General features: G+C 60.8%; 6 protein-coding genes across 12 annotated transcripts in view; 2 read left to right on the forward strand and 4 right to left on the reverse strand.

Annotated features, from left to right (window-relative positions):
• The window catches only part of LOC104376472 (lipocalin-like), a 2,386-nt gene extending 1,049 nt beyond the window's left edge, over positions 1-1,337 (reverse strand). Inside the window, exons 1-2 of the mRNA XM_086625439.1 lie at positions 1,239-1,337; positions 1-81 (exon numbers count right to left, since the gene is read on the reverse strand). The exon at positions 1-81 is cut by the window's left edge and continues 59 nt beyond it. Of these exons, the coding sequence (XP_086481565.1) occupies positions 1-81; positions 1,239-1,337 (180 nt within the window). The remainder of the gene's footprint in view (positions 82-1,238) is intronic.
• Positions 1,338-4,364: 3,027 nt separating this feature from the next.
• C8G (complement C8 gamma chain) lies at positions 4,365-7,565 on the reverse strand. Its single transcript, XM_086625262.1, has 7 exons — positions 7,419-7,565; positions 7,036-7,175; positions 6,043-6,113; positions 5,611-5,718; positions 5,207-5,308; positions 4,897-4,935; positions 4,365-4,397 (listed from the first exon to the last, which is right to left on the reverse strand). The coding sequence occupies exons 1-7, from the start codon at positions 7,563-7,565 to the stop codon at positions 4,384-4,386; spliced, it is 621 nt and encodes a 206-aa protein (XP_086481388.1). The 3' UTR covers positions 4,365-4,383.
• Positions 7,566-8,230: 665 nt separating this feature from the next.
• Positions 8,231-20,823, forward strand: FBXW5 (F-box and WD repeat domain containing 5). Its single transcript, XM_086625196.1, has 8 exons — positions 8,231-8,428; positions 10,933-11,090; positions 11,721-11,895; positions 12,715-12,863; positions 14,190-14,670; positions 17,355-17,502; positions 18,109-18,321; positions 18,819-20,823. Exons 1-8 carry the CDS (start codon positions 8,236-8,238, stop codon positions 19,063-19,065), a joined length of 1,764 nt encoding a protein of 587 aa, XP_086481322.1. The 5' UTR covers positions 8,231-8,235; the 3' UTR covers positions 19,066-20,823.
• A 2,288-nt stretch (positions 20,824-23,111) lies between these two features.
• Positions 23,112-45,892, reverse strand: TRAF2 (TNF receptor associated factor 2). 4 transcript variants are annotated; one of them, XM_086625189.1, is made up of 11 exons: positions 45,869-45,892; positions 43,889-44,109; positions 43,349-43,427; positions 42,886-42,984; positions 32,924-32,995; positions 31,151-31,225; positions 30,351-30,453; positions 30,094-30,272; positions 28,768-28,945; positions 25,167-25,315; positions 23,112-24,603 (listed from the first exon to the last, which is right to left on the reverse strand). In XM_086625189.1, exons 1-11 carry the CDS (start codon positions 45,884-45,886, stop codon positions 24,385-24,387), a joined length of 1,392 nt encoding a protein of 463 aa, XP_086481315.1. In that variant the 5' UTR covers positions 45,887-45,892; the 3' UTR covers positions 23,112-24,384. The 4 variants fall into 4 exon arrangements, with proteins under 4 accessions (XP_086481315.1, XP_086481312.1, XP_086481314.1 ...); XM_086625186.1 differs by having other exon boundaries at positions 30,094-30,453; XM_086625188.1 differs by lacking the exon at positions 45,869-45,892 and adding an exon at positions 45,106-45,137 and having other exon boundaries at positions 30,094-30,453.
• A 2,069-nt stretch (positions 45,893-47,961) lies between these two features.
• On the forward strand, positions 47,962-51,429 carry EDF1 (endothelial differentiation related factor 1). Of its 4 annotated transcripts, none has more exons than XM_086625010.1 (5): positions 47,962-48,059; positions 48,205-48,256; positions 49,443-49,603; positions 50,215-50,308; positions 51,163-51,429. In XM_086625010.1, the coding sequence occupies exons 1-5, from the start codon at positions 47,982-47,984 to the stop codon at positions 51,198-51,200; spliced, it is 423 nt and encodes a 140-aa protein (XP_086481136.1). In that variant the 5' UTR covers positions 47,962-47,981; the 3' UTR covers positions 51,201-51,429. The 4 variants fall into 4 exon arrangements, with proteins under 4 accessions (XP_086481136.1, XP_086481135.1, XP_086481137.1 ...); XM_086625009.1 differs by lacking the exon at positions 51,163-51,429 and adding an exon at positions 50,895-51,136; XM_086625011.1 differs by lacking the exon at positions 51,163-51,429 and adding an exon at positions 50,895-51,136 and having other exon boundaries at positions 49,443-49,549.
• A 1,932-nt stretch (positions 51,430-53,361) lies between these two features.
• Positions 53,362-64,226, reverse strand: MAMDC4 (MAM domain containing 4). Its single transcript, XM_086625293.1, has 29 exons — positions 64,187-64,226; positions 63,452-63,565; positions 62,822-62,995; positions 62,480-62,605; positions 62,074-62,219; positions 61,847-61,931; positions 61,476-61,604; positions 61,052-61,198; positions 60,758-60,852; positions 60,315-60,473; positions 59,565-59,649; positions 59,000-59,149; positions 58,740-58,847; positions 58,397-58,528; positions 58,020-58,150; positions 57,825-57,930; positions 57,401-57,517; positions 57,041-57,175; positions 56,799-56,929; positions 56,512-56,728; positions 56,135-56,272; positions 55,894-56,015; positions 55,686-55,776; positions 55,293-55,433; positions 54,859-54,993; positions 54,472-54,599; positions 54,265-54,379; positions 53,985-54,160; positions 53,362-53,409 (listed from the first exon to the last, which is right to left on the reverse strand). The coding sequence occupies exons 1-29, from the start codon at positions 64,224-64,226 to the stop codon at positions 53,362-53,364; spliced, it is 3,621 nt and encodes a 1,206-aa protein (XP_086481419.1).
• Between the last annotated feature and the right edge of the window lie 946 nt (positions 64,227-65,172).

Genomic DNA, 65,172 nt, shown 5'->3' on the forward strand with positions numbered 1-65,172 from the left:
GCACATCTTCATCACGTGCTTCTTGTCCTTGAACCAGTTGGAGTTGGAGGCCAGGCCGATGCCGTACCATCTCCCCGTGAGCTGCAACCAACCTCCACTCAGTCGCCAGCCAGGCGCGGACCCTGTCTTGCCCCTTGGGTGCCCACCAGCCCCCGCCTGGGCCACCTGCCCCTGCCCTGCCAGCCTGTGCCCCGCAGCACGAGCGCGTCCTAGGGTCCCTGTCCCCCAGTGACCTGCTACAGCTCTTGGTGCCCACCAAACCCAGTGGCCAGGAGAGCCGGCTTTACAACATACCCTTTGCTGCCCATCACTCAGAGTTTACCCTTCCTTTTCGACCCAAGCCCGGGGAGGGGGTGACAGGCTCTGAGATGCCATTTGCATCCAGCCAGGGGCATGAGGAGGGGTCAGGACCCCGGGGCCACCATGGCTCTTCCCAGTCTGGTCCTCAGGGCCACCAGCTCAGGGCACCTGGATGGGAGCGGTCAGCCTCAGAGATGGGCTGTGCACAGACCACCCGGGCAGGACGTGCCATCCCCCATCCTTGCAGGACATACCTCCGTCCCCATCACCTTCCTGGGGTGCCTGTGTCCCCGGGACCCTTCTGGGGGCTCCATGCAGGAGCAGGGCAGAGGCCTGCAGTGTGGCCCCTGGCTCGGTGGGACCCCAGGGCTGTGGGGCCAGGACCCCCACTGTGCAGCCAGGCTGGGGCTGTCCTGCTCAGGGTCCTGCCATCATGGTGGGAGGAAGGGGAGTACAAGCACCCTGAGCATGGAGCATGCCAGCACCCAGGGGCTGGGAGGGCAGCGGGGTGAGTGGGACCCCTGCGCAGCAGCCCTTGGGACCCTGCGCTGGGATGGATGGGGTCCGTGTTGGGAGAGGGGCCCATGGCCCACCTCTGTGCTGCCTCTCAAACTGAACTTGCTTTTCCCAGTTCCCCCTCTAAAATCCCTGTGCATCCACACCACAGCACAGGAGGCAGCCCAGCACCACACCGGCTCCATCCTGCCCCACAGGCTGGAGCCTGGATCCTGCACCCCTTCCGGAGCCATCAAACCCAGGCCCTGGGGGCTCCCCAGGGCTGGGGGGGTGGGGGTCCACCGGCCACCCTGACCCTCCCAGTGCCAGCACCAGCCTGGCCCCAAATCCACCTACAACACCATGGCCACGCACTTTCAGGGCAACGGACCCCCAAAGCACCCCGGACCCCCACGCAGGCGCTGCCGGCAGCGCTGGGTCACCTTGTCCTGCTGGAAGTCGGTTTGCACGGGAACGTCGTCCTGGGCATGCAGTGCCCCAAGCAGGGCCAGCCCCAGGATGCCCAGCAGCATGGCGTGCATGTCTCCCAGCGAGCCGAGCCAAACCGTGCCGAACCGTGCCAAACCGAGCTGAGCCGAGCCGAGCTGAGCCGAGCCGAGCGAGAGGCGCAGGCAGAGCGCTGCAGTGCCGGCGAGCCAGCCAGGCAAATCCCTATTTATGGGCAGGCTGCGCGGTGGCCCCGGGGGGCCAGCCCTGCCTCCCCCCGTCCCGTTATGCAAGCGAGAGCGGGGCCGAGCGGCCAAGCCAAAGGGCAGGCGGGGGAACCTGCAAATGTTTCCCTCCTGTTGACATGACATGTTTGCTTCGGGGTGCCAAACCGCTCCGCAGCAAAAAATCCAGCTCGCAGCCAGCGCGGCGGCTGCTCCGGGGCCGGTGTGGGCAGTGGGGGCTGCCCGCAGGGACGGGCAGGGGGCCAGGAACTGGGGGCCAGGGCTTGCTGGCTGCCCCATCCTTGCTGGACAGCCTCACTCAGACTCAAGAGAGGGGCCCAAGTGAGGTGGAGGGAATATCAAGTGCCTGCCAGGTCCCAATCCAACCCGTGGGACTCGTGGACACCTTTGGGTGCTCCCTCGGGACCCTCCGCCCTGCCCTGACCCAAGTCCCTGCATCACCCGAGGAAGCATCTTGGCGGGCCCCACCACCCATCAGGGTGCATCCCACTGGGGTGCAGCTCCGGTGCACCCTGATGGCGAGCTGGGGGTCTGGGGTGCTGGGGGAGCCAGAGCCCAGCCTCAGGCAGCCCCCATGCCCGGCTCCCTGGGGACCAGCATGCAGCCAGCCAGACCCCCCAGCGCTTCATCCCCCCCATTCCACCCTGCACCCTTGGCCCAGAGGGGCTGGGACATGTCCTCCCCCTTGGTTCGGGGTCACCAGCAGGTGCTGAGCTGCCCCCCCCTTAATTTGTGAACACCCTGAGCACCTGCAGAATGAGGGCCAGGGATGCACACTGGGTGTCATCAGCAGCACCCATGGGCCTGGCACGGTTTGGGCAGGGCTGGCGGTGGGGGGCAGAGCATCACCCTGGCCGCTCTCCCTTGCCAAGGCACTTTACATAAGCAGCCTGTTTTCATAACAGCTGTTTTTTTAACTCTGGCAGCCCCCCTGCCCCCCTGCCCAGCGCATTCCCTTCCCCGCACCCAGCTGCGAGCCCGGCCTGCCCCTGCACACCACGCACCGGCCCCAGCCCCGCGGATTTGTTAAAACAAAACAAAAGCTGAGCTGGGCAGGACCGAGCATCACGAGAGCCCAGCTGGGCCCCCCCCCCACGCTGTGCTGGGCGCTCAGCCTCTGTCTGAGCCCACCCATGGGTGTCCCTGTAGTCCTGCGCTGGGGCAGGGACACCGAGCCCCCCCCCACTGCCCAAGTGTCCCCCACTCCCTGCCCAGCAGCAGGAGGGAGTGCCCAGGAGGTGCCCGCTCGCCCAGCTCTCCTGGAGGTGGCAAAGCAGGGGGCCAGCCCAAGGAGCTGGGTGGCAAAGCTGGGTGCAAACTCAGGAGGGTGGGGGCATACAGGGGCACTGGTGGCGGCACAGGGCAGCCTGAGCCCACCGCCAGGGCTGGGGGGCACGGGCAGGGCAGAGGTACCCAGGCTACGGATCACTGCGGTGCCTGGACACACAACCCGTAGGCACAACCCGGGTGCTTGCACCCCAGAACTGGGTTCACGCCAGATAAACGTGGGCTGGGCTGAGCCGGGGTGCAGGGGGGTCCTTGGGGAGCAGCCCACCGCCCCGAGGCAGGAGGGCAGGGCTCCCCCCTCGCCTCCCACCGCCCCACCACAGCGCAGCCACTCGTGGGGTGCAGGGCAGAATGGGAGCCAGACCTGTAATGCCCCGACTCTGCCCGGCTCAGCCGGGCGACCTGGGGGGGCTGTGAGAGCCGCCGGACACGGGCACCCGCACGTGGGCAGCGGGGCCAGGGGCTGGTTTCGGGCGAGTCACGTGGCGGTCCCTTACATAAGTCCCTGATAAACAACATGTGTTACCAGTTTCCGCTAAGATTGCAAAACCCCGGCACTGGGGGCAGAGGGCTGCTCCCCGCCTCAGGGGGCTGCAGGGTGGCCGGGGAGCCACAGTGCCCTACTACCGGGGGCACCACCCAGCCTGCGCCGCAGAGTTGGCACCGCTTGCCCAAAACAGCCCAGCCCGAGCGCGTGGCAGAGCCATCCCAGCTAGGCTGGGCGTGCAGGGGAGGGGGTCCTGCCAGGGGGCTGCAGCCCCTCTACCCTGGCTGCACCCCCAGCCTAAGCTCCCACAGCCCCCACACCGTGCCCAGGGCATGCAAGGGATGTCCCCTGCCTGGCTCTCCTGCCGGGTGCTGGCAGGGCAGGCAGGCTCTGGGGAGCGGGCAGGGGTCCGGCCCAGGCAGCAGCCCCTCAGGGAACGCAATCAGCAGGGCTGGGGCAGGGGGATGGGTGTTTTTCTGCCCCAGAGGCCTTGGGCATGGGAAGCAGGACCACGGCTGGGGCTGAGGTTTCCTCCTCTGGGGTCTCCTGGCTTGTCCCAGGGGAAGGGCTGATCCTGTGCTGGTCCCCAGCACCCCCCAAGCCCCCACGGCCCCAAGCACCGTGCTTTTCCCCACCCTGTGCTGGGTGCTCAGGGCTTTCTCTTGCTCACCGGGCACTACAGCACCCAAGAACAAATCGGGAACTGCCACAACCCCACGGAGCTGAGTGGAGTGGGCTGCACAGCCCCCCCAGCACCACCCCAGCACCCCCCGGGCTGGGAGCACGGTGCCAGGGCACCAGCAGCCCAGGGGTGGAGGCAGCGCTGGCCTTGCTAGGGCAGACCAAGGGGCAACTTGCGGGGACACAGACCCTTCTCCGAGGTGTTTATTGGGGTGTCACTGGGTGCTGCAGGGCACCAGGGCAGAGGGGTGACACAAAGCTGGGGGGGGCAGGACAGGACGGGCACATCCGCTGGAGGAGCCGGGGAGCCCCGGGGCTGGCTCCCAGACTGAGGAGCAGCAGCGGGGTCTGGCCAAACTCTGGCTCAGTCCTGTGTGGCTGTGGGTGGCTGGATGAGGCAAGGGCTGAGCCCTGGGCACCTCCTGGCAATGCCAGCCGCACCTATGGCTTCGTTTCTGGAAGGGAAAGAGAAGTGCTGAGGGACCAGGGAGATATCTGAGCCCAGTGCCAGGGCTAGAGGCCCACCTCTGCCTCCCCAAGCACCAACGACAAGTGATGGAGCTGCCCCTGGGGACCCCAGCCCTCACCCCGGGGTGACCTTGTCCCAAGACACCCCATCCCAGACCAGCCCTCACCCCAGTAAACACCAGTATAGACTCCACTAAGCCCAGCCTGATCCATGTGGGGGTGAACGGGGCTTTGCTTTGTCCAGGTGCATCTCATGCCCATCCTGGGTGATGGTCTGCCACCTCCTCACCCCACACAATGGGGGGACCATAGCAGACCAGCCCCCCTGCACTCCTGGGGCAGAACCACGAGGCTGTGGTGCGGTGTAGGTCTGGCCTCATGTGCCCAGCCAGCAGCCAGGGCAGGGAGAACCCACGCGGTGCCCAACATGGGGTCAAGCCCGGCACACGGTGGGACCCAGCGCATCGCCCAGGATCCACAACTCACCATCAAGGATGTGAAACTCGTCTGCGGAGTCGCAAAACCCTGCAAGAGACAGAGCCTGGGGCGGTCACCCTGCCTGGGCACCTGGGATGCCCAGGGACATGTGGGGCACAGCCCAGTCCTTGCATCGTTGTCCCTGGGGTGGTCACAGCGCGGGGACACCGGGCCACAAGCTGCTCAGACCCACGTGGATGTGCATCCCCCTCCCCACACTGGAGGGGCTGGATCCCAACCCCTGATGCTGGGCCCTGCTCTTGAGTGTAGCCCTCGCCTGCGGGTGCCCCCTGCTCCCCGGGCATCACGTGCCACCCACCGTACGTAGGGAAGTAGTAGGTCACGTCTTCGCTCAGGCCCACAGCCCTGACGCGCTGCTCGAACTTGTCCGCGACGGCGTCGCTGACCTGGCTGGTCCGTCCTGCACGGGGAGGGAGACGCCGCCAGCAGCCTTGAGTCCTGCCTGTGCCAGCCCCAGAGCCGCCCGTGCCCCCCGTGGCAAGGCTTGGGGCCAATCAGCTCAGAGAAGCCGGTTACTGGTTGCCCTCTTATCAGCTCCCCCCTGCAGCATTTGGGGACAATTCTCCATCTGGGTAATGGGACCCTCAGGGAGATCCCACCCCTGCGTCTGGGTCCTCCGGGGCTCTGGCGGGCATCCCCCGAGCCCAGCACAGGCTCCCACCCCTCTGCCACCCCCGTCCGTCACCCCAAGCACCAGCTCACCGTAGAGTTTGACGGAGATGCTCCGGCCCTTCTGGTAGTAGAGGATGGCGTAGCCGCTGTAGTCCGTCTCACCCACCACCACGTCCACCTTGCTGCCGTAGCCACGGCCTGGGAAAGGCAGAGGGCAGCCCCAGTTAGTCCTGCTTAACCCTGGTCACCCCAGCACTGTCCAGGGGCCTCGTTTCACCATGAGTGGGGTGTACGAGGGGTGAAAATCAGGACCAGAGCAGGTGTAGCCCCACAGGGTGCCGTTGCCCACCAGCCTGTGGTGCTGCCCGCGATGGCATCCAGCACTGGGGCACTTTGAGACCCCAGAGATGAGATACTGGGAGCGAGGACACCAGTACCAAAGCCCTGCTGAGAGCAGGAGTTTGGGGCTCCACCTCCACGGTCCCCACAGCCCCCACACCACCCCAGCCCGGCGTCCCTCACCCTTCAGGAGGAAGCGTCCATGGGCCTGGGCAGGGAGGTAGCGCTGCCGGATTTCCCAGCACATCCCGTCCCTGTACGGGGAGAGGAGGGGGTTGTTGGCACAGGCTGGGCACAATCCAGCCCAGGTCCCTGCCTGCTCCACTTGCCAGGGCACACATGGCATCTGTTTGCTTGGGACTTTGTTTTCTCTCCAGGGAGATGGTGCCAAAAGATGTCCCAGAGCCCCGTGGAGACACAGTGCGAGATGCAAAGCCTGAAAACCTGCTAGAGCCTGAGGGGTCTTTGCCCCCTCCCTGCAGCTCTGAGCCTGGCTCAGCCCCTCAGCCCCCGCCAGGCCAGGGGCACGCGCCCATGGATACACTGAAGATCCCCCTCCTCAGCCGTGCTACCACTGGGGTGGCTCCGAGAGCCCAGCCCTGGCTGGGCAGCATGGAGTGACCACGTGCCAGATCAGTGCCTCAGTTTCCCCAGCCTGGCTGCCCCCCACTCTGCCCAGCCTGGGCTGCCCAAGCCCACTCCGAGCTGGTGGCCATGCAGATGGCAGGGTGTCAGCCCACAGTGGCCAGGACTTCTGCCAATAAAACATCCCAGAAGAGATCCCACCCACACTTTGCTCCAGCTCTCTCCTCCTTGGAGCTTGTGGCCAAGGCACTGGTCCTGCTCTGACCTGCCCACAGCGTCCCCGTCCCACCCAGCGTCCCCCGTCCCCATCCCAGGGCACTGGTCCTGCTCTGACCTGCCCACAGCGTCCCCGTCCCACCCAGCGTCCCCCGTCCCCATCCCAGGGCACTGGTCCTGCTCTGACCTGCCCACAGCGTCCCCGTCCCACCCAGCGTCCCCCGTCCCCATCCCAGGGCACTGGTCCTGCTCTGACCTGCCCGTAGCGTCCCCGTCCCACCCAGCGTCCCCCGTCCCCATCCCAGGGCACTGGTCCCGCTCTGACCTGCCCGCAGCGTCCCTGTCCCTGCCTGTGGCGCAGCACCCATCACTCACAGCTTCCTGAAGGTGCTGGTGGCCAGGCTCTGCCCATCCGGGACGGTCACCGCCATCACCGTGGCCTCCAGCCGGTGGCTGTGCTCTGCCAGGTAGCCGCAGCGGGAGGCCATGCCGACCAGGAACCACCTCCCTGCAAGCTGCATAGCACCGAGGTGGCACCGTCTGCGGGGCCACCACCCCAAGGTGCCACCGTCCTGCCACCCCGAGCACCTGCCACCCTGAGCACCCTTCTTCCATGCTGCCTCCCCTTGCTTGGCACCTCTGCCCACTGCCTGTCCCCCTGTGTGCCCGCAGGGTCCCACCGCCCTTGTGTGGCAGCTGGTGAGGGGGCACGGGCAGGGCGGGTGGGTGCCCGCAGACCCCCTGGCCCAGCCCCTCACCTGGGGGAGGCTGAGCTCCTCCTGCGCCGCCACCTTCTCCAGCGGGCTCGGGGCAGGGGGTGCCCGCCGCCGCCCCGGCCGCTGCCCCAGCGCCGGCGAGGCCGTGAGCAGCAGGCCGAGGAGCAGCAGGGGCCGCAGGGCCGCCATGGTGCCGCGCCGGCGGGGCTCGCTCTGCCGGGAAGCGGCGGGGTCGGGCGGGCACCGCGGGGCCGGGAGCGGGGCCAGGCGGGGCCTCCCGGAGCCGCGGGCCGGGGTCAAGGGCAGGGCGGGCCGGGACGGGGGGCCCGGGCGGCCCCAGCCCCGCAGGTGGTGGGGCGGGGCCTGTCCGTGTGGGGGCGGGGCCTGTCCGCGTGGGGGCGGGGCCTGTCCGCGTGGGGGCGTGGCTTGAGCGGGGGCGGGGTCTGAAGGGGCGGGGTCAGATGGGGCGGGGTCAGATGGGGCGGGGTCAGATGGGGGCGGGGTCTGATCCGGCCGGGCTGGGCGGAGCTGCCGCTGGAGGGGTGGCAGTGAATCCGCGTGCTGCGCTCGGCTAGCCGCGCCTGGCGCGCTGCGGGCAGCTCTGCGTTCGAGCTCTCCGGCCTGCGGCAGAAAGCAGCGCGCTGATTGGAAGGAAGGAGGAAAAAACCCACCGAGAGGCGCGGCCAGAGCGGCCCGTGACGGCCGGAGCGGAAGTGCGGGGCGGGGAGGCCGGAAACGCCGCGCGGGGGTGGCGGAGGTGCCGTGAGGGCGCGGCGGGCGGGCGGGCGGGCGCGGGGCCCCCGGGCCGGGCACGGGCTCACCCCGCGTTTGCTTCCAGGCGCGGCGGCAGAATGACACGATGGCCGCGGGCGGCGGCCCCCTGCTCCCCGACAGCGTCCTCTACGAGATCTTCCTGTACCTGGACCACGCGGACGTGCTCTCGGTGGGGCTGGTGTGCCAGCAGTGGCGCGCCGTGGCCCGCGACGAGTTCCTCTGGAAGGAGCTCTTCTACCGCTACTACCGCGTCTCCCGGGAGGTGCCGCGGCACCCAGGTGCGCGGGGGGAGGGGGGGCGGGCGGGGTGGTCGCACCGCGCCGGGAGGCTGCTCGGCCCCGGGAGGCTGGTCCCCGGGCGGTGGCACCCACCGCCTCCCCGCCGTGAGGCCGGAAGGGAAAACCCTCCCCCCCTTCACTGCTCAGCCCCCCGCCCTGCTGTGTCGAGGGCGCTGGAGCCGCTGAACCGTCTCACGTTGGCAGCCCGGGGCTCTGGTGGTGATGCTTCGGTGGCGATGTGCACGTGGAGGGCCGTGGAACCGCCCGCGCCCTTCGGGAAGAGGGGCCGAGTGGCTGGGAATGCTTTGGCTTTCCCTTCCTTTCACGGGAAGGTGGTTTCCGAGCTCAGCCGAACCCCGGCTTGGCTGGGCGCTGCTGGGGGAGATCCCGAGGACGCGCAGCGCGTCACTGCGCCGCTGCCTCGCAGCCCGGTCGGATTCCATGGTAATCACTGCTGGCTTTTCCTGATCAGGACCTCCCAGCAAGCCTCTGCTCCAGGCTCTGTCCCTTCCCCGTCGGGACTGGGAAGAGCTGCAAGCGCCCATTAATGATCAGACCATTTCCATAAGGCACAGGCTGTGGAGGCCTGTGCCTGCTGTCTGGAGACGAGGGTGGGTGTGCAGCAGTGTAATTGCACAGCGGGCAAATGCTCAGGCAGTGGCTGACCCACTTTGCGAGGGCAGGTTGGACTTGATCTTGCCCTCGGCTTGCAGTAGGAAAATGCCCCATTAACAGGCAGCATCAGCTGAGCCTGGCAGGGCCTGCCCTGGTAGAGCTGTCAGCAGCCTCGGTGGCAGCAGCTGTGTGATCACAGGTCTGTTCCTTGCAGAGTACCAGGTGCTGGAAGCCGTTTGGGGCGGTCTAGAAGGGCAACCCAATGCTGTTGCACCAGCTGAGACAGGCCTTGGTGACCCTTACTGCCAACGTGGGTCTCTCTTGGACTCCAAAAAGCCCGTTCCCAGCGTGCTGCAGAGGTCCGGTGATCCATCCTCTGCCCCGAGGGTGTGCACCGTGCTCCCAGCAGTGGCTGTGGTGGAGAGAACTGACTTCTTGCTCCTGAGCTGCAGTTGCTACAGAAGGATGGGAAGAAACCCTGAGGATCAAGCAGCGGGAGCCTGTCACCCTGCAGTGGGGAACACCAGTGCAAAAGGGCTCTGAGAAGAGATGAGATGTGGATGGGACGACTTGGGCACCGTGATTTCACTTGTGCAGACCCTGGAGCACCGTGGGGTTGAAGACATTGTCTTTGCCTGAGGCTCTTTGACCAGGCTCATTCCCTTCCAGCCTCCGGCAGTTAGTTAGGAAGCTGCCAGCCCTGTTCTTTAGCACTAATTGGGGTTGAGCAGTTGGTGTAACTCAGTAACATCTTCAGGCACCTCCCAGGCTGTGCTTCTGGAGCTGTGAAGATCCTCCATGGGGGCCAGGGTGGCTGGCAGGCTCAGGAAGAGGCTGAAGCAGGAGTTTGAGGAAATATTCTGCCATCCTGCTTACCCTGGGCAGCTCTGTGGTTTGGGGAATGGTATCCAGTGGATCTTGTAAGAGGAAACATTGGGGTTGCTTGGCCAGATGGGATCTGTCCAGACTGCTTCCTGGCCGGCCAGGCCAGAACAGGGAGCTTCAGAGGGGGATGAAGCCCCAGCGTGGTGAGCAGTGGTGGGATGTCGTGGCAGGAAACTGCTCCCTGCCTGGAGGAGCAGGTGCCCCCTGGGCTGCAGCGAGTTCCAAAAAAACCTTCAGTCCTGTTGAGTGTAACTGGGGAGATTGGCCCTTATCCATATACATGTCTAATCCTCTTTGCTTCTTCGGGATTTGCTGCTGCCAGGAGTCTGTAGGCTGCCTTACTGGGCACTTCGTTAAAAATCCTCGTTATTTGTCTCTTTCTTGGCCGTGTGACTTCCCGAGTGCCCTCCAGGCTCCTCTTCTGTCCTGGCACGCTGCGTCCAGCTCTCGTCCTTCTCTCTTGTGTTCTCTAGTCTCTTATCTCAGGGAGAAAGTTCTTCCTGGTCTCATACCTTTCTGGAACCTTCTTACTCCTGTGTTAGACAAGATGAAGATGACGGGAGTGGTGCCTGGCACCCTGGGGAGCAGCTTCCCTCCCACCACATGACAGATTTGCCTGCGCTGTGCTGGAGCACGCCTGCACTTCTGGCGGCTGTTTGTCCCAGCAAGGCTTTCGCTGGACACCCAACAGCCGTGCCCTGGGCCTTCCCAGCAGGGCCTGTACTGGTTTAGAAAGGAGTGATACGGTGTGGAGTTGTGCGTCTACTGGAAGAAAAGGGTTTTTTTGTGTGTGAGGGAGTGGGGAAGCTACTGAGAACAACGTTAAGCCCTGCTAGCACGACTGGAGCCATAGGGACCTGGGCCCCAGCATTGCCCTGGCAACACGAGCAGCAGTCAAGGCTGTGCTGGGTTGAAGACTGGTGCTGTGGCTGCTGTGTTTGGCTCCAGTCTGTCACTTCCCTCCGCTCATGTTCCTGTCCTGTGTCCCTGCTCGTGTGTTACAGCTGCTGTCTCCTGGTACGACGAGTTCCAGAGGCTCTACGACACCATCCCTTGCGTGGAAGTGCAGGCCCTGAAGGAGCACAACGACCAGGTTTTGCACCTCAGCTTCTCCCACTCTGGCTGTTTGTTTGCCTCCTGCTCCAAAGACTGCACCGTCAAGGTAAAGCGGTGGCCTGCCTCGCACAGCCCTTCCAGCTTTGGTGTGGGGGGGCTCAGCCACCAGAGCAGCCTCTAGGAGGTCTGAGAGCAGAGGTTTGACCAGGTGTCTCTGGGCTCAGGCCGGTTCCTGCAGATCTGAGTTTTCTCAAAGCCACAGAACTAATGCCTCTTGCAAATGTGGCCCTGAGGGCTGTGGGTTCCATCCCCAGCCCACGTGAAGGTGGCCGGGGTGCCTGTCTGGCTCTGGTTGCTGTCCAGGTGCAAACCAGTCCTGTTGTGCCGTGGGTCTAACAAAGACTGTGGAGGTAATGATCCACTGCAGGAGCTGCCTGGCACGAGTGGTTGTCTGGGGGAAATTTCTCTGAACATGCTGAGAAATCCTGCTGTGACAGCACCACTCCCTGCCTGAACGCCTTCTCCGCTGGGTGGTGGAGCTGCAATACTGCGCTTAGCTGCTCTCCGAAGCTGTTGGCTGTTTTCTGTCCGGAATATTGACAGGGAAGTCAGGACTGGGAGGTGATTAAATAGGGTCTTTGATATTTTTTTTCTTGTCTGGGTGAGTGCTGGCAGAACAGAACAAGAACTGCCCTCAGGCTTCTCAACAGCTTCCTGACTGTTTCTCTGTCTGTAGATCTGGAGCAATGAGTTGGACATCTCCCTGCAGCACAGCTCCAACATGAGGCCCTACAACTGGAGCTACACACAGTTCTCCCAGTTCAACTCCGATGACTCCCTTCTCCTGGTGTCAGGTGTCTTTGTGGGGCCTCATAACTCCTCGTCAGGAGAGATCGCTGTAATCAGCATGGGTAAGTACCACCCTCGCCTTCACTGGGGCTTCCTGGGAGGTGTCAGATGGTGGGTGCTGGGGTCCCCTTCCGTGGCCTTGGTGTCTGCTTGTCTTGATGATGCCTCCCGCCATCCGTGCCAAGGGGTCCTGGTTGCAGTTGCATAGGGTGGACTTTCCGGATAGCCTCAACTCTGCCCAGGTCACCGCATCATCACCTCAGGGCAGTGTGGCATGTGTTTATTCTCACTTAACTTCTGTTCTGAGTTGACACAACAAGAGTTTTCTGTGTTACCTGTTGTCTTGAAGCCACTGTTTCTGACTCAGGTGGTGCTAGTCCCACCCTGAGATCTCAGGTGGCTTTGAGGTGCGTCCACCTGGGCCTGCTTCACCTGCTCTGCTGCAGTTCTGTGAAACTCGCTGGTCCCAACCGCGTTGTCTCTGCGCTACAGTCCCAGTGGGCCAGAGATGAAGGCGTGCTGCAAGACACACAGCTGCCTTGCTCAGAAAGGCCCTGAGCCCCGGGGCAGGAGTGAAGAAGTTCTGTGCGTGTTTGACTTGTTTTTGTGCTTGGGGCTGTGCTCGGAGGAAGGCTGTGAGGTAGATTGCTCCGTCTGGCCGCCCTTTTATTTCGGCTTCCCTTGTGCACGCCCCCATGCATCTCTAGGAGAGGAATAATCTGCCTCCATAGCAGTGACTGGAACTGGACCTTGGTTGGGCAGCGGCCGCTCGACTTGCAGAGGAGCTGCAGTGAATCCATTTCCCATGTCTTCCGCCACAGTTTCTCCAGAGCCCTTGCCAGGAGCCATCACCTCACCCTTGTGTTTCCCTTCCCTTCCAGAGAACTTCACGCTGCTTTCCAGGGTGCGGAATAAACCCTATGATGTGTTTGGCTGCTGGCTGAATGAAACCAACTTGATCTCTGGCAATCTGCATCGGATCGGGCGCATAACCTCCTGTTCGGTGCTGTGGCTGAACAACGCTTTCCAGGTGAGGCGCCTTTGCTCCAGCTCCACAGGCACTGCAGCTTCCTGCTGCCTCCTGGGGAAGGAAAAGCTGTGGAGGAGGTGTGAGAGGGGAAGAACAGCCCAATCCTCCAGTCCTCCCTGTTTGTCTCCTCTGACTTGCCCTCAGGATCTTGAGCTTGAGGCAACCCTTGCGTGAGGTTTCTCCGTGCTCGGTGCTGTGGTGCCCATTGCGATATTTTCTCTCTACCCTCAGATTCCATTAACTCTTGCCCATTAATTGGGATGAGGGGTTGACTGCGGTGCCCTAGAGTGTGCGTTGCTCAACAGGAGAGTGGTGGAACCACAGCATGGTTGCTGAGGTCCCTGATGATGTGAAGCTGGGCCTGGGACGGCCGTAGCCTGGCACGTATCTGAGCGATGGCCGTTCTCCCGCTTGGCAGCTCAGTGCCTTGTTCCCAGGAGCCAGAGGCAGCTCGGCTGACGTTGCTGACGTTTCTGTGGGCCAGTTGCTGTGTCTGGTGCTGGAGATCAGTGTGTGCTGGCCTCAGACAGCTTGTTTACTGCCTGTTCATTCTCTGGCACTTGTGCTGCTCGGACATGTTCCTCTCCCATGTTTCGCCTCTGTCTCAATGTCACAGCTGCACGTTCTGGAGTTGTGTGGTTTTTAACATGAACGATTGATGCTGGCCCCAGGTGAAATCCTCTGGTGGCAGAGACCCTTCCCATAACCCCATCTCTGTGCTGCGCTGACTATACAGCAGTAACCCTTCCATCTCCCACGAGGCGAGGAAGGACCCTGCCCACCTTGGCAGGGGGTGCTGGAGTGCGGCCGCAGACTGCCCGAGCAGTTAGGCAGGAAGAGACCTGCTGCTTGGGTCTGGGAGCAGATCACCAGGCTGGTCCTGCTGAGGGCTACAGGAGCGTGGAGGTTCTCAGCCTCTGCTGCGTGTAGGCCAGAGGAGACGGCACGTCACACTCCAGCTGTGTTTATCCCAGAGGCCTGTTCCTGAAATTCTTGCAAAGCATTGAGCAGTGCCAGTGTGTGACCCTGGGCGGGGCTGGCAGCAAGGCTGCCCACCCTCTGTGCTGCCCAGCTCCACTGCTGCCTGCCTGCAGGACCTCATTGTCTTGGTGTGCCCACCTCCGAGATGGGAAGGGGTGCCACGAAGCTGGCCAGCCTCCTGGGCCGGTTCCCCTGGTCAGTGCTCCATAAAGCAGCGTGAGGAGAGGTCGGCATGTGGCTGGTGTCTGCTGTGCGGGTGGGTCTGGGCAGGTGGCCCTTGGCTGGAGCTGCAGGAGAGACCCTCCAGTGAGGCGGTTCCTGCTCACTTCTCCCTTCTGCTTGCAGGGCATAGAGTCTGAGAACGTGAATGTCGTGAAGAGACTGTTCAAAATCCAGAACCTGAACGCCAGCACTATCCGCACCGTGATGGTGGCTGACTGCAGCCGCTACGATTCCCCAGACCTGCTCCTGGACTACGAGGAGCAGCTAGCTGCTTCCTCCACCTGCCCAGTCTTTGATCTTGGCAGTGACAGCGAGGAAGAGGAGGCCAAGCCCAAGCAGACTCCGGAGCCAGCAGTACAGGAATTGCCGGACGAAGGAGGCGTGACGGCAGAGGACGGGCTGCAGCAGTTCTTTGATGATATCATGGAGGGCCGCGTGAGGCCTGCCATGACCGACACGGAGCTGGAGACAAAGGTGGCTGAGCTGTTCCTGCGCAGCAGAACTAAACCGCCTGAGCCCAGCCTGCTCTCCACGGACAGCAACAGCAAGACAAAATACTTGATCTTCACCACGGGATGCCTCACCTACTCCCCGCACCAGATAGGTAAGGCTGTGGTCTGAGCCGGGGGCACGCCGCTGCCCTGGGGCTATGGGCCAGCTGGGCTCTGCATGGCAATCTGGAGAAGACCTGGTTTGTTTGCTGCCCGAGTTGCAGCTTTGCTCAGGCCCTGGCTTCTTGATACGGGAGGCTTTTGAGATGCCCCCAGTCGCTGAAGGGGTTCCCACCCTGCAAGCACTTGCCTGAGGGTTGTTTTGGTGATACCAGGCTTGACACGTGGCCAAACGAGAAAGTCGTGGCGAGGGCTGAGCAGAAGATCAAGAAGGAACTCCTGACTGGACAACGTCAGCTGTGGGTGGCACACAAGCGGGTGGATGTGAAGGGCAGCAAGTGCCCTGACAGGGACATGTGGAAAAGCCTCAGTCCCATTCTCTGGGGGTGCAGAGGGCATCAGGACCAGGCTAGCTTGAGCAGCTTGGAGTTCACACGCATGTCACTTGTGCAGTGGCCCTCAGCTCTGGGAGACGGAGCCCTGCCTGCCCCTGTGCCACTGCCCGCTGTGATCACCCTGCGTCCCGTGGCCTTTCAGCCTCGGCGAGACACTTGGGCACCTCTGCTTTGGTATCGAAGAGGCTCCACGGTGGGTTATTAGCTGCCCCAGTGGGTGTTTCCATGGCAAGCTGATGCCAGGCAGCTTGCTGGTGCCCGGCCTCCTTGCTCAGCAGAGTACAAGGGACTGCAGTTGCAGCACAAGCCAGGCAACGGCTCTGCCAGTGACCTTTTTCTGGGTTAGGACTTCCCTTGCTCATCCTGGGCTCTCTTGTTGGGGCACTGGGACTAGCAGAGTCGGAATTTATAGGAAATCGGTGCAGTGATGAGCAGAAGCAGGTGGTCTGGCTGATTTTCTAAAAGCCCCTGAAGCTAGCAGAGAAGTTCAGTGGAACTGTGATTCTGGGAAGGGACCAGACAGATGAGTAGAAACGTGGGAGGGAAGGAGAGCTGCTTCCAGGCCAGAAGACTCTCCTGTAAAGCCAGACAGTTTCAGTTTTTTGCTGCTTGCACAATTGCAGCCTCTTTCTTGCTGCAGGCTCTTGTGACCTTCCTGTTACTTGGTCCTGCACCAGTACAGCCCAGTGAGACAGGGAAAGGCTGTTTCCAAAGCTGTAGGCAACTTGGAGAAGAGTCACTTGGTCTTTGCCCACCTGAGTTAGGGATGTGACCTGGACTGAGTGTGGCTCTGTGCTGAGGTCCTGGCCCTGGCCGGGTCTGCAGGCAGACGCGGTGGACCTTGGCCTGCCTCCGGGCACTGGTCTGCCCCGACAGCCCTGCAGCAGCACTCGGATCCCAGTCCGCCGGGTTGAGCGCGTGCTGCCTGGCAGGCCGGGACCTGCGGTGAGCGGAGGTGAAGCCTGGCATGGAGGCAGCACCTGCCTGTGGACTCCACCGACTGCCAGCGCCATGGGTTTTGGTGCCTTTGAACTCCGGCGACGCTCTGGCCAGCAGCCAGTGCCCGTGGCACAGCCTGGCTGGTCAGAGGGACAAACCCTGGCTCGGCTCCTCTCCCAGCCATGACTCACGGCAAAATGTGGTGTTTGCCCATCAGTTTGGGTGTCCAGCTGGCTTCTGTGTGGCTGCCGCCCGCCCCCGAGGAGCTGGCACTTGAAGGAGCTCGCTGGTGGGAGCTGTGCTGCGGCTGCTGGGCATCGGCGCTGCCGTGCCTGACCTGCAGCACGCAGGCGCTTCTGCAGGAGGGTCCTTTGAGCTCCCTTGTGCTGGTGCCAGGCTCGAGTGGTGGGCAAAGCTGCCGGTTCCGCTGGCTTGTGCGCGCGGGGAGCATGGAGCTGGGAGCTGCAGGAATGAGGCAAAGGGTGCTGGCGAGCAACGCCAGCTGGGTGCAAGAGCGAAGGTCCAGAGCTGCCCAGGTTCAGACGCAGTGATGTCGTGAAGGGTCTCAGACCTGAGGTGCAGTGTGGTGTCACCCTCACCTTGCTGGTCTGCAGGAGAAGGCTAAAGTCAAGGGTGTTGAGCAGCGATTCCCTCAGAGGGATGATGGGAGGGGCCATGGTCCAGCTCCTCTTAGACCCGCTGAGGATTAAGCCTGTGTGTGCCCAAGAGTTGCCAAGGCTCACAGGAGTCCTCCAGGAAGCTCTTGTGGATGGTTTGTGGTTGGGACCTGTGTGCAGAGCTGAAAGGGGAGAGGGCTTGACCCGTAGCATGTGTCTCCTTAGAAAGTTCTGGAGCTGTAAAGCACTTGAGCCCAGTTTGGGTTTAAACCCAATTGCTCTTGGAGCTTTCTGGGGCCGACCCCCACTTCACTTGGCAGTGGTGGGGGAAAGCCCTGCCACAGCCAGCACGTCTGCTGGGCCTTCTCCGGGCTGGGTGCTGCTGGAAATGGGCCCAGGCCAAGGATTCATTTAGCAGAAAAACCTTTCTGCAGCTGGAGTGTCTCCTGGGCCAGCACAGCTTCGTTACGCTTTGGAGTGTGCTGTGGGTGGGGGTGGGCTTGGAGCGCGGTGTGGCTGCACCAGCCAGGCTGGCAGCTGGGCACTGGGCATCTCCCTGGCTGGGGTTGAACGTGCCAACAGGGACAGCAGCCCTGCCCTGGTCCTCGGCTGGTGAGCCACTTCTCCTTTCTTAGCAGCACTAAGGGAAGCCCCTTCTTGAAGCCTGGGGACTTTCAGCAGCCCCGCGGGCAGCAGGACCACCTGATTCTGCTTTTTGTCCCCAAGGGATTAAAAGGATCCTGCCCCACCAGATGACCACTGCTGGGCCGGTGCTTGGGGAGGAGAGGCGCTCGGATGAGTTCTTTGACTCGTTGGATCATGTCATCGACATCCATGGGCACATCATCGGCATGGGCCTCTCCCCTGACCACAGGTGAGCGAGGCAGGGTGGCAGTGCCACCGCAGTGGGTGGGCAGCAGCTGCCTCAGGGCTTTGCGGGGTGCCCAGGAGAAGCAGTGCCTGCGGTGGGTGACGCCGGGTGCCCGTGCAGACCGCTCTGCTGTTTTACATCTCGTGTATCTCCTGGTGCTGACGGCACGTGTACACTCTGAGCATCTCCCCAGATCTCAGCAGGAATGCCCTCCTCCCTCCGCGCTGCGGAGCCCCGTTCGGGATGGGGTCGGGCAGGAGCCCTGCAAGAGCCAAGGAGCTGCTCGGAGCAGCAGGTTTTGTTCCCGAGGCAGATCGGCACACCACCTCCCTTAAAGTTGGTTTTAGTGGGATTAAAGAGGCCTGACCTGGCCCCTGGGGCCCACCAACCCAAATGGGGGCCCTTTCCTTTCCAAATGGGGCAGAAAGTGGTTCGGCAACACGTTCCTGTGTTTCTGCCTGGATTTTGGTGAGCAGAGCTGCAGGTCTGGGAAGGGCCAGAGAAACTGCTTGGTCCCTGCCTGGCCGCTCTGCGCGTTTAGAGCTGGGGCTCTGGGCGCTTCGAGGCCTGCGGTGGGCGCAGGGTAACCCCCCTGCTTCCCTCCCCGAGGTACCTGTACGTGAACAGCCGTGCTTGGCCGCGGGACTGTGTCATCTCCGACCCGATGCAGCCGCCCCCCATCGCCGAGGAGATCGATCTGCACGTCTTCGACCTGAAGACGATGAAGGAGGTGAAGAGAGCCCTCCGTGCGCATCGGGCATACACGCCCAACGAGGAGTGCTTCTTCATCTTCCTGGACGTGAGCAGGGACTTTGTAGCAAGGTGTGTGGCGAGGGGGGCAGGCAGGATCCTGACCCCGTGTCTGGGCTGGCGCCGCAGGGCGGCTTGTGCCAGCAGGGCTGGTGCATGTGCTGGAAATTCCTGGGTGTTGTGAGCAGAGCAGGAGACGGGAGGTTTGTGAAGAGCAGAGGGGCTGGATCACAGGCTGATAGGGGCTGTCCACCCTGGTCCTGCTGTGAAATCAGTGAGGAGAGGGGCAGTCTGGGGCTGTGGCACGTCTGGCAGTGGGTAGCGAACGCCCTTCGAGAGCCACAGGCAGCAGGTGCTGTGGGGTGGGTGAAGGGGCTCTTCACAGCCGCTGGATCCCAGGGGGAGCCGGCCTGCTCACAGGGAAGCTCGTGAGTGATGGGGCTGCAGGTGGAGGCTGGGGCCTCTGGCCAGGCCGGGGCACCCTCTGCCTCCATCTGCAGGGAAGGAAGGGGGCTGGAAACGGCAGGTTATCCGGGGTGACATCCTTACCGGTGTCTTGTCCGCCGCAGCGGCGCAGAGGATCGCCACGGTTACATCTGGGACCGGCACTACAACATCTGCCTGGCCAAACTGCAGCACGACAACGTGGTCAACTCGGTGGCGTTCAGTCCGGTGGAGCAGGAGCTGCTCCTGACAGCCAGCGACGACACCACCATCAAGGTGTGGCGCTCCCCCCGCGCGGTGCGGGGCCGGCAGGCCGGGAAGCTCAGGCCCAGGAAACTGCTCTTCTCCTGGCTCATGAACCAGAAAAGCTGAACCCAGGTACACCTGCTCCTGCAGCTTCCTCACTGCAGCCACCTCCTCTGGAGCTCGCAGAGCTTCGAGCCCTGCACGACAGAGACGAGCTCTGGGCGCACGAGTCCCACCCACCAGGTCGGGAGGGACCCCGGCAGCGGGAATTGCTTCCTCCTCGGAGCATCTGCTTCCAAGACAGAATGTAAGAGCTGGGGGCCCGTTCCTGGGCCTGGCGGGCAGCAGCCCAAGCTGGTCACAGCTCCCACAGCTTCTCACGAACGCTGCTGCTTGGTCACAGCTCTCTCTGGGTGAGTGTGGTCCCTGAGAACAGCCTGAGGCACGTCTCCAGTGTTTGTACTGGGTGAGCCTGGGACGTGGTGGACCTCGCCGAGAGCTGCCGGCTGCAGAGCACTTGGCAGAAGCCGCGGTACAGCGCTGTGCTGCCTTACTGCAGGACTCTTTTAATGTAGTCGTTTTATTAATGTGTGTTTGTCCCAGACCTCCACGGGCAGCTCGTCTGGCTGCTGGGAATGCCGAGTGCCTCCTCCCACACGGCGTCTTGGCCCCGGAGGGCCGCAGGGACTGGAGGGCAGTGAGAGGGCAGGGGGGGAGGCAGGGCTGGGGGGGCCTGGCTGGTGTTTCAGGTGGCCCCGGGAGACGCAGCCAGCGCCCTGTCGATGCCTTCTGTTAGCAGCTGTGTTGGTATCACCAGTTTCCAACTGTGGGGAGAGTGGGGAGGGCTGGTGGTAACATGGTGCTGGCTTTGCCTCTGCCGAGTAGCACTTCAATAAGCTATGGCATTGGGAACGTGTTTGTTCTAGGGGATCTGCTGTCCCTTCCCAAGGGGGCAGCCGTGAGGATGGCTGGTGGGTCTCGTGGTCACCTCCTTCCCATGCTACTCAAGTCATGGCACTTTAGGTTCTCTTGGTATGTTCTTTGTGACGAGGTGGAGGCACCCATGGGTGGCTGCAGATCCTCACCCACAGGTGACCGGGGCAGCACAGCCCTCCCCTGCCTGAAGTGACAGTGGAATAAGCTTCCTTCCACCTGGGCTGCCGTGCCATGGGTTGGGTGATCCGCTCCTCCTGGGGCCCTGTCTGATGGTGGAGCTGGTTCACTTGAAGTGATTATGAACCCAGTGGTGTTTACTCTGTATCTGTCCCTGCAGCTTTTCTCCCTCCAGCAGGTACCCAAAGGCAGGAGTCGAAGATTAAGCTCCTGATCTTGACCTGGCCTAGATGGCTGGGGCTGGCAGTGACCCCAGGAGCCACAGTTTCTCCTGGGAGCTGGGCTCTGGGCTGCGTCTGGAAAGGAGCCGTGTCCCAGGCAGGGGATGGGGGAGGCGTTTTGGGACTCCCCTGGGAGCACTGGGGGCAGTTGTGCTGCTCACAGCCTTGGGTTGCAAATACTCTCTGCTGCCTCCATTAAGTCTGTCTTGGTATGCACTGATGGCTTTAACAGCTCCTGTGGCCCTCGGCATGAGGGTTTGTACCCTCCTCCTGCTGTGCCACAGCAGGTGCCCATGGCTTTATCCAAAAACCCTGTACTCAGGTTTTCTGTCATCGTAGACTTCCAGAAACTGAGGAGTCCTTTGTGTGTGTGCACCCAGGATCCACGTCCAGCTCTGTCCAGTCACACAGCACAGGAACAGCCTCTATCCTCCTCCCCCAAGATTGTGAAATCTGTTCTCCTTGGCTCGGTGTAGTAGTGAGCAAGGCACTGAGGGTTTATGTTTGTACCGAGTTTTGCTCTTCACTATGGCATTGAATAAATATTCTGCTCAAGCATCTTAGCACTGCATTTGTTTTTGAGTGCCGTTCTTCTCCTGAAGCAGAACTGAAGCCAGAAGCACCATACGGCTGCGCCTGCATCTGCTGGGACACTGTGGATGGAGCTGAGCAGCTTGGAGTGAACCTGCCCTGGGCTGCGGAGTGCAGGCAGTGAGCTGTGAAACTCCAGGAGAAGAGAGAGGCAGAGAATTGCCCAGTCTCTGCCCTCAGGAAGGACAGGTCAGCCCTGTGTGAAGGGAGCAGCAGTTCATGGCAGCCTCGGGAAAGCTCTCCTGGAGCTGCAGGCTGTAGAGACAGTGGGACTTGGCTCCCACTAACCACTAAGAAAAAACAACAGCTGCTTTATTATCCAGCACCCAGGAACAGGAGCGTAACGTGTTGGATTTGCCTTTCCAGTTGTCCTGCAGCTCCCTTCTGCTGCTGCCAGTAAAGCTGGCCCAGCACCGCTGTGCCTGTGCCCAACAGCCCTGTGGCCCCATCTACATTTGACGCTCTAGCAGCCAGGCTGGGTTCCCCTCTCCTTCCCGGGGTGCTCCAGCACCCTTGTTTGGAAGCTGCAGTGCTGGTGCTGGGCAGACCCCCCCCCAAGCTGCAGTGTTACTGCAGAGAGGCAGCAGCTGGGGAAAGCTCCCAGCACAGAAAGAAGCCCCCACCCCGAGGTGCCCCTGCCCCTCTGGAGCCCCAGCATCCCATGGATTGTGCAACAACGATGCTCTTCCAACTGCTTTTATTAGTGGTTTTGACCATACTACATCCTCAAGGGGAAAAAAAAAAACTTACTTCACAGTGCCAGGCTGAGATGGGCGTTTTCCCATAGCTGTGGTCAAAAGGGAAAAAGGAGAAAAAAACCACAAAAACAAAAATCCAGCAGCAGCTTGTGCCAAGTGTCCATGTGCCAGCCAGGCTGGCAGAGCTGTGCCCAGGAAGGTACCGTACCCCTGCCTGCAGCGCACGGGCTGTGGCGAGGGACACGGACTAGAATTAACGCTGCCACAAGCTCTGGAGCTGCTAAAAAAGGAAAAGGGACGAGAGGGCACTGTCAGTGCCAGCTCTGCCTCTCCCCAGGGAAACTGCGGCAAGCAGAGCTGCTGTTGGAGGGGCTCAGCTCGCCATGCCATGCCCAGCCGTGCCCCTCTCCACCAGCAGCACATGCCCTGTGTCCCCGGCGCAGGCTGGAAGGCACCAGCCTGAGCTCTGCTTGCAGCACGGCCTCTCCCACCCACCTTCCAGCACCCGCTCCCTGAAAGCAGCCCAGTTCTCCCCCCTCCACCCCCAGCACTCCCTGCCAGAGCCACCCGGCCCCATGGCAGTCAGTGGGCATCCAGCACCCCAAGAACAAAGACATTTGACATCAACTCAGGCAAAACCGCCTCCCCTCATATAATACACTTGATTCCCAACGGCTCAATGAGCAGAGCTGATTTTCCTTCCCCCCTTCCCAGCCACTGCGGGGCTGGGAGCCTTCCTGGGCCCAGCCATGGCGAGCTGCTGCGGGGCTGGGGCTGCCCCAGGCTTGTGTCCTCCTAAGGCAACAGGGTGAGAGCAGCAACACAGGGCTCGGCCCGTCCCTGGCACGGGCTGGAAGGGGGCTCGGCCCGTCCAAAACTGGAGACGTGCCCTTGGGAGGACACGGGCAGGCCTGGAGAAGAACATCAGGCACGCCAGGAGCTGGCAGGGTGGCCATGATGGAGCAGAGGTGGCCGCAGGGCACAAGCAGGGTGGGCTCTGCGTCCATCAGGCTGGGGCTGGGCGCCAGGCAGGGAGCTGCCAGCAGAGGCGGGCATTGGGCTTCCCTCCACCACAGCTCCGTGTTCCCTGGGCCTGCCAGCAGCACCCCCTGCTCCCTGCTGAGGGCCACCCATGGTGGCCATGAGCAAGAAGAGGGTGACCACGCTGCCGCCGGAGGAGCAGCACAGGAGCTGGACGGGGCCCTGGGCATTTATCGCAAGGTGGGGCAGCAGCCGGGTCACACAGAACCTCTCCCGGGGCACGCTCGGACGCTGGCGCAGGCGAGGGGAGCACAGGCAGGGACGGCAGCGAAGCCGCAGGAGTCCAGCCTGGCAAACGGCCCGTCCAGAGTTACTCACGGCCACAACAAAACAAGCCCGGAGGGACGTGGCAGCAGGTTCTTCTCCGTGAACAGAGACCTTCTCACGGGTGTTCGACACTGGCTGCCCAGAGGGGAGCGGTGCCAGAAGCCCGGGGACAGACGGGGACAGGAAAGCGTCACTCGGGGATTCTCCAGCCACCCCAAGTCCTACCCAAGCGGCTCCAGGGGCCAAGCAGAGCCAGCGCTCCGGTGTGCCATGACCAGGAACCGAGGGAACGATGGGGAAACCTGCTGCTGGTGGGCAAGGGAGACCCTAGGTGAGGGCAGGGGTTCCCCAGCAGCCGCCCACCACTCAGGCAAAGAGACATGCCACCGCCGGCAGTGCCACAGCTGCGGAGGTGAGCATGCCCACGCAGACAGATGGCAGCAGCCCAGGCGCAGGTGGCAGTGGAATTGCAGCCATAGGTTCTCAGCAGCTGGAGAGGGCCCTGGGAAGGCTGGTGTGCCTGTGCTGTCTCAGCTGCCCCTGACAGGGATGAAAGTCAGCTCAGGAGCATCTGCGTGTCAGTAACGTCAGCTTCCAGCACTGCCACCGTCCTGCCCGCCACTGCTCAGGCACAGGCAGGCACAGAACAGTGGGCTCTGGCTAAAACCCCCCCGGGGCTCCCAGGGTTCAGGGGGCTGCACCGAGCCCTGCGTCATCCTCCTCTCCCAGGACAGGACGGGCAGTTTCCAGGGGAGATTCACTTCTCTCACTGCAGCACCCCCGGTGCCATCCTCCGCTCCCTCCCAGGCAGCGGGCACTGCCTGCCCCGTCCCACACCGCCAGCACAGACCACCCAGCAAAAGCACAGCGAGGGCCAGTCGCAGGGGACACTCCCCTGCCTGCTGCGCAGCTCGGCTCAGCACCCTGCTCTGAAGGCACCCATGGCACCAGAACAGCGACAAACCAGTCTGCACCTCCCTCACCCGCCCGCACTGAGTCTGCCACACACCCTTCCCTCCGACCGGCCGGCAGCGCGGAGCGGCGGCACCCTGCAGCACACACGGCTTCCAGGAACACGGAGATGGCTGAAGGAAATCCCGGATGGCTGAGCCAAACGTCCACGCGAGGTGGTGCTCGGGCAGGCTAAACCCTCCTTTTACTACAGAGGATGTGCACTAAACTGGCACAACAAGAGCTGCACTGGTTTCCGCGGGGAGCCCAGCCAGCAGCAGTTCAGACACCCAAGTCCCTGCAGGAGATCTTCTGGTACCCTGCAGACTGTGAACGTCCACCCAACCCTCTTCTCAGGGAAGGTCTCTCTGACACCAGGGAAGAGGGTTCCCATCAGACACCTCGTTTCCACTCAGAGCGAAGGTCCCTTTTTGGGAAGGGCTCTTTCCCTTCCACTTTCCACCCCCTCCTTGCTCCGAGACCTGCCTGAAGCGCAGCACAAGAGGGGGATGATGCCCCACTCGGGGCTGGCTCTGCGTTCGCTGCTCCCGGAGCGAGGAGGGTTAGAGGCCCGTGAGATCAACGATGGCTTTAATAAAGATGGCATCATCCCGCACGTAGGAGTTCTTGGCTTCCATCACAGAGACGGGGCAGAACAACGGGCAGCCGCTGGCAATGTTCATTTCCGTGACGGGTCGCTGGAAGGAGGAGGACGTCACGTCGGGTCGGAAGGCATCGATGATGTGCTCCCGGTTGTTCTGATCCAGGAGCATCAGGGTTACCTGTGGGGAAACGTGAAAACACACAAGAGCAGCTGAGTAAAAAGCAGGTGGGAACCCAGCCCGGTGACCGCTCGCTTGAAACGTGTGAAACGTGCGAGTACCAGCGCGGCGGCAGCCACATCACACACCTACAGATCTGAGAAATGCCTGTGAGAAGGGTCAGTGGAGAACATGGTCTCAGCAACATTCTGCAGAACCTTCCCACATCCTGCCCTGTCCCTGGAAACTTCCGTGTGGCAGCTCAGGGCCGTCAGACCGACTCTAAAAACCTACAACCGGCCGGCGCGGCGTCTGCTCCCAACACCAACCCCCCCGCAGGTACTTCACTACGTCGCAGAGCTGCCGGCCCCTCTCGCTGCACCACCGCTTCACTTCGCCTGCTCAGCCTTGCAGCGTCCCGCAAACCTGCAGCGCCAAGGAACTGCAACCGGAGCTTCCAACGCCCCGGGAGCGTCAGCTTTCATCTTCTGCTTGCTAAGCAGGACAGACCGACGGTGCCCAGAAGCTCGAGCGGGTGCAAAACATGCCACTGCTGGGCACGGCAGGCTTCGCCCCATACCCACCTTCTGGTTGAAGGGCCACCGCAGAAGCGCGTCGTTGGGTCCTTTCATCACCACGAAGAACAGGGACAGGTGGGTCCCACGCCCGGTGCCATCCCCGTTCAGGTAGACGCGCAGGCACATCTTGTAGCCGTACTTGCTCGTGTAGAAAGCTATCACAGAGTGGCAAAAGAGACACGGTGAGCAGGGAACCCGGCACAGCCGGGCACCAGCAGCTTTCTTTGAGGATTCTAAAGTTTGGATCCTGGAAGAAGCCACGTCTGGGTCTTAGAATACCAGCACCACGGAGGTGGTCTGGAAAGCCACCGGGTACAAACAACAGTCAGATGCCAGCTTAGGCTGGCCTGGAGACAGCCCAAGGTCAGGCAGCCACCAGCCCCTGGTCCAGCTGAGTCGCAGAGCGCCACGGCACAGAGCAGGGCACCGGCCGCCCCTTGGGCTCTCCCCACCCGCTGCCGCAGAGCCCAAGGCTGCAGCTTTGCCCGGGAGCCGATGCCCACTGCATCCCCGCCGCAGACTCGCCAGCTGTGCCACGCATGACTGCTAAAGGGGCTGCAGCTCATGGCAACAACACTGATGAGCAGGAACAAAACCACCCAGGAAAAAAAACCTGCCTGGGGGGAGAGGATCCTCAGCACTCACTGCGCCCTCTCTGTAACTGGCTGCCTCTGACGGGGACAGCGGCTCGAGCAAGTGAGGACCCCGGCCGCTCCACGGCGTGGGCACGGCTGAGTAGGGGCTCTGTCCTTCTCCAGCAATTCTGGGAATGCCCATGTTGGGATTCCAGACCATGCAGGGCCACAGAAATACATCCCAGAAGGGGACCTGCTGCCAATTGCCCTCCTGCAGCAGCACAGAGCTGCATGCCTCAGGCCTGGTGGGGCTCAGCAGCCTCAGGGCGCAGGGCATGGATCAGAGCTGGCATCCTGGCACTCCACTGCGGACCCGGTGCACTTTTGTGAACAGGCAGACTGGCAGTAGCAGAGATACTGTGCACTTCCGCAGGGCGAGGAGCCAGAGATGAGGGCTTTGTCACCTGCTTCCCTCCTGGCACTCCCCAACTCGTTTCCTCTAGTCCTTCCTCTCCACTTGCTTCACCCAAAGGCTTTCAGGGCAGCTGCCACCCTCTGCTAGTCCAAGCAACACATCCTCACCACCCACCTGGGGCCTCTCAGCACTCCTGTAGCCCTGTGAACGTAAAACCAGGTGGGGAACCGAAAGAAGGATGGCTGATCAGAGCAGCAGGAGCACCCAGGAAAAGGCACCGGGCAGCCGGAGTGCTGAACCCCTTGCGCAGCACGCTGCCAGCTCAGAGCAGGGAACGGGGCATCCCACTTCCCACCGTCCTGAGTCAAAGCAAAGCACATCAGAGGCAAAGCAAGAGCCCAGCAGGCTGCTCCCAGCATCTGAGGGGCAGCAGTGGGTGGCTTTCCAGCAAGAGCTTTGCCTCGGACTGTCCCAGTTCACGACCTCGATGGACCTTTCTTGTAAGAGTTCAAAAAAGCAAACCCTCACAATGTTGCCCTTTGCAAAATCCTGTGGCAATCACGGTGTCCTCACAATGTGAGTGAGCCCTAACTCTAATTCCTTCTCTTCGTTTCAACACTGATTTCATTTGGCACTTCCTCACCTTCACGTTTAAATGCAGATCAATTATGCTCATTTCCCTTTTTCATCCCATACACAACCTCGACCTCTCTCCTCCCAGGCTGGACAGCACTAGTCTAGTTGCTTCACTTTCTAAGATGGAAAACCCCAGCTCCACAAGAAACATTTATTTCTCAGCCTAATTTTCTCAGCTAAAGCAGCACCAGGAACGAGGATCTCTCTTCTAAATGACACAATTGAATTCCGTAGGAAACAAGGCCCTGTACTTTGCACTTGCAAGATTAAATTGCGAAAAGTCCTGCCTTTTCCAGCAGCAGTCCCCGCGCCAGGCAGAGGCAGCCCTCACCTTCCACGAGCAACATTTTCACGAGCAGATTGCAGAGACCAACCGGCAACACAAAACACAGCCTGGTGCCCTGCAACGCAGTTTTCCTTTGATAAAGAGTTTATAAAAGCCCTGAGATCTGCCCTTCCTGCCCTGCCACCGCTGCCAGGCAGGGGATGGGGACCGGCCAGCACGGAGAGGGCAGCACCAGTAACCAGGAGCTGCAGTTCTGGGAGGAACTGTGTGTTCAGAGCGCGGCCGATCAAACGCCTGGACGTGCAAAGCCTTTTGCTTTCAGAGAGGTTTCACCCCTTTCCCTGCTTGGGCTCACTCTGATGCTTACGTCCCTCCACGAGCTGACTTGACTCTCCAACCCAGAAAAACAAATCCCACCCTCTGCAAGGAGCCCGGGTGGCATTGCCCGAGCCGGGGCACGGTGAGCCAGGATGCCCATGGCCAGAGGACGAGAGTCAGCTCCGTCCAGCATCTCCCTCCAAACTGCAGCTTCTGGAGAGGTTCAGGTCAAGCAGCTCTGGAGCACAGCGCAGGAGGTGGACAGGATGCAAGATTTAAGGTCCTCTGAGGCAGACAAAGACTTGAAGCAGATTTGTTGGCTTTGGGAAAAGGAAGGAAGCACTGCCCTTTCAGAGGGGGCGAGGAGCAGGGGTTTTCCACGGCTGCTGTGGACTTTGAAAAGGAAATGCTAATCGCGTGCACAAGGTGTCAGCAGCAGTTTAGTTCCCCTCAAGAGGGGAATCTTTTTTTCTTTCAGTTTTTCAAGAGAAAAAGGACTCTGAGCAGCCTTCACCCAGAAAAAAAGACTTAGAAATAGTTTTTAAAACTCAATCGCTTTTATCTCGTGGCCCAGCCGCAGTCTGCTTTCTCTCCGCACCAGGACGCAGCCGTAAGGTACGTGCTCTGCCTTTGCATGCAGCTCTGGGCGTTCTGAAAAAGCTCTCCAGCACGCTGAGATCTAAGAGATTCCTGCTCAGGCAAACACAAAGTCCCCTCCTGACCCATTTGGTCGCGAGGTGAGCTCCCCACCGAGCGATGAAGATGTGGGCAGAGATGGTTTCGCCTCACAGCTGCAAGCCTGGGGAGTGCTTCCACAGGCACTCGGGACAGAGCAGAACCTACTGTGCTCCGTCCACCACGGTCTTTTTTAAGAAGAGGAAGAAGAGTGCTGGGCTGGGGCAGTCCTGCGAGGAGAGCCCCTTCCTCTAGCAGATAGGCAAGCACTTCCCTAGGTGCAGTTTGGTCTTTATTTAGACATTATCTCTTTGCATCGTCATGCTTTAGGCAATAAAATATATTTCTGGGGCTCTAATGTATTTCTTCCCTTCCTTAACTATTTTATTGCTGGTTTTATGTCTCTCAAGTATTTTAATTTTAACTAAAGGGTTACCAGGGCTATTCTGGAGCTAAGAGGGCTGCACTCTCCCTTAAGAGAAATCAAAAATATCTTCTGCCATCAAAAGAGCACCTCTTTCAGCAGCAGGTTCATTTAGCTCAATGTCAAAAAAGAGCGGCCCAGGCTCCACGGGAAAAGGGGGACAGAACAGAAGCGTGCCTGAATGGCCCACATCTCCTCCGCTACGGACACTGCCACGAACCCCACACCCAGCTGCACGCAAAAGGCTTTTGCAATTTTGCACGTTTGCGGGCAACAACCTGGAGAGAAGATCGCAGGAGAGTGGCCTGTTATCGCCTCCTGACGCTTCCTGGCAAATTCTGTTATCTTCCAGATGAACACTCCGTCGTAGGTGGAAGCTTCCATGTTGCGGATCTTTTCTTCCATCTCAGCCATGGCCAGATCCTTGAGTCCAATGCTCCTTTCCAGCTGCCGGACCTGCTCAGTGGGACACACGGTGCAGCCTGGTTAGGAACACGCACTGCTGTGAGACCCGAGAAAGCCACCAGCCACCAGCACCCCCCTCGGAACGGCTCTTTAGTGAGAGACGTTCTCCAGAACCGACAGGGCTCACGGGAGGGAGAAATTTCAGCATCGTAAGCCAGTTCACTGCAGCTTCCTTCCAAACCCTGTCATTCTGGAGCAGGTACATCCACACAACTCAGCGCTTGGGCTGGAAACGTCCCTACAGTGAATGGAAAAATCCTCCTAACCCGTGCTCCGTTACGTTGGCACCACAAGAAGTGAGGATGGGGGGAAAAAACCCAAACCTCAGCACTGTGACAAAACTAGATTGACGAAGAGAAAAACATTGACCTTGAAAAAAGAGAAGAACTTGGCCTTGAACACTTCCCATCCCTGGCAGCGTTCCAGGCCAGGTTGGATGAGGCTTTGGGCAACGTGGTGCAGTGGAGGGTGTCCCTGCCCATGGCAGGGGGGTTGGAACTGGATGATCTTTGAGGTCCCTTCCGACCCAAACCGTTCTGTGATTCTGTGACTCTAAGACCAACAAGGTCTGCAGCGGGTTAACTGCCGCTCGCCAACACAGGGTCACGCCAGCTTTGGCAGCTCCCTTGCCCAGGGAGCACAGGTTCGCTGCCAACCCCACACCTCCCGCTGCCGAGACGCACCGCAGCGCTCGGCAGGGATTGCGCTGGAGCACGGGGCGGGGGGGCTTCCTCGCACCTCCAGCCCGTGCTGGGCACAACGCTGCAGCGCAGCTCCCACCGTGCGCTCCTTTTGAAAGGTCGGGAAGGCGAGCAGCCCCACGGAGTCAGAGAGATCCAGTGAAACGCTGGGCGCTCTGGCTCTCGTCGGAAGCCTGCACCGCGGAACGGCACCGCGGCGTCTGCGTGACTCGGCTGCTAGCGCAGGCCCGAGGGCTTTACGCGTGTCAGTTTAATTCCCGTCTTGTCCAGGAAACTTTTGAGGGTCGGGCACAGGCACAAACAACATTTTAGTTCTGCCTTCAGGTTTGTGGAGTCTCAGGGCTAGGTGGCGAAGCTCTGCTAGCTACGAACACGGAAAGGAAACTGAAAAAAGCCTCTGCTCAGAGAGCCCGAAAGCCCGGGCCAGTGGTTACACACCTTGTTGCTCAGGGTTTCGATTTTCTCCTGGTCTAGTCGGTGCTGCCGACTGTAGGCTTCGGCTGTTAGAGACACCCTTTCCACCTCCCGATTGAGCACACAGACAATGTTCTCAAAGGTCACCGTTTTCCTCTCAAGGGCCTCACATCTTCCCAAGAGCTCCAGGGACCTGGAGAGCTCCGACTCCGAGCACAGAGAGCTTGCTGCCAGCAGCGGGGAGTTGTTCTGCGATGAGGGAAGGGCTGGAAGGGGCTTTAGGTCTCCAGAGCCCGCCTTGAGGCTGAGCACAAAGCTCAGTAGCATGTAGAGATGCTCCGCCAAACATTTGCTTTCGTGTTCTGGTAGCTTTTCGTTTTCCACCTACACGAAGAGAAACACAGCCCCCATTCAGCAAGCTCAATCTACGCTGTCACCATCCACAGAACAAATTCCTCCTCTTGAGGATCACAACTTCAGCTTCAAATCACAAAGGAGAAAAACCAAAGACAGACAGTTAAAAAACTATTTTGTTTTGTGTTAGAAATGCTGCAATTGCACACAATGACGGACACTTGACGTTTCCCCAGCTGTACACACTGCTCTACCCTGTCCTCCTGCGTTACCTCCCGAACGGGCTCTGTCAGAGGTACTTAACAGCACCAAAGGACAAAGCCTCACGTAATCCCCCGAGGAGGGATTTACATGAACATCACCAGTAGGAGCTGGGAAAACTCAAGTCACATGGCAAAACACGGCCTGGCCCAAGCTCTGGCAGGAGAGCAAGACACCAGATGCCCAGTTCGGTGCTTTCGGCGGAAACCAGCATAACCAGAGTCTCCAAGCACTTTGGGGGTTTCTCAAGAAAGAGGTTTCCTTCCACACCACGTTCATCCTCTGGATACTCAACCTCTGGAGAGCAGACGATAAGCTCTATTTGCAAAGGGTTTGAAAGATGACTTTGCTCAAATATCTGAACACAAACGTCTGTAACAGTTCAGGCAACAGCAGCTTGCAGGTTAACTCTAACACTGGAACTGAAAACCAGTCCCGAGGTAAACATCGACAGACGAGCCCTTACCACCTCGGCACATCCGACAACCTCAAATCTGCAAGGCACTTTGGATCTGCCACAAGTCTTCACATGGTCCCGAAACTAGAAAGGAAGGCAGGCAACGTTAGATCTTGTGTGTCCCCAGCAGCTCCCTTCCCGTCTCGCTGACGTCTAGGAAACTGGAGACCAGCTCGAGAACGCCCGAGCCATCGGTAGCTGCCAATGTGCGCGGTTAAACCCGGGCACTGCCCACCGCCAGGTACGACTTTCACTGTAACATAAACATAGCACTGACACTTGGAAGGAGGTTTTATTTCTCTTTCTGTTGATGGCTAGGGGGTCAAGATGCAAGAAAGAAAAAGCAACCAGCATAAGGACATGTTACGGATGCTGAGCAACAAACTTCAGCAAGGGCAGAGGAAGAGGAGGCGTAAGGAACAGCCCTATGAAACAGAGAGTCATTTAATTTTGTGCACTTCACGTAATCCCGATCGGGACGTGCCACAGTTTGGTATTTCCACTTCCAGCTAAACATCACAAACCAGGACAGAAAGCTTCCCAGTGGTCCTGCCTGAGTATTCATAGCAATTGGTGCAGGTCCACCTGTGCAAGGGAAGATGCTCTAGTGGGTCCAGCACCCCCTCGCTGGGGTGCCGAGGGACGCCGCGCCTCGTCTGGCAGCTGCCGTGAAGAACCAGGGCCAATGGTGGGTATTTCTCCAGAGAAGTGCCACTAACTCCCCAGCTGCCAAGATGACTCGTTTGGGTTCCCACACAGCGCGTGATCAATGCTAACAAGCACTGGCACATTATCATCCTGGTCTGGATACACCTCTCACCATTAGATGTCAGTGGTCTGTTCTGCACTGTAACCATATTCCACATTTAACACCTACATCTGCTACAACAGATGTCGACTCAAACTGGTTTTAAACTACTTTTTTAAAAGCTTCTAGATCCTTCTGGCTTGCTTAATGAGTCAGGTTACTCAGAGTGACGACGTCTGCAGCTGACGAACAAAAGTTTGGAGAGAGATAAAAGAGGGAGTAAATATTCAAAGAAAGGCTAGATCACCTATGGCAACCCTACAAGCCTAGTCTCTGCTGGGCCCCAGCTTCAGCCTGCAGACCAGCAGATCTGCATCCCAAGATCCCAGCACCGAGTCCTTCGTTACACTGCTCGTTCTGGAGAACTCTTTGCTCATCTCTCTGATGCTTCTGACCCCCTGCCCTGCTACATGGGCTTTTTGCAACAGTGCTACTAAAAACATTTGCTGGTAGCAGGCAGGACAGGTTCAGATGAACATGCTTTCTGAAGATGTTTCCCAAAACTTTGATTTTCAGACTTTCCTGCCTTGCCCCAGGAGCCAGCAGCATGGAGGCCCTATAGACACGGATTCCATCATGTAATTAATTAGGAATAAATTGATTTAGCGAGAAAGGGGCTGGCTCCCTTCCCGCAATCGCAGCAGTGGCTGATACAGTTGCTTTACGTAGGGCATAAGCACCCTTTAAACCCACGGGCATGCTTTTCCCACGGAGGCTCTGCACCCAGACGCGGCACACACCGCTCAGAGGGAGGTGGCCCCGGTGGCACAAACACAAAGTACCGGTGCTGAGGACCCCACCAGCGTCCTGAGCCTCAGGGAAAGGTCACATCTGTACCAACAGCTGCCAGTTAATTGGCTCCCTGCTCCACTTTCTAATGGTCCCAGTTTTCCTCCCCACTCCGAGAACGCCGGTGTCAGCCCGTCAGGACCCCGAACGCCACCACGGCACACGGTTCACTGGCAGTCGGGTACCTTCTCCCTCGGAATCTTCTTCCCACAGCCTTCGCAAGTCAATGGAAATTCAGGGCAGACTTCGTCATGAGCCTGTAGAAGAATTGACAGGAGAATAGTTGGTCCTCTCCATAAAAGCTCCAGTGAGGTTACATGATGAGCACAATCCAACAGGCGTAGTTTTACACTTTATTACAGAAGAGCGTGGCCTTCTACCAACCTGTACTCAAATCTTGGTCACACTGATAATTCTGCATGCTGACTCACTTGTGTGATCTCCAGGCTACCAGAATTTTGGGTGCCTATGTAGCCTCAGCCTCAATTTAAAAGTTGCTATAATAATTAAAAGAAAAAAAATCAAATTACTGCTTTGATGGACAAGATAATTAACAGGAAGCTCCATTTATGGCTCTGCCACGTTCCATGTCTACACGTTCGGGCAGGTTGAGTGAAGTAAGCCACTCTCTCAGCAAGATAATTTGTGTAATTTTTCCCCTGTAATGGCTATCAGTCAGTGAAGTATGAACCAATAACCCACTCATTACCCCCTGGGCTCAGCTGCCTGATGGCATCTTCGCATTCGAACCACAAAACCATTTTTCAGCCAGAAAGAAAAACGTTTTAAACCCGTTTCATTCAACAGCCCCAGCACCCACCCCTGCAGCAAGGGCAGGAGGAGCTGAACCAACGACCAGGGCAACGTGATACCCTGTCCTCAGCAGACACCAGGGCCAGTGATACTGGCTAAATTGGGAATGCTAGAACACGCCTCTGCTTTCTGTATCATTCCACATGGCTTAAGCCTTCTCCTTGCACACCAACCAGCTGAAACAAGGCACTGTAAATGCCATGAATACGCAGTTCAAAATTCAGATGAAAAGGTAAGCGTGTTGAAATATCGTGTCGTGGTAGTAACAGGAAGAAAAACCACGTAAGCATTTATAAAGTAGTCATCTGAAATCGGGTGCTTGGAAAACTTGGTCACGCTTATTCTTTGTTAAAACTAGTTACTATATGGGGGGGCTGGGGGGAAACATGCACAAACTCAAACAGTTACCACATCAGAAACTGGAAAGTGAAACCCACCAGTGGCTCGGCTTTGGCTTCTTGCTTACTCTCTCCTTTTCGTACTCTACGTGAGTGCTCAGGCGCACGGCCTCACCGCACTGCCCCTGGGAAAGGGACGGGCCAGCCCATGCGGTTCGGCTGGAGCCCCCTGCCCGCACGGAGCCCCCCCTGCCCGCACGGAGCCCCCCCCTGCCCGCACGGAGCCCCCCCTGCCCGCACGGAGCCCCCCCTGCCCGCACGGAGCCCCCCCCTGCCCGCACGGAGCCCCCCCTGCCCGCACGGAGCCCCCCCTGCCCGCACGGACCCCCCCCTGCCCGCACGGACCCCCCCTGCCCGCACGGACCCCCCCTGCCCGCACGGGCAGAGGCAGAGCACCTGCCTTCACCCCACTTGCTCAGAAGGGCCGAACTCTCTTCTACCCACCCACCGCTCTCCTGTTCCAGAAACCCCGGAGAGCATCTTCCCCGCGACCCGCGGAACGCTGGCGTAAGAACGGACGGTCTGGCTGGAGGAAGGAAACTTCCCTGCAGAGACAACTATTTCAAAAGGGAGTACTGAAAACAAACCTACATTCTCCCGTGCCAACGTGCTAGGCGTGAAACTACCACCCCCTCTGCGCTCCCCACCTCCCGGCATTTCTCTTCCATCCCACCCCACGACGTGATGCCCACCGCGCGGGCGGCCCTGCGACACGTGCCCAGCCTGCGGCACCAGGAGGGAAACCAGCCCTGCACAGCTGAAAGTGCAACTGCTCCGCGTGTAAATCGTTTGAGGATCCCAGAAGCATTAAGCTTTAACCAGCACAGATCCAAACCTCTAGACAAACATTTTTGTATCAACAGTTTTGGGCTCTTCTGGAACCCCCTGCTCCTTCCCCCTCTACGCAGGTGTCTAAAGAGACCGATGGTATCACCGCCAGAAGAAATCCACCCTGCCCAGGAACCAAGGAGCAGGGGTTGGCATTCAAGCCTGATCTGCCACACACTCCACTCCCTCAGGAATGGAGCAATCCTCCTGTTTACACCATTTCCAAATCCACATCTGTGAGCTTCTGCAGCAGGGACAAGCATCTCTGACATTCAGGCATTCGCTGTGAACATTCCAGGCAGCTTTGGAAAGCCATCAGTGCGACCAGGGCCAGGTGAGAGCAGAGTCACTCTCCCAAAGTGAACCTGTCATGGAAATCAAGGCAGACGGGGTTCATGGAATGGTTTGGGTTGGAAGGGACCTTCAAGATCATCCAGTTCCAAACCCCCTGCCATGGGCAGGGACACCTTCCACTACACCAGGTTGCTCAAAGCCTCATCCAACCTGGCCTTGAACACTGCCAGGGATGGGGCAGCCACAGCTTCTCTGGGCAACCTGTGCCAGTGCCTCACCAGCCTCTGAGAGAAAAATTTCTTCCTTATATCCAATCTAAATCTCCCCTCTTTCAGTTTAAATCCATTGCCCCGTGTCCTGTCACTACAAGCCCTGGTAAAAAGTCCCTCTCCACTCTCCACTACAGAGAGGGTCAGAGACAGGGGATGGCAACAGAAGAGCTGAGGCAGAGCTGGAGGACAACGGTCTGGCTCAGACCTTCAGGGCAACTCTCCAGCTACCCCAGTGTTGACTTCTCACCCAGCAGCTGCAAACCAAGGCACAGACTGGTCCGCAGCACGCAATGGCAGGGGCAGGAAAATCAAACTGGGCAGCGTTAGCAGCCTGCACAGCAAGAGCTCCCTCTTCCCACTCAATTAAAACCAAAACCGCTCATTGATCCGCACATCCATCTCGCTCCCTAAAAATAAACAACCCAGTGGCAGCCCGTACGTCACCCGCTGCCACCAGAACAGACAGTTCTCTGGGAGCTACTGGGGGACGAGAAAATCGGGCGCCACCGCCGCCTTCGGAAGGAGCAGGGCAGCCTATGAGCCCTCGCACAGGGCACGGGCGCTCGGGGGTTACCACCGTGGCCTCTCAGTCCCCCCCGGCACCCACCCGTGCTCCTGCCCGGAGCAGTGCCAGGGGGCTGCAGGGCAGGTGTGTGCCCTCCTGCCGTAGGGCTGCCCGCAGACGGAGCTGCCTGCGCACACGCCGTAACTCTCCTGAACTCAGTGTCGGGAAGCGGAGAAGCGATTTGCAGCATTCCCAGCCCAGGCCTCCCCCGGGATGGCGCCCGGAGCACTCAGCCAGCAGGAACGGGCAGCTCCCTCGGCCGCTCTGCGCAGCGAGGGCAGCGCCCTTCGGCAAAGGGCAGGCACACGCAGCGAAAACGCGGGATTTAGGCACAGCAGCTGATTCCTGGAGGACGCAAGGATCGTTTCCTAAGGAATGCCGGGACGAGCTGCTCTGCTGCGCCTGCACGAGCACGACAAAAGGGAAAACCGCCCTTCAACCCGGTCGCTGCTGCCCCTCTCGAGGCTTCGCTAAGCTTCACCTCAGCTACGGAAGAGGCTACAGCTGAAAATCATTATCCCCATATCGTGGTGGCCGAGGAGGAGGAGCACCTGCTCCCCAGCCGCCCCGCTCGTAAGCTGTCACATCAACGCACGGCCGTTTTTACGGAGGCCTTTGCACCCGCGTTGGGAAATCCACCGGCGTGACGCTCCAGCGAGAGGGGCCAGGCAGGCGGCTGAGGAAAAGCCACCTTTGAAACAGCTGCTGCGAGGGGCACCAAGCTGGAAGGCTCGGCAGGAGGAAGGGAGCAACATAAAGGAAGGAAAACCAAGAGGACGGTGGAGGAAAGCCAGCTGAAGCAGCGTGGGGCACACCGGAGCGGCTGTCGGGGCTCTGGCAGTCTCCAGCCTCAGCGTTGCCATGTCCAGCACATGGCTCCTTTGGCATCTAAGCCTGGCTACAAGAAAAAGGGTGGGCCCACACAGTTGTATAAAAAACACTGAAAATGGGTCTCCAACGTTAAGAGATGCCTGCCCAGGATTGGAGGGAACCGGAATCCCTTGTGCCAAGAAGCACGAGTTGATCCGTGCACCTCCGCCAGGTCCCCAGGGGCTCTGGAGCCTCCGAGATGGGAACGTGCCACAACGCAGGTCCTTTGGGATGTCCGGCTCCTCTGAAGCCAACACGCCCTTCCATGCCGCGTCTCCTCCTCGCCAGGGGAGTCCTAAGGCTGGTTTTAAGCCAGGCCTGCTCGAAGCTTTCCCCACGCAGGTGGGCAGGGCAACCACGCACATGGCCCTTGCACAGGGCGACCACACACACGGTCCTTGCACAGGGCGACCACACACATGGTCCTTGCACAGGGTGACCACACACATGGTCCTTGCACAGGGCGACCACACACACGGTCCTTGCACTGGGTGCCCACACACACGGTCCTTGTGCTGTTGCACGGAGCCCAGCAACACAAGGCTGGAAAGCAGACCCCAGAGCGTTTTAGATAAGCCCGAGTCTGACCTGACCTGGCCCCAGGGCCCGCTGAAGCCCGTGCACCGCTGTCCCTCGCCTCGGATGCAGCAAGCTCATTGCTAAACAACAAAACTAAATCCGCTTGCCGAGGAAATGAAAAACTACGGCATTGGACTATACTGAGTCTCCGTCAACAGCTGGCTGACACACAAGGGAGGTTCAAAACAATCGGGAACATCTGCTCAGAGATAACTGTGCAGGTCTTCTAGGCTGCAATTAACAGTTCCAGGCGCGGCCGCATGAAAAATGCCCAAGAGGCACTGTTCATATCTAATGAGGTCACTGCTCGGGAACAACGTGTCACCGGGGAGCGAGCACCCATCACACCGTCACGCTGGCGGCGCCAGGCGCCGGCGCGTTCGTAGCATTGATCCGAATTCGCCTCCAGTAGCTATTTCTGACGGCCGACCGCCGCCGCTAGCCGCAGGGGATGCTGCGGCGACAACGGCCGTGCTCCAAGCACACTGCAAGCACTGCCCGTGCTGAGCAGATCCTGCAGAGACCTCCCTCCATTCCAGTACTTCACCAGCACAAAAAGCTTCACCTCAATCGCTCGGATCAGAGGGGACAGCCTGAGGCTGAAGCCTCTCCATGCTCTGCCTGACCTTGACGTTCAGAAGGGTGGTGGTGATCCCAGTTGAGCTCTGCGAGCTGCGGATGGTGGGATGGGACAAGGTCACCTCCTCTGCCTCGCAGGCAGTGTGGAGGTGCGGGCTGCGAGCAGAAGGGCTGTAACACGTGACGCTGAGAACACCACTGGCACCCAGAAAAGGGGAGATGAGACAAAAAAACCACAAGTGGGACGGGTGTTTTTCACACAGTGGAGAAGTCAAGCTGTGGTGCGCAGCTTGATTTCAAACCTGATCTCTCCAGGTTGTCAGAGAGCTGGAGGTGCCTCTCTACCTGTTACCCAAGGGTGTCTGATCATCGCTTTGGCTCCTGATGGATACCTGGAGCCCAAGGAACGTCTGCCTGGGCATGAAGTGCTGCCCCACAACCCCCAAAGCTGCGTTCCCACCAAGGGTTTCATCACAGCTTAGATGGGACACACAGCACTCACCTCAGCTTCAAAGCTCGTGACTTACAGCTTTTCACCTCCCAAGGGGCAGATGCCAAAACTGTTAATTAGGTGGGCCACCACAAGAAGGCTGAGCTGTTTTTGGAAGCTAAGAGCAGACCCTCTACAGCCGGGGCTTTCCAACCCCCTCCCACGCGCGCTCTCCAGCACTCCCCGTGGCTTACCGCCCACCACGGGCTTGGATGGAAACCCCCTCGTGCCTGGGCAGCCAGCTACGTAAACTCTGCTTCGGGGGCTGCAAGGGAGGCCGGGTTTTATCTGGGGACCCCAGCTCCAGCTCGGGAAAGCACAAGTGCATCAGATCCCCTTTTCCAAAGCAGGAGGTCCTTTGGGTCACCTGCACGTGCAGGTCAGGGATCCTCCCACAAGAGAGTGATCTGGTCCTGGGGTAAAGCGCTGATCAGGCCAGAGCTGGCTGCAAACTGCACTTCAACACCCCACCATAACTTGGGAGCCAAAACCTTCAGAAAAGGACAATAAATGCTGTACTGGATGTTAACAGGGAGGCTGGTTGCCCTGCTACAGCATCACCAAGCGTGCTTGCCACAGCACGTAAACGCGGTATCCCACGCAGACAACGCCGCTACAGAACACTCACTTGGGAGTGACACTTCGGGGTACCCTTCGGAGGCAGCCGGAGCCAGGTGAAGCAGCTTCAAAGACCAGCAGCTCTGTTCTAAGCCACGTGCAAAAGCTGAACCTGAAGTTTTCAGTCTAAACTGAAAATCACCACCAAAAACTATGGAGGCATTCCTGGGATGCGGATGGAAAGGGGGGGCATGTGAAGCATCACAAAGCAGGAGGACCCTCTAGCTCAGGGTCTCCGACAGCATCTTTGAAGGGGGACACATGAGGTGTAGCAGGGCTTCTCCAGCATCTCCCAGTAGGACCACTGGGCAAGAAGGGACTGCCCAGTTACTTTGTCCTCTCGGCCCCAGGAAGCCACGTAGCTCAGAAGGGGCTGCAGGCATACCCTCCAACACCACGGGCTTTGGAGTAATATAACTGAAATTCTGAATTTTGCATCTTCCACAGCCTTTCAGGCTTCAATTACAAAGTGAACTCTTCAAAACCATGGTGGCAACTGACCACAAGGAAAACACATGCCCCCCAGTTCAGACTAGGACGGGTTATCACCACAGATGACAGCCACCCATCCTCAGTAGCTGAGCTCATCTGTTTTCCCAGAAACTTCCCCTCCCAGCTTAGCTTAAATATTACTGTCAGGTTTAAGCTTAAAACTTAGTTCTCCTTCCAAAACTTAGGCAATTCCATTTCATCATGTCTTGACTAATCCTGTATCTCCTGAGATGAACAGGGCATAGTTAAAACCTCTGTCTGGGTAACAAATGGAAACACCACGGCTGACCACACGAACACCTCTCTGCAGCCCCCTCCTCCCATCCCAGTCCTGGTGGGAGGCAAAGAAGGGGGGGAGCTGGTGGTCTGAGAAGCATAAATAAAAGGTATATGAGGACTGAAGATGTGTTGATAGAACAGAAGAGAGACGTAGGCAATTGGAGCCACTGCAAGGCAAGAAAAGAAACACTCCAGTGCTGAGAAACCACAAGCTCCCTCTACCTGGATATCACGGGACGTGTTTTCTTGGTCTCTCCTTTTGCTCTAACGGAACAGTCTGAGTTTCTGCAACCTTCTTCAGACTTTCCACCTGAATCTAAAGGCTCCTGCCCAGAGCCTGCTCTTCTGTACGTACATCCAGGCAGACTCATCAGGAAACCCGTACATGAAAAGGTTACTGATTAAAAAGAAAAACCCTCCAGTCCCACCACAAACTGCTCTATTCAAATTCCACCAAATATTTACAAAGTTTGGAAAATGCATTTATAAACCCAGGCATGTACTGAGCTCTTAAATATTTCATATGCTTCACACAGCTCTAAGAAGTGCAAGCCATACCCAAGCAGATTGCACTCTTTTCAGTTTTGTGTGTCCCTTTGAAACCTGAACTTTGGTCTGACTGAACAGAAAAAAAGCAAAACCGAAATCAGTTTTATTAATTTTTTTGAAAAGCTAGAGTTTTTCAGCTGCAGATCATTTTTTCCCCCCCCTTGTTCATGCCCTGATAAGATTAGCAAAGCCGAGGTGACAGTATCTCTTGGTTTGCAAGCGGATGGCAGCGGTAAGCCTCTCTCAGTAGGAGCACACCACTTTTTCAGATTAGCGAACAATGAATTCACTCTCGGGGACTTTCCACGTCCTGTCGGAAATAGCACAGCGAGGGACTTTCCACAGCGGGAGCGCTGAGCTGCTGCAGGACGTTACACACGCACGGCGGCACGGAGCTACCCAGCCTGCCCGCAAGCAGGGCTTGGCGCTCGCCCGCCGTGCCAGGAGAGGCTCTGGCTGGCGCGGCCACCCCGCGCCTCCGTTCGCCAGCCCTCCTCAGCCACAGCCAGGCCCGATCGAACGCCACAGCTCTTGGGCAGGCAGCTGGGAGGGGAGATAACACAAGCCAGACCTTGCCTTCTCCCACTGCTTCCCAGGAAAGAATCAGCTTTTCCCGGGAGGGTACAAAATAACCCCGTGAGACCGAATGCCACCCGCGGCGGGCAGCAGAGACAAGCTCCAGACAAACCAGCTAGCACCGCTGGAAATCCCCGCTCCCCTTTTATCGCACAGGACCAACAAAACCCGTGACGGGCAGGACCCGCAGCCCAAGCTCTCCCTCCAGAGCCACACCTCTACGAAACCCACTCTGTTTTAGCAAAGCACCCACTTTTTTAAGATTAGGTGGAGAGTGAAAACGAGGCACAGCCTTAAGCAGCTGTGCATAGGATCCCGGAGCATCCCACACACACACGCAGCCTCGCAAGAAGACAAGGCTTATCCCAGGCTTGCCCTTTTGAGCTCCCAGTGCAAGTCCTGGCTGGGCTCAAACACTTGTAAGACCACGCAGGGAAGACCTTTGGCAGCTGATGATTTTGGCTGAGCCCTGCAGGAACTCTTTAAGATATTTTTTTTTTTAAACCAGGAGAAAACGTTCAGAAGAGCTCATCAGTCACAGCACCATCAATCGCGTTGGAAGCTGCTGACAAGTACAGATGGGTTTGGTCTAACGGAGAAGAGTTCACGTGCTACAATCACCACTTTGAACAGCGGTGGGCATCCGACTTCTTGGTCACCAGTCACCAGCAGAAGTTAAAGCGCAGGGCAAACAACCTGCAGGCACCAACAGCACAGCTTGGACCTGGAACCTCAGTAAAACACACCGTGCCCCAAAACGCAACTCCCAAACTCTCTGCTGCACCAGCGCTAAGCGGTCACCTTGACATTTATTCAGTCAAGTCCACACCACTTACTGACCTACAAACAAGGGGTTCACAGCAGAACCAGCACCCTACATCCTCATCATTTGGACTGAACTTTTAGCATAAAGAAGAGGAAGTTCTAGACAGCAGGACAAGGAAGCAGAGGTGCAGAAGCATCTCTCTATTTACAGGCTCAGCCAGCCAGGCAGGGAACTCGGGCATGATCCACAGCTGTTGGTTCTTCCTGCCACCTTGCAGTGGCATTGCAAGGAGAACCCAAACGCCAGCCTAGACAGACCGAGGTCAAACCTTCACTGCTAACTGCCAGTGCACTCTAATGATGCAAATTGCCACAGCAGAGCTGACTGGTTGGGAAGCACAGGGAAGCAGGGTGCCATCCTCAGCAAGAACACGCTTCTCATGAGGCACGTTAGCTGTATACATGCTAAAGACCAAATGCCCACAGCCACGATCAAGGCCTGGATTAAAAAGCTGGTGGGCTCCTCAAGAAGAGCAGGGGTGGAAAAAACATCCTGTCCAGCAGGCTCGTGGCCCAGAAGAGCTTGGAGCAACGGGTGGCCAGTCAGCGACCATCACCCAGTCCCACTGCCCTGGTAGCTATGGGGGCAGCTGGCTGGAAGTGGCCAGGCCGCCTTCCCCAAGCTCATGGGTCCGAAGTAGGATTTAGGTTCACATAACGCAGAGAACTTCACAACAGTTTCATGGCACACCAGAGTTCCTTGGCAGTTCGCTTGTCTCTTAGAGCAGAATCATAGAATCATAGAATCATAGAATGGTTAGGGCTGGAAGGGACCTTCAAAGGTCATCTAGTCCAACCCCCCTGCAAGGAACAGGGATATCTCCAACTAGATCAAAAGGAGTGGGAGATAGAGCGGGTGGTCCCCGCCACGGAAGGGACGTGCTTGGTGCCTGTGATCACTGGCAAATCTGGAATTGTTTCAGTTCAGCCTGTGCCCTCAGCAGGGCACACAAACCCAGTTCAGCCAAGCAATCTCTCCAGCTCACAGTGAAGTCCAGGGAGGTGAAAGCTCCCACCACCGCAGCCAGCGTCAGCGGACAAGCAAAACCACCTGAGCCTTCGCCAAAGACAGAGGAAGGAAAAAAGAGGCAGACATCAAATGCCCTGCTTTGCTCCTTACCTCGTATTCCTTAATAGTCCCCTTCCAAGTGCAGCCACTGTTAATACAGACCGCAGGCAGGCTTTCCACCTCCCGACGAGCTGCGTTGTCTGGGAAAGCCTGAAATGGAAAAAACGAGCAAACCACAACAATTATTGAGGGGCTGCAGTTTCAGTCCAGTCTCATAATCCTTTATTAAGACTTTATTAAGGCTCCTCCCAGGCCAGTTGCCACATCACACCCTCAGAGGTGTGCTACTGCTAAACAAATTGTTATGACAGCGTTTAAGTAGGCCACGGCGACATTAACACGAGCTGGGCTTTACTCGCTGGGGAGCACACCACATTAATCATAACTCTCACTGCTGAAGAAAACGTTTCCTAGGAATAAGGGATCCTCAGAACTTGTGCTTTAAACAAAAACTGCAAGTGCTAGTAATGACATCAGTGAGCTGCTTTATTTTTTAAAACGTATTTTTACTTACCGAGCTTGTTTCCAAAATAGAAATTCCTTCTTCATATATTCCTTCCTGAATACAGCTGGCACACTTTTGAGGTCCAGCACTAGCAGACAGAAAAATAATCATCAAACACAACAAAAAGAGACTGATTTAACGATATGGTAACTTTATGAAATCAAAGCATTTTCTTATTTTTAAACCAACACATTGAGCCTTTGCTCGTGTGTCTTTCTGAGGCTCGTTTTGGCACAACCACCATACGATGGCTTTTAGGAGCAAGTTCCTTCAGTAGCTGTGACGATGACTGAACGAGATGGGTGATCCACCTGAACAGCAAAAACAATCCAGGAGATTCTGGGAAAAGGTACTCTGAAGCAACCCCCAGAATAAAAAAAGCAGGTCAGAGATTGCACATTCCCTTAAAGAAGAGCTGATGCTGAACCTCAATGATTAAACACAGCTCCCTCGCTGAGAAGGCCTTGAAAATGAGACTTTTATCTCCTTTTTTTGCTTGAAAATGCCTTTTCGAGTATTTTGTCTTCAGACTGAAGGCCCAAAAGTTACCTTATAATTTTCTTCAGACAATAGGAACAGTAGCGATGTCCGCACTGAGCTTGGAACGGCCTCCTCAATATATTCTTGCAATCGGAGCAGAGGTATTTCACCTCCAGCTTAGTTCCCAGGATCTCCTTTGCAAATCCAGGCTGGTTTAGATCCAAAGAGCCAGGTGGAGTAGAGTTTGCTGCTGCCATGTGAACGAAAAAGTCTGGCTGTATCTCCAGAGCCTGAAAAGAAAAATATTTTCCCTGTATTACTCACTGCATATTACACTGGCACCCAAAACCCAACCGCACAGGTAAACACACCGGTGTAAATCACAAGCCTGCCTCCACCTCGTTAAAAATGCAGAAAGAAACTTTACAGTTAATTTTAGAATTAAATTCGGAACAAAGAGACAGGGCAGACAGACCTCACTAAAATCCCCATCCGAGTTTACCGAAATGCAGCCTGTGCGGAGAAATCCAGGCTTCTGACCCAAAACAAGGTAAAAAACCATCCTAAAGCTGATCGGGACCATAAACAAACTGCCTCAGTCCAACGAAAACCTGTAGGGACCGAGGGAGGTAACCACAGCCTAGCACGGCTTATTTTCACATCTGTCAGTTGCCAAAAAGGACGGTAATTCTGCCCAGGTCCCGGGGAGATGCCGTGGCCACAGCGGAGCCCCGATTTACCGGCAATGCCCACGCAGGCGGCCAGGGCTCTCCAGGGGGCTGGAAAACGAAGACGTGAGAGGCACGAGTGAATCACAGAGGAGAAAAAGAAAGAAGCGTGTTCGTTTTGACCACTTATGATGATCTAAAGGTGCATCTCCGCCCTCACGCCCTGCGACGACACCCCACAGCCCCCAAACCGCGCGCGGCAGCAGGCCCGGTAATTGCTGCGCGGCGGAGGGAGCAGCGGGGCTCGCTGCGCCCCGCACGCGTGAAATTTCGGGTAACACCCGACTGCTGCCGGTACCGGGGGCTGCCAGAGCCGACAGCGATCCCAGAACGGGGTGGCGAGGACGGCGTTAACGACCATCCCCGTCCACAGCCACGCTCCCCGCGGGAGCGATCCAGCGCTGCCACCCCGGCAGGCTCCGGTGCGCCACCGGCCCAAGCGCCGTTATTTCCACCCTGCGCGTTTTAACGGGGCTTTTAACGCAAATCCCACTTTTTAGCCGCATCGCGCCTGCCCGCTGCCCGCCGGGCTGTCCGTACAGCGCCGCGCACACGCACCTCCGGCGGCACCGGCGACCGCGGGGACGCCGCGCGGCGGGCGGACCGGGGCTCGCGGCAGAGACCCCCCCCGCCGCCGGCCCCGGCCCCCGCCCTCCCGGGGAGAAACGCCTCCCGGGCGGCGGCGCCTCCCCGAACCGCCGCGACTCAGCCCGCCGCCCCGGCCCGCCCGCCGCGAGCAGGGCCCTGCGCCGGGACGGCCGCCCGGCGGAGCGGGGCCCGGGGCGCCGCCGCGCGGGGTAGCGCCCGGCCCGGCCCCCCGCCCCACCGGCCCGGCACCGCGCGGGGGGGCGGCGGGGGAAGGGGGGGCCGGGCCAGCGCCGCACTCACCGGCCGCTCCGTCCGCGCCCCGCACCGGAAGCGCGCCCAGGCGCCGCCCGCCGGACACGTGCACCCGGCGTCATCACCGCCCCGCCCCCCCCGGCACCCGGACACCGTCCCCCCCCCCCCCCCCCACCCCTGCCCGGACACCCCCGGTCACCGCTCCCGCAGCCCCCCCGCTCCGTCACTCCTCCCCCACCATCACCCCGGCTGTCCCGTCGTTCCCCCCCCCGCCCCCCGGACCCCTTCATCCCCCGCGCCTGCCCGGGGCACCCTGACCGCGCACCCCGGGGTCCCACCCTGCCGTCGCGACCCCCCTCCCCCACCGCCGCTGATCCACGCGAGAAGCCCCTCGGGAACGGCCCGGGGCGAGCCCCGGCTCCCTGAGGAACTTTTTTAAGACGCTTTTGGGCATTTCGGGTGGCGCCGGGCACCCACTTACCTGCGCACAGAGCGCCATGGCCGCCCCGCGCCCCCCGGCACCGGCTCGGCGGGAGAGCGGCCGCCGGAGGCCGCGGGGAAGCCGGGCGGCGGCGGGCGGGTTTCGGGTGAAGAACGGGAAGAAAACGACGCGGGGGGCGACGTGGCGGTGAGGTCGGCGCGGGGAACTCGCCCGGCCAAGGTCGCGGCGGCGGGTCTCTGCCCTCGGGGTGCCCGGGCCGTGCGTGCCCCCAGCGTGGCTCCCGCACCGGGCGCTGCCGGTGCCCGCCCTGCGCGCAGGGCGATGGGGCGCTCGGGGCTTTGCGGCCGCCTGCGCCGGCGGGGCCGGGAAGGTCTGGCTCTCACCGCGCGGGGAATTCACCGGGCGCCGGGGAAATCCTCCCCAGTCACGACCAGTTCGGTGCTGCCCCCGGCAGAGCAGCCAAGGCGTGTCTCCCAGTAACCCCGGCTGCAGGGGCAGCGCAGGAACGGAGCAGCTCGCCGTGGCCCGACGCTGCACACCGCGGGCGAGCCTGGGGGGGCACCGTGCCCTTCTCGCGGGGCCGCGTGCTGCTCGGGTGCCCACCGAGGCGAGGTGTCCCCCCGTGAGGACCCCACCGGGGCCGTGGTGCTGGGGACCAGGGACAAGGTGCATCCCCGCGCCCACGTCGGCACCGGGAAGGGCACAACGCAGCTCTCCCAGGGTGGGCAACGCTGCGCGTCCGCGCTGGCACCGCTTCCCTCGCTCCGCTGCACGTCCCTTTTGCCTGGCACGGCTGCCTGGCACGGCGGGTACAAACACCTCTGCGTTGCCGAGGTTCCTGGCCGGCTGATGTGACCCTGGCAGCAGCGCGGGGCACGACGTGCCGCTCCCAAAGACGCCGGCACCAACGTCCTGCCCGGAGCAGCGGCGGCAGGACGGGCCCCCGGGGCTGCCCCGTTAGCCCGGCTCCGGCACCGCTCCGCCCGCACCCGCGCGGCCAGAGGCGCGACTCTCCCTCCCGGAGCGACGCCCCTCGTTAAGGCTCCGGTTCCGCGCCCCGGAACTCCGCTCTCCCGGCTCCCCGGGCGGCGGAGCCGGGCGCCACGCGGGGGGAACCCCGCCGTGCTCGGGGCGCCCCGTTTCCCAGCAGGGCCTGGGTCACCCCGAACTGGAACCAGCCGCTCCCCTGCGGGTCGCCATGGGGAGAGCCTGTGGAAACACTGCCAAGGATTTTTAACCCCTGCCCCGCCGCTCGCGCCCCTTATTTCGGGAACGACGAGAGCGAGAGGTTCGGGCGTTCCCGCGTTCCCGCCGAACCTCCTGGGGGATTCGGACGCGGAGCCGGGGGGTTTTACCGCCTCCCGCTCACCGCGGGTTCACACGGTTCCCGCGAAACGGGCACAAACCGGTGATTTTCTCTACCCGCTGCGGGGGCGGCCGCCGCCCCCGAGAACCGGAGCCGGCCGGGGCCCCTCTGCTCCACCTGCGTGAGGCGCGAAGGGAGCTCCCGGGCCCGGCGCCGGGGCTCTCCCAGCACCAGAAAAGCCCCGCGTTATTCACCCGCGGGGAGCGGAAAGCCCCGCCGGCACCGGGCGGACGGGCCCGCAGCACGCGGCCCGGGGCGGGCGGAACCGGGCAGGCCGGAACCAGCCCCGCCCCACCGCCAACCACCACCACGGCGCGTGCCTGGCTCAGCCCAGCCGGCCGCGGCTTATTGGTCAGCGGTTCTGACAGCTCCGTGCGATAAACCAATCCCTTCTTGATATGGAGTTATTGACAGCAACAGCAGCCTCTCAGACCGCACAGGCTTGTGACCGCCCAATGCTAGGCTGACGCGTACAACAGCCAATCGGATAGCGAACAGACTGATTGACACGTTTCTGTGCCTATTACGAGCAATTGCGTCTCGCCCGGATGGCTATTATGCCCAAGTCCTTTGAGGAGCCCGAGGCCCCGCTCGCCGCTCCCCGCTAATGAGAGGCCGCCTTTCCTGAAGAGCGTGCGGGCCGCCCTATCGGCGGGCGCGGCGGCCGGCCCCGCCCCCGTGGGGGCGGGCGCTGGGCCGTGCGCCCTCAGCGGCGGGCGCGGCCTCGGGCGGTGGCGTGCGGCGGCGGGCGGGGCCGGGTCCGGAGCCGGAGCTGGTGGCGGTGCCATGGCGGAGAGCGACTGGGACACGGTCACGGTGCTGCGCAAGAAGGGCCCCAGCGCGGCCCAGGCCAAGTCCAAGCAGGTCAGCGCGCGGGGGGCGGGGGAGCGGCCCGGGCCTGGCGCGGCCGAGGGCGGCCCCGGGCGGACGCGCGGCCGAGGCCCCGGCCGTGCCGAAGGGGCGGTTCCGCGCGGCGGAGCGCTCACCTCTGCGCCTTTGCTCTCCCCAGGCGATCCTGGCGGCCCAGCGGCGCGGAGAGGACGTGGAAACCTCCAAGAAGTGTGGGTATCCTGCGGGCTCGCTGCGCCGCGGCCCGAGCCGGGGGGGAAGGCCCGCGGAGCTCGGCCCGGCGGGTGCCGGTCCCCAGCGGTGGTGCGGGGCATGGGCCTCCCAGCCCGGCCCACCCAGTCGCTCGTGAAGGCGGCCCACTGGAAGGGGGGGGCAGAAGGCAGCACCCCCCGGCTAAGGCAGAGGTTGCCCGAACTGGGGCTGCGTAGACCTGAGAACTGCTGGGTGCCCCGGGGTGCCAGGGTCGGCAGCACCCTGGGGAAGTGGGGCGTGCCCCCTTGTAGCTGGGCTGAGTTTCTGGTTGCCTGGAGCTGAGCTCTGGGTAAGGTCTGCGAGGCTCTTGGAAGAGCTGTCATGATCACAAAACTCTAACTCCTAATTTTTGCAGTTTATTTCTCTTGTCGATAACATTTGCTTAAGGATTTCAGTGGCTGCTTGCCTTCCTGTGGCATTACTCTTCAAAAATCCCTCGTTTCCTGTCCAGTGTAAATTCTCAGGTTCTCTCACTGTAGAGATGAGACTATGATGGTTGGAAATAAGTAAATAGATGATCCTTGAACAAGGTTTAGTGAGCTTTATCAAGAGGCTGAATTTCAGAGACTAATATGAGAGAAAGGATTCCAACTATGACTTAAATAGTGTAACTAAAATGAGACAAAACAAATGGTATGTTTTTGAACCCCAGGTTTTTAGCAAAGCTGAGTAGGGTTAGAGTTTACTTATAAAAGGCATCAGAAAATTGATTAAAAGCCATTTACTCATGCTGCCTTTTCCCTGAGCAAACAAGGTACAAGTTCAGATATTAATCTCCCAGTGCTGTAGCACAGACACGTGAGTCTGGCGTGAAGTTTGGGTGTTAAATCCCGAAGCAACAGCACAATCTTGCCTCTCTGGAGTGAAGTTCAGATGGGAAGTAAAGAGGAGGGAGGGCTCAGCGTGACTGTGTTTGGCCATCGCTGTTAACAGGATTAAGACAATGTGTTCTCTGACCTGCAGCAGGCAGTATCTGTGGGAGATCAGTGCTGATGTTGGCATGTGGAAATCTGGAAAGCTCCCTGGGAGCCTGGGCAGCTGAACGCGTGGAAAAAGTGCTTTGATACTTCTTGGCGCGGCTCTGAGCCTTGTTTTGTTTGTCCTTGGGTTTGTTTTTTTTTGTTTTGTTCTTGCTTTGAATGACAGGGGCAGCAGGCCAAAACAAACAACACTTCATTACAAAGAACACGGCCAAGCTCGACCGAGAAACAGAAGAGCTGCACCATGACAGAGTTCCGCTGGAGGTGGGCAAAGTGATCCAGCAGGGCCGGCAGAGCAAGGGCATGACGCAGAAGGACTTGGCCACAGTGAGTATCACCCAGGCCCCACTGGCCTCTGCTCCTGCTCTGTTTGGCACCTCGAGGTGAAGGTGGGTGTGTGTCCTGTCCCCTCGTGGGCAGCTGCGGCAGGATGGGATGATGAGCAGGAGGTTTGGTGAACGCAACGCCTCTGATACCTGATCTCCAGGCAGCGTAAGTTCAACAGGAAATGTTTTAGGGGTTTGTGCAGCCCTTGGAACACCTGCTTGGAGACAGAGCGTTGCTGCGGCTAGTGAGCTGGTAGGAGGTGCTTTTTTTTCCCTCTCCTCTCATCAGCTCAGCACTGAGTGAGGTTTTTTGTACCATCTGGTCCTGAGGCAGCGTTCAGAAGCTCACCGCTGTCTTAAGGAACAGCGGTACAAAGTGTGACAGCTCCTGGGAGGCTGAGGGAAGGAGAAGTCGGACCAGGATGGGTGTCACCATCGCTGTGACACAGATAGTGGAGGGAGGCGATAGTGGTGATGGAGTAAGCCTGGAAGCAGCACTTTGTCTTCCGACCCTGGCATAGCTAAAGGCTGTTGCTCACCTGTGGGTACTGGGGGGTTGGTGCTGTTTGCTCTGCGTGGAGCCAGTGTTTGAGACGCCACCTCTTCTTCTAGAAAATCAACGAGAAACCACAAGTTATTGCCGACTACGAATCAGGAAGAGCAATCCCCAATAACCAGGTTATGGGCAAGATCGAAAGAGCCATCGGTAAGTTCAGAAAGGAGACTTCACAAATGAGGAGAGTGTTTTCCGTGCTTAGGGATGTTTGGGTTTCTGCTCCGTTTTCCAGGTCAGCAGCGGTTGCTGACTGTAGGTCACAGCAAGTGCAGTGGCATTAGGCCGAGTTCTGATACAACTTGGGTCTGCTGGCTGAAACCAGAACTCGGAGCTCTCGTTCTCCTTTGCTCTTCATCTTCATGCTCAGGGCCGTGCCCTGGGGACCACCCCTGCATGCTTCCCCCCCCAAAATCAGTGAGATCCTGAGACCCACGGAGGCCTCATTATACTTGGGAAAGTGTCCCGCAGCCACCAGTGCTGGTGTTACTCTCCTAGGCCAGTTCAGATACCATTTTCTAGGAAGATGGTTGGTGCACAAGCGAGAATTGGAGCTCTGTCTGAAACCAGTCTGGTGCTCTTAGAAACTAAAGGAGGATTCTCCCTAACTCTGCTTCCCCTGCCCTCTTTTTCGGGTGTTCTCTTCCTTACAGCAAAAATTCGAGGAAATAAAGTTATCGGGTGAATGCTCAAGCGCTGATGGCAGCTGATGGTGGTCGTCTCCTTTGTCTTATTCCAGGCCTTAAACTGCGTGGGAAGGATATTGGAAAACCGCTGGAAACCGGCCCCAAAGGGAAATGACAACAAAGCCTCGAAATCAGTTTGTTCAAACTGGTCTCGCCCGGCTGGCTCTCCTTCACCACCAGAATCCCTCTTCGTCTTGCCAAGCTGAACAAGAGGGTTTCAGACTTGCTTTGGGGGGGAACCTGCCGAATCTGTACCTGCTGTAAAAAGGCAACCTTAAAGAAGCGATTTTCCTGATTTTGTTTTTCCTTCCTCCTTTCCAGAGATCGAGGAACTAACCCCCCAAAACCCCTGCATCTGATTTCCCAGAAAACGTGTGCATCTTGGTGTTCAGAAGCACTTGGTGTGATCTGAAATAATGATCCTTTAATTGGAAGAGTCTGGGGGCCGGGTGGGATACATGATCTATAAATAAGGTGGAGAGGTGGGGGTTGGTCAGTGGTGGCTCCGTCACTGCACCATGACGATGGTCTCGTTTATTCCTTCCAGCCTGTTTTGAAGAGATCTCTAATAAAGTTTGATACCCTGCACGTGCCCAGGGTAGCTGCTGCGCCTTTTCCAGCTGGTGGTAGATCTCTGTGGTCGGGTGTGACTGGAGCTGCAGCACCCTCTTCTTGCATCTGGGTAGAACAACCCCATGTACCAGTACAAGTTGGGGACTGAACTGCTGGGGAACAGCACAGGGGAAAGGGACCTGGGGGTCCTGGTGGGCAACAGGATGACCATGAGCCGCATGGGGAATATTGTGTCCAGTTCTGGGCCCCTCAGCTCAAGAAGGACAAGGAACTGCTGGAGAGAGTCCAGCGCAGGGCCACAACGATGATGAAGGGAGTGGAGCATCTCCCTTCTGAGGAAAGGCCGAGGGAGCTGGGGCTCTTTAGCTTGGAGAAGAGGAGACTGAGGGGGGACCTCATGAATGTTTATAAATATGGAAAGGGTGACTGCCATGAGGATGGAGCCAGGCTCTTCTCAGTGGCACCCAATGACAGGACAAGGGGAAATGGATCTAAGCTGGAACAGAGGAGGTTCCGCTTAAACATGAGGAAGAACTTCTTCCCAGTAAGGGGAACAGAACCCTGGAACAGGCTGCCCAGAGAGGCTGTAGAGTCTCCTTCTCTAGAGATGTTCCAAACCCACCTGGACGTGTTCTTGTGTGATCTGATCTAGGTGGTCCTGCTCCGGCAGGGGGATTGGACTTGATGATCGTTTGATGAGGTCCCTTCCAATCCCTGACATTCTGGGATTCTTTCTGGAAGCGGAATTAGTGGGACTACGTGGGGCATCTGGGGTAACCGTGCTCCTTTTCCCCTCAGTGCGGACCGCAGCGTTGGCGTGCAGCCCAGAGGTGAAATCAATACCGTGGTTTTTATCCTGCGTGGCGCTGAGCAGAGTCCCGCTGCAGTTCTACGGAGCAAGGTGGCTGCGGAGATGCTCGGTCCCTCCTTGTCTCGCACCCCCCCTTACCCAGCTCGCGGAGCGCAGCTCTGCTCCTTCCTGCCAGGCGCTGCCAGGACAGTGGAGCTGCAGGGATGGTGGTTGATGTGACTGGTGTCACCAAGCGGGACAGAGCTGAAGGGAGAGTTGTCCATGGTGGGAGGAGATGAAAAAGCGTTCAGTCGCAAACTGGGAAAGTGGGATGCCCCGATCCCCTCGGGACAAGCTCGGGGGGTGGAGGAGAGCGGGATCCCTAGTGGGTGGCTCACCTGCAGAGGCTGAGTGGGGCTGTTGTGCTGGGGTGGCTGCTTTGGCCATGGGCTGCTCAGGGGTGTCAGAGACGTTTTGAAAGCTGCAGCGGGGGACGGGAGGGGTCCTGGGCTTAGGGTGGCCGTGGGTGCCCTGGCCCTGAGCCTAGCCTGCGCCTCAGGAATCTTTTTCTTTCCCCAATGACGTTTAAATGGGAATTATCAAGAGCTCTTGAAAGGTGCATGGCAGTCCTGCGGTAGGTGGGCACCCATGCAGCGGGGTGAGGGCTGCTCTCGGGTGTGCTGCGTGGTTCCCCTGCTCTGCTCCCAGCCATCTCTCCACCTTCCCCAAGCCCCCCCTCCAAAACCAGCTCCCTCCCCGCAGTGGCTCTGTGCCCTTGGAGCTCTTGTGCTTGACCCTGGGTGTGGGAAGGGGCTCGTGCCCCATTCAGCACCCACGGATCTGCCCAGCCCTGTGTGCTTTGCCCCCTTCCATGGCCAGGACCCTGCTGGGATGAGGATGGCGCTTGTCAAAGCACAGGCATGTCGCTGTGTCTCGGTGCAGAAATTTCATGTTACAAAAGACAATAATGCTTCTCCCGAGCACTTGGAGGTAGTGGAGGCAGCGGGGCCGGCACCCCGGGGTGGGCACCCACAGCAGCTCCCTGCTTCCACTGGCAGGTGCTGAGAGCCGGAGTGTGAGGTCCTGCTGGAAGGGTGTTCTGCCCTGCGTGCGCCTCGCAGGCGTGAGCGGGCAGTTGCTGCTGCTGGCTTTTGATTTCAGTTCTCATCCCCCTCTTTTGGCGCTGGCGCTATGATGACCTTGTCCTGTAAAGAAGGGTGAAGGGGAATCGGTTACGGGAAGCGTAGGCTGTGCCTGGTTTGCAATACAAGGACTTCTTGCAGGCTGCAGAGCGGGGAACCCAGGTGCTGGCCCACTGCGACCCCAGCAGAGGAGCCAAACCCCCAGCACACCCAGGGAGCTCCACGTCCTCTTTCGGGGTCAGTCCTGGGCTCGTGGCTCTGCTGGGGCCTATCTGGCACCAAACTCGTCCAAGGAAGCTGCAGCTTAAGCTCCTCTCACAGTTTTAAGTTGCTGGCTTGGGGAGGATGAGCAATGTTTGCATGACCCGCTGCCGGCAGGGCTCTGCGGAGGAGGAGCGCAGCCTCAGCTCTTGCTGGGGCACGTGCCTGATGGCAGCGCCAGCGTTTCTAGGTCAGTCCCACAGCTCGGGGTCACTGGTTCAGCGGCAGCCAGATAAGAGGCAGAGCCCTTTGCACCTCCCTGACGTGTTGGCAGAGTGCGGGCTCAGGGGGAGCCTGCTGGGATTTGCTGAGCTTTTAGGAAAATGCTGTTTTGATGCTGTTGGGAGCAAGTGGGATCCCTTCACCTCTGCCCTTACATCTCGAAAAGTGATGTTGTCGAAGCCCTGGGGAACGTTGCTCTCTGCTGGCGTCCTGCTCACCAGCCCTCGCCGCTTCAGCCAGTACCAGCCTCCAGCAGCCACCAGCACCAGGACAACGATGGCCAGGAGAAGACTGAGCACCACCTGTGCCACGAAGCTGCTGGAGGAGTTCGCTGCGGAGAGAGAAGATGCTGCCAGGCTTGACCCACCGCCCAGGAGAGCTGGCTCCAGCCCCATCCCCAGCACCCTGAGTTCACAGCCAGAACCAGCCCCTCACCTTCCGATGACGCCTCCAGGCTGGAACGGCAGCCCCCCCCGGCACTGTACGTGATGTCGTCCAGTGCCACCGTCCCCTCCATCGGCCATCTCTGCGTGGCAATCTCAAAGATGATCTGCGGGGCAAGAGGAGATGGGGGAGGTGATGCATGGAGAGGGTACCCCACAGCCCTGGAGGGCACCCTGTACCCAGGGCAGCCCCGCTCACCTGGAACTCGCTGGAGCTCTGCACGGGCACCACACTGTCCCCCCAGCCCTGGCTCTGGTGCCCAGCCACGCTCCACACCGTCCGCTGTCCTGATGCGCTGTGCAGCATCACCCGCAGCTCCCCGCAGCCTGCAATGGCGGGGGGGGCAGGCACCCTGGCATCAGCAGCCTGTGAGAGCCACCGGGCCCTCCTGACCACGCCATCCTCCCCTGGATGGCAGCACCCAGCGGGAATGGGCCATCTCCACCGCCCAGCCAGAGCTGAACCAGAGTGTCCATGGTCCCGTGGGTGGGGAGGGGGTTTGCAGCCCCTGGCTGAGCTCCCTGCTCCCATTGCGGGCTCATGCCACCCTCCCCAGGAACAGCCCCCCCTCCCTGCAGTGCCTACAGAGATGCTCCGGGATGTCCATGTGGTACCAGAACCGCAGGCAGGAGTCGGCCGCAGCGGGCAGGTGCTGGCTCTCCAGGCGGGCAGTGGTGCCCCCCGGGCCCAGCACGCTGGTGTCAAAGTGCACATAGCGACCTGGACAGGGACAGAGCACAGGGTGTTCCCCCCCATCCTGCAGCCCACCCCACGTGCCCTGCTCCCTCAGGAAATGCCCAGAGCAATGCCCAGAGGACTGCACCCCCCCAGCCCCACTCCTCACTGCCTTTGGGACTGAGCTGTCCCTCTCAGGCGAGGAGGGGACGGGGATCCTGTGTTGCCAGGTCCCCCAGGACCCTCTGCAGGGGGGACATTAATGGGTGACCCCATCCATCCTCAGCTCCTCTTCCTCCATCCGGCCATGCCAGGATACCCTGGGAGGGATGGGTGTTTCCTACCGTTCCGTGTGCCCAGGGTGTGATCCTGCCCTGGGCCGGGGTACTTGGCAAGGGGGACCCCGCTCTTCCAGCCCCAGGCGAAGCTGTGCGGGTCTGGGGGGCTGCTCCAGCTGCACATGTCCTGCTCGAAGTCGCAGGACGCTGGCAGGAAAGGGGGCATGTGAGGCACCCAGCACTGCAGGCACCCGCTGCCCCGCGGGACACAGGGCACCCGGGGGGGCAGCCCCCAGCCCCCTCCCCACCGCCCCCAGCTTTGGGCTGGGCAAGCTCAGGGCAGGAGCTGGGTGCTCAGCGGCCACGGCAGAGCCATGATGGATGGGACGGGCTGTGCCATCCCCACAGCTGCATCCCCCCATGTCCAGGGCACGGTGCCCCCGTGGCGTGGGCTCTCACCTGGCTCGGGGCAGGCTCCATCCGACACGTGCACGTCGTCCAGGGCGATGTACCCGTAGTTGCCCCCAGCTCCCACTGCCTCGAATATCGCCTGCCAGAGGGGTGGACAGGGTGGCATGCTGAGGCTGGCAGCTGCCAGGCACCCCTCGTCACCCCCAGCCTGTCCCCCTCTGGGCCACAAGGTCCCTGGCACCTTGCCCCTTCTCACCTGCCAGTCCCCATCCGGCTGGACAGTGATGTGGCCATGGTGCCACGCGTCCCCCTCCATGGTGCTCACGCCCATCACCTTCCTCCGCACCCCGCTCTGCTCCACGAAGACCCCGAGGGAGCCTGCCCAGGGCACCCACAATAGAGTAGAGGGTGCAGGGGCACGCCGTGCCAGACTCCCACCCACCTGGAGGTGCCTGCAGAGGCCTCGGGGCAGGGCAGGGGGAGGTCGTGGTTCTCACCTGGGGTCCCAGCGCTCAGCTGGTACCAGAAGGCCAGGCACTGGGCGGGCGCAGAGGGCTGGTACAGCTGGGAGGTGAGGGCAGCCGCGCTCCCCGCAGGCAGAGAGCCCCTGCCCGTGCTCACCACCATATAATGGCCTGGGGAGGGAGAGAAATCCCCCTGCTGTGACCCCACCCAGCACTGCTGGGGGGGCACCAGGGCACCGCTGGGGCTGTCCCCTCAGGTCAGGGATCCCTCCAGGCTGGGGAGCCCCAGGGTTGGGGAGACCCACACAGCAGTGCCCTCTGCACATCCTGGGCAGGGCAGGCAGGAGGGCAGGGGCTGCAGGCAGGCAGGAGAGCTCCACCAGAGCCCTGGAAAGCCATAGCCCTGGTACCTGTGGCGGTGCCAGTGGTGTGGTCGGCCGAGGGGCCGGCGGTGGTGCCGGTACCGTTGCTCTGCCGCAGCCAGGTGTGGTACCCGCTGGCCGCCAGCCCGCAGGCATCTGCCTCGAAGGAGCAGGAGAGCTGTGCCCCGCAGGGCCCCGCCGTCAGCGCCACGTCATCCAGTGCCACGTCCCCCAGGAACCCGTCCCGCAGGGCCTCGAAGGCCACCTGCCACCGAGACAGCGGCGTCAGGTGGCCCCGTGCCCCACTGGTGGCACAGGGGGCACCCGGTCCTCACCTGGTACCGCTGCTGGCCCGTGGCAGGCAGCGTTGCCCAGCCCCGGTGCCAGACGCTGCCGTGGGTCCCCCGGCGGGTCCACAGCACTGTGTCCTGCGCTCCCTCCAGCCGCAGCTTGAGGTTCAGGGTGCCTGGGTGGAGGGGAGCGTTGGTCCCGCACCCTCGGGGCCCCCACTGTACCCAGGGGCATGGAGCCCGGCTGGGGCACCCCGGGAGGATGCCGCTGCCACAGGGCTGCGTACCGATCTGTGCGCCGGCCAGGCGGTACCAGAAGGAGAGGCAGCGCGGGGCGGCGGCGGGCTCCTGGCGGTAGGTGAGGAGCTGAGCCCGCTGCCCGCGGCTCCACGGCGCAGAGGGGTCCGCGGCCAAGAAGTAGCCTGAGTGTCAGGGACAGCCAGGGTGGGGGGGACATGGGCATGGGTGCTCTGAGCTGTGCCCGCATCACCCGCACCCCAGTCCTGGATCCGGGTGCCCCTGGGCTGCCCCAGCTGAGCTCGTCCCGGGGCGCAGGGTTGCTTGGAGTGCGCAGGGCACGGCCCAGCCCCGGGGGCAGGAGGCTGTGGGGTCCACTGGGGGCACTGGGAGAGGAGCCAGCCCCTTACCCGAGCCGGTGGTGTGGTCGGAGCCCTGCCCCTGCCCCGTGCCGTGGACCCATTTGAAGTCACTGGACTGGTCCTGGTACCAGCCGCACATGCCACTGTCGAAGTTGCAGGACAGCTCTGGCCATAGGGAGGGTACCACGGTGAGGGAGTGGTGATAAGGCACCCCAAAAGCAAACAGGCCCCCAAAATTCCCCTCTGCTCCCTGGCCCCACTCCCCAAGTTCACCCCATGCAGGTGCCCTGGGGCAGGATGGGTGCTTGGCCCTGGCCGTGGGGTGTCTGCACCGTGGTCCTGTTCCCGGGCTGGGGACAGGGTGACGGTCACCAGGCAGCCCCCGTGGGAGCAGCATCCACCTCTGCAGGTGAGGAGCTGGGTCTCCTCCTGCCCACGTCCACCCTCCCTGCCCACATGCCCCTGGCCGTACCCGTGGCCTCTGATGGCACCACGTCGGGGTGGCACTGCACAAACGTCACGTTGTCAACAGCGGCACTCGCCGAGTCCTGCAGATCCACCAGCCCCAGCAGCTCAACCTGGGGCAGCACGGCAGCGGTGAGCCCTGGGGTGCCTGGCGGCACGGGCACTGCCCCACCAGCAGCCCCCCAGGGTGGTCCCGGCGCACCTGGAAGGGCCGTGTCCTCTCTCCCAGCGGGATGTGGACGTGTCCCTCGGCCGTGCTGCCGTGCCCCACCGTGTGCCAGGCCAGCTGGGTGGTGCCGGTGGTGTGATCGGCGATGCCGACAGCGAGGAAGCCTGGGCACGAGGGGCAGTGAGGATGCCACGGGGACCAGCAGCCCCCCCCAGCCACATCCTGGGAGCCCCCCTGGCACCCACCCAGCCCACAGCCACAGGGACGGGGACAGGAGCACGGCGGTTCCGGGGCGGTGCGATGGTGCAGAGCGGGGCTGGGAGAGGCAGCAAAGGCAGGCGGGGGGGCTGCCCTTTGCCAGGGCTGGCAGGGAATTGGTAGGGCACCCCAGGGCTGGGCAGGGGGGTTACCTTGGGGGCCGCTGTGGATGTGGTAGCTCATCTCCATGGCACAAGCGGGGCCGGAGGGGCCCAGCAGAGGCGTCCGCGCCTTCGCCACAGCCACCGTTTGTCCTTCTCCAGCCTGGAGGGCCAGGAAAGCCCCTGGGCAAGAAACACCCGGAGAAGTCGGGGCAGGGGCCCCAGATCCCTGGCAGCACCCCCAGCCCAGCACCCTGCCTGGGTACCACCTCCACCCTTCTCGTGGTGGCACCCACCCACCCCAGCGGGGCTGGAGACTGGGGGTCCCTGCACCCGGAGCCCCCGTGGTGCCGGGGACCAAAAAGCGTCGTCTCGGCGGTGGGAATGGCCTCACCTGCGAGGACGGTGTTGGCAGAGCCAGCGTCCGTCTGCACGCCCCAGCGCAGCTGCCCCACGCTGACGTCATGCCAGCCCCCAGCGCCCGCCTCGAAGGTGGTCGCTCCTGCGAAAGTCACCCGGGGCTCAGCCCCACTGGGCTGCCACGTTCCTGGGGGCTGCACAAGCACTCGCATCCCCTGGCCGTGCCAGCCAAGGGGTGCCCAGGTCACTCTGCCCCGGTGCCCTCCACCACCGGGCTGCCCGCCCGTGTCTCACCGCAGCTCTTCTCGTCGGAGCCGTCGGCACACGTCTCGGCGAAGTCGCAGACCAGCTCGGCGCCAATGCAGTCCCCGCTGTCGCAGGCCACCTCCTCGGCAGCGCAGGGGCTGGTGCCCGCCTGGCTCGGCAACGTGGGCGAAGGCGTCTCTGACGGAGAGAAACACCTGGGATGGAGCGTGATGGCGAGAGGGCCCGGCAGCAGCATTGGCATCACCGCTTCCAGCCGCGGTCCCCTGAGCATCTCCCTGGCTCTCCACTCCCCCAGCCCCTGTCTGCTGCCACTGGACGATGGGGACAGAGGGGGCTGATGGCAGCTGCCCGTGGCACGGCTCGAGCAGGAGGTTCTAGCGCAGGGGATGGAGTGCCAGAGCCGCAGAAGGACACTGGGCAAAGCCGGGCTGTAGGCCTCAGGGCGATCACTTGCCACACCGTGCCCAGATGGTCACTGGGACAGGCAGACCCTGCGGTGGGTTCTGTTAAGGATGGTGCCATGGGCACAAGACACCTGGGGACTGCTGCCCAGGCCAGTGCAGGGGTGGGGGTCAGCCACCCTCTGGCTCACCCTGCTCCTGCACGCAGCCCGGAGACAGGATCAGGTCATCGATGGCCACGGTCCCTGCGCTGCCAGCCACCCCCTCGATCAGCACCTGCAGGGAAGCACCGCGCCAGCAACGTCAACACCGGGTCTTGCATGTATGGAGGGGCCGGGCAATGGCGCTGGGCACGGCAGGGGCACCGGGGAGCCACAGGATGGAGGAACCCAGCTCCTGTGATCCACTGACGCGCTCCCCTGGGAAGGGGCTCGGTGGAAGAAGGGGCGATGCTGCAGCTGGAAGGGGTGTGTGGGGTGGGCTGGCACGGCCAAGGTGGGCTTGGGATGATGGTGCTGCCCCTGCACACAGCTATGGCCTGTGGCTGCCCAGGGGTGGGCTTGGGGTGCCATCAGAATGCCCTCGGGGTGCCACTGGAGTGCCCTTGGAGTGCTCTTGGGGTTCCATTGGGGCACCCTCCCAGGCCAGCCATGAAGGGGTTGGGTTGTGTGGGTGGCAGTGGGGGGACACAGACAGGACAGTGGGAAGACGTGGGGTGACATGGGATGGATGAAGTCACCCCAGCCCCTTTCCAGTGGGGTGCTCCCTGGGCTGGGGGCACTGGTAGGGTGTGTGGAGGTGTGGGCACAGGGACACAAGGGTGGCAGAGCTCCGGTGTCCACTTTCCAGTTCAACCCTGCTCCCACAGGTGCGTGCTGGGGGTTGCCCTGTGCCCCTTGCCCGCAGGCAGCCCGGTTTGCCCCAGCACAGCGCCAGCCCACCTGGAATCTCTCCGTCACGTTGAAGTCCACTCTCTCCCGGACCCAGCAGCTGCCCAGGTCCCCCATCCTCTCCCTCACCAGGTACTTGGTGGAGTTGATCACGTAGGAGATGCTGAGACTGCTGGTGGCCGAGCCGTGGAGGTGGCAGTACAGCACGAGCTGGGGATTCGGGGGGGGATGAGCGAGCCCCAAAGCCCCAGGGCATGGGCACACAGCCCCCCACCCCATGGCACAGCTGCCACCCCACAGGGTGCTCACAAAGGTGAGGGTGGAGGAGCTCAGAGCTCCTAACGGGCACCAGAGATGCCAACAAACCACCCCCAAAAAGCCGCTGCCCATCCCCAGCAAAGGGCCAATGTGGAGGTCCCCACAGCTGGGGGACGTGTCCCCTGCCACCGCTGTGCCCACACGGGCTGTGACGCAGGGTCCCAGCTGTGACTCACGGAGCAGGAGTTGGTGGCCTGGAAAGTGGGACTGCTGAGCCGTGCCGTGCCGCTGGCCCCTGCGCCCGAGGAGCTGCCCACGTGGAGGAAAAACCCTGCAGGAGACACCGGGAAGCAGCTGAGTGGTGCTGGGGTGGGCATGTGGGTGTGAGACCCTGTCTCGGTGGCACAGCCTTAAGCCGAGCCCAGGCACATGGTACCCCAGGGGCCACCAGACACGTCTGCCCTGGGGCCGGTGATGCCCCTCGGCCCTGCAGTGGGGCTCCCCTGGGGTTCCAGTGCTCACCCACGTACCTGCCCCGCTGTTACTGCTGTGGTCCCGGGTGGGGATGCCGTACGCGGTCCCCAGGTTCAGGCTCGTGTTCCTCTCCCACGCCGGCTGCCCGGCCTCCGCCTCCCACCCGCAGAGATTTTGCTCAAAGGAGCAGAGGGTGAAGGACACTGCGGGGTGGGGGGAGAACACAGTGACCCAGGGAGCGGGGGGTCCCAGCCCTCCCTGCCACAGAGAGGTCCCTGCAATGGCCTGGGCTGATGCCACCCCTCCACAAAACCCTCGGGGTGATTTTGCCCCTCCGGTTGCACAGCCATGGGGCAGAGCTGGGGTGACCCCCGCCAGCCCCACGGCCCAGCTTTGCCCCACCAGCACAGACCCTCAACTCGTTTGTGTGACTGGGGGGCTGGTGGGCAGGACGCCCTCCCCAGGGCCAGGGATGCTCACTGCACTGTGTTGCATTCTCGTCTGAGCCGTCGCCACAGTCGTCGGTGCCGTCGCAGAAGCGGTGCTGTGCCAGGCAGGAGCCCCGGCTGCAGCGGCTCTCCTCCTCCCCACAGAGCTGCTGCCCAGGCTCTGGGGCGGTGGGACACGCCGTCACCAAACGACTGGTCCCACTGGTGCCCCAGCACACGCTGGGCTACCCCCACGTCCTTCCCTGGGGTTGCTCGAGGAACAGGCTTTCGCTGCCCGCCCCATGCCCTGGCCAGGGCGAGGTGCCCCCGAGACACTGTGGGCAGCTCCCCTGGGGTGCACGGCCCAAACCGATTCCCCCGGGATCCCGGCTCACGCCCCGTCCCAGCGGCTGCGGGACTCACCCTGCAAGCCGCAGTTCCTGAAGACGATGTCATCGAGCACCAGCTCTGCCCCGCTCGTGGGTGGTTGTGTCAGGGAGAAGATGAGCTGCCGATGAGAGGATGAGGTTGGCACGGGCTGAGCATCTGCCTGCGCTGCCCGGGCATCCTTGGCTCCCGCTGCATCACCCGGCTCCTCCGGCCCCAGCTTGCGGGGACAGTGCCCGGGTACTGACACTGCCCTGTCTCACCTGGAACTGCTCCATGATCCGGCCCGGGTAGGCGACCAACTGGTGCCAGCCCTCGCCACCGTGTTCGGGGCTCTGCCACAGCCCCACCACCTCGTCCCCATGTGCCATGGCCAGGCGCAGCACTGGCGTCTCTGTCTGGTTGAGCCCTGCGGGAAACCCCAAAATGTGGCCCTTGGCACTGGGCATCCCAGGGTACCTGGTGGCAGCGAACCGAGCCCCACCAGCTCTGGGGACCAAAGATGAGACCCCTGGGTGAAGCAGGATAGCAAGGACCTGTCTCAAGGTGCCAGTGGCTCTGTCCCTGCCATGGGAGCAGGTGGCCCTGTCCCTCCCCACTGCCCCCCATCGTCACCTCCCTGTGCCTGGTACCCTGAGGCCCATCCGTGCCCGCCATGGGCATCCTCACCGCTTCCTGAGAGGTGGTACCAGGCCATGATCTCACACGTGGCAGCTGCTTCCCGCATCACCGGTGACCTGAGCCAGGCTGTGGCTGTGGTCTTTGCCGGGGGGGACACGGTCATCATGAACCACCCTGGGGAGGGCAGAGAGCAGAGCTGGGGCTGCAGCCCCATGGGATGGCACCAGAGCTGTGGCTGGCACTGCTCCTGCCGCACCATGGGTCTGCTCCATCCCCTGCACCCCACAAGGACGGGTGTCCTGGCACCCCGGCTTCAGGGCACCCGTAGCCCAGAGGTGCAGGGCCGTGGGTGCCCGGAGCCCACTCACCAGCCGAGCAGCTCCCGCTTACCCAGGTCGGTGCCCACGGTGTGGTCTGAGTGGGGCCCCGTGCCCCATGCTGCCAGGCTGGCCCGGCCCCGCACCCATCTGTAAGCCGAGGTGCTCACATCCTGCCAGCCACAGTCACCTTCCTCGAAATCGCAGGTGAAAGGGGTGCCCAGCACCACCGAGCCCCGCAGGTACCCTAAGGGTGGGCAGACGGGGTGTCAGCGCAAGGCTGGGTCCATCCCAAGGTGGACCTGCACCCATCCCGGAGACATGCACCCGTCCCAGGGACCTGCACCCACCCCGGTGACCTGCACCCACTCCGGGGATCTGCACCTACCCAGGGGTCCTGTGCCCACCCTGAGGTCCTGCACACACCTGAAAGACCTGCCTCCACCTCAATGACCTGCACCCTCCCTGGGGTCCAGTACCCATCCTGGCTACCTGCACCTATGCAGGAGGCCTGTGTCCAGCCCGAGGACCTTGACCCACCCTGAGCACTTGCACCCATCTGGAGGACCTGCCTCCACCCTGGGGTCCTGCACCCACCCCAGGGACCTGCACCCACAACACCCCTAGATCCAGCGCCTGCTTTCACCCCAGGAGCAGGGCCCGGAAGGGGGGCTGGGGGGGCACGGGGAGGCCAGGTACCCACCGCACTGGTTCTCGTCGGAGCAGTTGCTGCGGTCGCAGACGAAGTCGCAGAGCTGCTCGGCCACACTGCTGTAGCTGTTGATGACCACGGACGTGCCAGGGAGGACGACCCCGGCTACAGGAGAGACAATGGGGCTGAAAACCTCGTGAGGATCTGGGCACGGTGCCCACGGCAGGTAACAGAGGGCACATGTAGCCTGCAGGTGACGTTTGCCCGGGCTCCCCAGTTTGGGACCCTGCCTGGGGGAGCGCTGAGCTCTCAGCAGCATCGTCCCTTGGACAGGACCCCCCACCACGCCCCATTCCTCCCACATCTCCCACTTTGCCATCTCCCACTGCCCGTCCCACTCCCGCGCACCCTCGGTGTGCCAGGGCCCGCTGGGGCACTGACCCTCCAGCCTGGGATATCGCACCCCTGCTCTGAGTCTTAGCCTGTTTTGGGGGAAAACAGGAAAATTTGGGCATTCTCCTTCCCAGGCTAAGCAAAGCCACCAGCAATACCCAGTCCGGCGCTGGCGGCTCCGGCACTGGCTTGTCCCGGGGAATCCTGGACTGACTGAGAGGGGGGTTTTGCTGGGCTGTACCTGCCCCAGCCCCCCGAGCAGTGCAGCTGCCCCGGCAGTGGGGGAAGCAGCGAACCCCACGGGACCCCACGCCGGGGAGGGACGCAGCAGACCAGCCAGCGCCGCGGCCCCTTCCCTCCCCGCGGCACGACCCCGGTGTCGGCAGAGCTCACCCAGCAGCAGCAGGAGGGCGAGCACGGCCATCCCGGCCATCCCAGCCGTCCCTGCCATTCCGGCCATCCCAGCCTCCGGGCCGCGGTGACGGTAAAACAGCGCTGGGAGAGACAAGGGGCCGGTGGGGGAGGCCGCGACTGGATTCTGCTCCCCGGGACCTGCCCCGCGTTGGACTTCAGCCCCACCGTTATCTGCTTCCCAGTCCCGGCAGCGGGGTTTATGGCGAGGCGGTTTGCCGGGCTGGGACGGGTCACCCACGGTCCTGCTGCCCGGCACCGTTGCCAGTATCACGGGTGGCGAGTCGGCCGCTGCGTCCGCCCAGGAGACCTTCGGCTGCTTTACCCCACCAAATCCCTCTTCTTCATCCCTCCTTTTCCAACCACGCCAAGATGCTGGTGCCACTCTGAGTGGGACAGGGCCAGCTCGGCTGTGCCCAGTGCCACACACCGGCTTGTCGAGGGAAGAGGCCACTTCTTCCTGCGAGTTGGTGATGCTGCCAGCCCTGGGGGAGAAGGGCAAACTCCATGTCCAACTCCAGGGAGAAACAGTCTCTGAGCAGTGGGAGAGCCTTTGGGTGCCAGGCGCAGGTTTGGGCACAGGCTGGCAGTGGGGTGCACCCTGGCCAGGGAGGGCAGCTGTGCTGGGGGGCAGTGGAAACAGGGTGCAAGGAGTGACCTCCAAGGCAGGAAAGGTGTAACTGGGTCACGATGCACCCAGGTGCCCAGGCGATGGTGAGCCGCAGCAGGCAGGGATCTTTGGGACTGGTGGGGTTTAGCCATAAAAATGTTGGGGCTTTGAAGTCAGACCAAAACTCCGGCTGTCTGGAGACTTGGGACAGGCTGGGAGAGGAGGCAGAGGCAGGCAGGACATGCGGAGGAGCAGCCTGTCCCAGTACCCAGCTGAGCTGCCTTTGCCAGAAACTGGGGCTCCAGCCCAGCCCCAGGGTCCCACCAGGGCAGCCCCCAGGGACACGCCGATGGCAGGC

The sequence above is a fragment of the Tauraco erythrolophus genome, chromosome 22 (genome assembly GCF_009769465.1).
Source record: "Tauraco erythrolophus isolate bTauEry1 chromosome 22, bTauEry1.pri, whole genome shotgun sequence".
NCBI lineage: Eukaryota > Metazoa > Chordata > Aves > Musophagiformes > Musophagidae > Tauraco > Tauraco erythrolophus.

Coding starts and splice junctions, on each gene's coding strand:
- TRAF2 (XM_086625186.1), bottom strand. Junction 32,996..42,885: donor GGACTATTAAGGAATACGAG/GTAAGGAGCAAA, acceptor ATTCTTCTACAG/GCTCATGACGAAGTCTGCCC. Junction 31,226..32,923: donor AGAAGATTCCGAGGGAGAAG/GTACCCGACTGC, acceptor CTTCCTTTCTAG/TTTCGGGACCATGTGAAGAC.
- EDF1 (XM_086625009.1), top strand. CDS start 47,982: ATGGCGGAGAGCGACTGGGACACGGTCACGGTGCTGCGCAAGAAGGGC. Junction 48,060..48,204: donor CCCAGGCCAAGTCCAAGCAG/GTCAGCGCGCGG, acceptor TGCTCTCCCCAG/GCGATCCTGGCGGCCCAGCG. Junction 50,309..50,894: donor CAAGATCGAAAGAGCCATCG/GTAAGTTCAGAA, acceptor GTCTTATTCCAG/GCCTTAAACTGCGTGGGAAG.
- FBXW5 (XM_086625196.1), top strand. CDS start 8,236: ATGGCCGCGGGCGGCGGCCCCCTGCTCCCCGACAGCGTCCTCTACGAG. Junction 14,671..17,354: donor CTACTCCCCGCACCAGATAG/GTAAGGCTGTGG, acceptor TTTGTCCCCAAG/GGATTAAAAGGATCCTGCCC. Junction 18,322..18,818: donor AGCAGGGACTTTGTAGCAAG/GTGTGTGGCGAG, acceptor TGTCCGCCGCAG/CGGCGCAGAGGATCGCCACG.
- MAMDC4 (XM_086625293.1), bottom strand. CDS start 64,226: ATGGCCGGGATGGCCGTGCTCGCCCTCCTGCTGCTGCTGG. Junction 61,932..62,073: donor GGATCATGGAGCAGTTCCAG/GTGAGACAGGGC, acceptor TCTCATCGGCAG/CTCATCTTCTCCCTGACACA. Junction 60,474..60,757: donor AGGCCACCAACTCCTGCTCC/GTGAGTCACAGC, acceptor CCGAATCCCCAG/CTCGTGCTGTACTGCCACCT.
- C8G (XM_086625262.1), bottom strand. CDS start 7,565: ATGGCGGCCCTGCGGCCCCTGCTGCTCCTCGGCCTGCTGCTCACGGCC. Junction 5,719..6,042: donor TGGACGCTTCCTCCTGAAGG/GTGAGGGACGCC, acceptor TGCCTTTCCCAG/GCCGTGGCTACGGCAGCAAG. Junction 4,936..5,206: donor CTACTACTTCCCTACGTACG/GTGGGTGGCACG, acceptor TGTCTCTTGCAG/GGTTTTGCGACTCCGCAGAC.